Source organism: Nerophis ophidion, linkage group LG25 (genome assembly GCF_033978795.1).
Source record: "Nerophis ophidion isolate RoL-2023_Sa linkage group LG25, RoL_Noph_v1.0, whole genome shotgun sequence".
Lineage (NCBI taxonomy): Eukaryota > Metazoa > Chordata > Actinopteri > Syngnathiformes > Syngnathidae > Nerophis > Nerophis ophidion.
Window position 1 is genome coordinate 357,695 of NC_084635.1, and position 72,089 is coordinate 429,783.

The 72,089-nt window shown below is 39.9% G+C and overlaps 1 protein-coding gene across 5 annotated transcripts; it reads right to left on the reverse strand.

The window, feature by feature from the left end:
• Positions 1–1,258: 1,258 nt before the first annotated feature.
• Positions 1,259–58,740, reverse strand: LOC133543181 (transducin-like enhancer protein 3-B). Of its 5 annotated transcripts, none has more exons than XM_061887684.1 (21): positions 58,373–58,740; positions 57,775–58,001; positions 51,409–51,509; positions 51,133–51,196; positions 48,548–48,592; positions 37,851–37,913; positions 36,609–36,683; positions 25,376–25,580; positions 24,917–24,933; positions 20,856–20,978; positions 19,056–19,106; positions 18,513–18,674; positions 14,469–14,604; positions 12,273–12,448; positions 11,660–11,736; positions 11,289–11,538; positions 8,879–9,126; positions 8,603–8,750; positions 8,070–8,220; positions 5,445–5,521; positions 1,259–2,472 (listed from the first exon to the last, which is right to left on the reverse strand). In XM_061887684.1, exons 2-21 carry the CDS (start codon positions 57,796–57,798, stop codon positions 2,365–2,367), a joined length of 2,301 nt encoding a protein of 766 aa, XP_061743668.1. In that variant the 5' UTR covers positions 57,799–58,001; positions 58,373–58,740; the 3' UTR covers positions 1,259–2,364. The 5 variants fall into 5 exon arrangements, with proteins under 5 accessions (XP_061743668.1, XP_061743666.1, XP_061743665.1 ...); XM_061887682.1 differs by having other exon boundaries at positions 24,917–24,974; positions 25,375–25,580; XM_061887681.1 differs by having other exon boundaries at positions 24,917–24,974; positions 25,375–25,577; positions 36,579–36,683.
• Between the last annotated feature and the right edge of the window lie 13,349 nt (positions 58,741–72,089).

Below are 72,089 nucleotides of genomic sequence, written 5' to 3' on the forward strand. Positions count from 1 at the left end.
TTTTGCTGAAAAGATTTAGTAGAGAACATCGACAATAAAGTTCGCAACTTTTGGTCGCTAATAAAAAAACCTTGCCTTTACCGGAAGTAGCAGGCGATGTGCGCGTGACGTCACGAGTTGTGGAGCTCCTCACATTGTTTACAATCATGGCCACCAGCAGCGAGAGCGATTCGGACCGAGAAAGTGACGATTTCCCCATTGATTTGAACGAGGATGAAAGATTTGTGGATGAGGAAAGTGAGAGTGAAGGACTAGAAGAAAAAAAAAAAGATGAGGGCAGTGGGAGTGATTCAGATATTAGACACATTTTACTAGGATAATTCTGGAAAATCCCTTATCTGCTTGTTGTGTTACTAGTGTTTTAGTGAGATTATATGGTCATACCCGAAAGTTGGAGGGGTGTGGCCACGGGTGTGGTGACCGCCAGTGTCTCTGAGGGAAGCCACGTTTCGCGACGAGGCGAAGCGAAGGCAGCCGTTGGGGCCGGGCTGAGATTTTTCCCCCCCCCCCCTCCTCCACGGTGGAAGCATCCCACGTTCGAGGGTAGCCGGTCCGAGGAGGCAAGAGAGTCCACAGCTGCCTCTTTGACAGGTGCACAAGGAACGACGCAAGCTCTCCGCTCATGTCTACGGTAAGGGTCGACTTATTACCACAATGTGGTAGGTAGACATGTGGTAGGGAACCATGTTCGCATGACCGCTCTGTTCCTTAGTAAAGCTTCACCGTCATCTTTAGGGAATGTAAACAAGGAAACACCGGCTGTGTTTGTGTTGCTAATGGCAGCCGCAATACACCGCTTCCCACCTACATCTTTCTTCTTTGACGTCTCCATAATTAAATGAACAGATTACAAAAGATTCAGCAACACAGATGTCCAGAATACTGTGTAATTATGCGATTAAAGCAGACCACTTATAGCTGGGATCAGAGCTGGAACAAAGCGTCCGCTACAATCCGTGACGTCACGCGAACGCATCATCCTACCGCAACGTTTTCAACAGGATACTTGGCGCGAAATTTAAAATTGCAATTTAGTAAACTAAAAAGGCCGTATTGGCATGTGTTGCAATGTTAATATTTCATCATTGATATATAAACTATCAGACTGCGTGGTCGGTAGTAGTGGGTTTCAGTAGGCCTTTAACAGTTAATCGTTATTGGCATCGGTCGATCTCACGGACGATTGGTGTTGGCAGTGTAAAACCCTGATTGGCTCATATTTGTTTCACCATTGTGCTTAAAAAATAAATTTAAAAAAAACAGTTCTCGATTTATTAACAATTTTACAATTCTTCCCAGTGCTGACAGCTTTTGCTACATACTTTGGTGTAACACAGTGGGATGCGATCCCCTTTTTGTTTTCTGTGGAAAAAGGCTAACTTTGTCATGTAAAAAAAAACAATTACTCACTCCAGTCTTTTCAACATGAACAACACTAGATTCAGTCTCTTGTGTATTTTGTCTGCGTTTCTCCCACAGGATTCTGAGGGGAGGCACGCGTCATTCCACGTCAAACCGGCCTGACAGCCACGAGCGGCCCGACACATTCCAGGAATATCGATAAGACACGAAAGGACAGAATGTTTCCAATGGTTTAGAATGGACTGAAGTTTGCCCGTAGTTAAGAAATCAATGGTGCATTTCGGTAAAAGCACATTGTCATTAAGTTCATGTGCTTCTGCTGCCAACTGAGGTCCAAAGGGTTGGGCTAAACATTAAACATCTGCCAAAAAAACAAGTCTTCCAAAAAAAAAAAAAAAAAAAAGGAGACAGCTAGCACAGACAGAGCATTACACAATTAAAAAAACAATCTTATATACAAATATGAATGACATTTACAACAAATTGTATCAGTGTCTTGCTGGGTCCCCACAGTGGCACAAATGAGTGTTTGGCCCGGCTGAATCTAAAGCCCACATCATCACCTAGATGAAAGGCCATTTAAATGTTCCGCAATGTCGCCCACTTTGTGTTGAGACAATCAGCTCACACAATGTGCTTCAAAGAAAAATCAGTTCAAAAGTTGCCGTCTATGATTTTCTACCCCACTCAGATATGTTCTCACAGAGCGGCAGCCAAGGCAAACCTACCACAAGTACACCCAGGACATGAAAATATATATATTTATAATATATATAGAAAATGTCTATTTAATCCGATATGTACACTTTTCACAAGACGTCTGTGGACGGCGGTCCACAGTGGTGAAGCGCTGCTTCACTGGGCAAAAATACAAAAGAAAACATTTGAAAAATGCCAAAAAACGTGAACCCCCTGCAGTGGACATATCCCAGGGTGTATCGTCACTTCCTGATGTGTTCCACCTTGCAGGTGGACGGCGGGGCGAGGGGACACGAGGGCGGTCTAGTAGATGACCTCGTACACTGTGGCCTTCTTGTCACCAGAACCTGTCACGATGTATTTGTCATCCGCTGAGATGTCACAGCTCAGGACAGAGGACGACTCCTTGGACTGCACAAATAAATAGAACACCGGGTCATGGTTAGCTACGTATGAACGCCAACGTGCGAGGCATTCAAGTGCCCTGCGGGAGGTTTTAGCAACCGCCCACTTTAGGAAAAAGAAAGCACACTTTGACTGGTAACATCTTAAAGGCCTACTGAAATGAGATTTTCTTATTCAAACGGGGATAGCAGGTCCATTCTATGTGTCATACTTGATCATTTCGCGATATTGCCATATTTTTGCTGAAAGGATTTAGTAGAGAACATCCACGATAAAGTTCTCAACTTTTGGTCGCTAATAAAAAAGCCTTGCCTGTACCGGAAGTAGCAGACGATGACGTCACCGGTGTGAGGGCTCCTTACGTCCTCACATTGTTTTTAATGGGAGCCTCCAGCAGCAAGAGCTATTCGGACCGAGAAAAAGACAATTTCCCCATTAATTTGAGCGAGGATGAAAGATTCGTGGATGATGATATTGATAGCGAAGGACAAGAAAAAAAAAAAAAAAGAAATAAAGTAAAAAATAATAAAAGGGTGATTGCATTGAGACGGATTCAGATGTTTTTAGACACATTTACTAGGATAATTCTGGAAAATCCCTTATCTTTCTATTGTGTTGCTAGTGTTTTAGTGAGATTAAATAGTACCTGATAGTCGGAGGGGCGTGTCCGCGAGTGTCTTAAGGAGGGAAGTCGACGGCAGATACAAGGACGGCGCAAACGCCACAGATCTCCGGTAAGAGGCGAGTTTTTAACACAACTTTCTCCCTGAAAACTGCCGGTTGACATTTGGTAGGGATCCATGTTCGCTTGACCGCTTTGATCCATAGTAAAGCTTCACCTCTGGGAATTTTAACATATTTGATGTTAAAACTGATAAACATTTTTTTTTTTGCAAATAATCATTAACTTAGGAATTTGATGCCAGCAACACGTGACAAAGAAGTTGGGAAAGGTGGCAATATACACTGATAAAGTTGAGGAATGCTCATCAAACAGTTATTTGGAACATTCCACAGGTGTGCAGGCTAATTGGGAACAGTGGGTGCCATGATTGGGTATAAAAACAGCTACCATGAAATGCTAAGTCATTCACAAACAAGGATGGGGCGAGCGTCAACAATTTGTAAGCAAATTGTCGAACAGTTTTAGAACATTTCTCAACGAGCTATTGCAAGGATGTTATGGATTTTACCATCTACGATCCGTAAAATCATCAAAAGGTTCCGAGAATCTGGAGAAATCACTGCACGTAAGCGATGATATTACGGAACTTTGACCCCTCAGGCGGTCCTGCATAAAAAAACCGACATCTGTGTGTAAAGGATATCACCACATGGGCTCAGGAACACTTCATAAAACCACTGTCAGTAACTACAGTTGGTTGCTACATCTGTAAGTGCAAGTTAAAACTCTACTATGCAAAGCAAAAGCCATTCATCAACAACACAAAGGAATGCCGCCGGTTTCGCTGGGCCCGATCTCCTCTAAGATGGACTGATGCAAAGTGAAAAAGTGTTCTGTGGTCTGACGAGTCCACATTTCAAATTATATTTGGAAACTTTGGACGTGGTGCCCTCCGGAACAAAGAGGAAAATAACCATCCGGATTGTTATAGGTGCAAAGTTCAAAAGCCAGCATCTGTGATGGTATGGGGGTGTATTAGTGCCCAAGGCATGGGTAACTTACACATCTGTGAAGGCACCATTAATACTGAAAGGTCCATACAGGTTTTGGAGCAACATATGTTGTCATCCAAGCAACGTTATCATTGACGCCCCTGCTTATTTCAGCAAAACAATGCCTAGCCACGTGTTACAACAGCGTGGCTTCGTAGTAAAAGAGTGTGGGTACTTTCTAGGCCCGCCTGCAGCCCGGACATGTCTCCCATCTAAAATGTGTGGCGCTTTATGAAGCGTAAAATACGAGAACTAGAATCGTAAAGAATTCCACTTTCAAATCTTCAACAAATAGTTTCCTCAGTTTACAAACGTTTATTGAGTGTTGTTAAAAGATAATGTGATGTAACACAGTGATGAACATGCCCTTTCCCAATTACTTTGGCACGTGTTGCAGCCATGAAATTCCAAGTTAATTATTATTTGCCAAAAAAGACAAAGTTTATGAGTTTGAACATCAAATATCTTTTTTTTGTAGTGCATTCAACGGAATATGGATTAAAAATGATTTGCAAATCATTGTATTCCGTTTATATTTACATCTAACACAATTTCCCAACTCATATGTAAACGGGGTTTGTAATAGGTTGTCGCGCAATATATAACTACATATGTCAGCAGCTAAATTGGGAGTCGTAACTTCGTTTGAAATGTGTTATGACTTAGAAGCCAAATAATATATCGTGATATACACTTTATTGCCAAAAGTATTTGGTCACCAGCCTTGACTCACTTATGAACTTGAAGTGCCATCCCATTCCTAACCCATAGGGTTCTATATGATATCGGTCCACCTTTTGCACCTATTACAGCTTCAACTCTTCAGTCCACAAGGTTGCTGAGTGTGTTTATAGGAATTTTCAACCATTCTTCCAAAAGCTCATTGTTGAGGTCACACACTGATGTTGGTCGAGAAGGCCTGGCTTTCAGTCTCCGTTCTAATTCATCGCAAAGGTGTTCTATTGGGTTCAGGTCAGGACTCTGTGCAGGCCAGTCAAGTTCATCCACACCAGACGTTGTCATCCATGGCATCTGATGACTGTTCCACGTTGGAAATCACTGAGCTCCCGAGAGCTGCCCATTCTTTCACAAATGTTTGTAGAAACAGTCTCCATACATAAGTGCTAGATTTTTTACACCTGTGTTTTAATTAGAACACTTAATTTTGATCATTTGGATGGGTGGTCAAATAGTTTTGGCAACATCGTGTACATTTTTATCGCTGCAGTATAGGTGACAAAGTAGATTTCAGGCCATATCGCCCATCCCTAGTTTTGCTGTTGTTCGACGTTGTTTGATACCTGGAATATGCTGGCTCCATAGGGAGTCCTCCATGCGTTCAGCAGGTTGTCCTTCCCTGTGCTCACAAACCACTTTCCTGCAAATACAGAATGAAAGTCTTCAGAATACTATCTATAGTCTAAGCACACAATCTTCTTAGAGACTCTTGTTGAAGAACATTATTGCACAATGACTAAATATCAACGATCATAAAACCCTAATTGGGGGCAATAGCCTGACATAAGTGATCAGAAAGCACATAATGCGGGCTCACACTTTTTCCAGTCAGACAATTATTCAAATCACCTTCTAATTACCCAAACGATTAGTGGGCTTTCGGTGTAATTAATGGTAGCAAAGCCTAGAAGAAGCATCATTTGAATAAAGCAGCTACAGTAGTTTTCGGGGTGAGTCGTGGGTGTTAAACAATAATGAAATATCATTTGTGTGCAGTATTAGTTTGCAACTTATGTGCCCATGAGCAAAGCAGTTTGAAGAGAGAATTATTTTTCTCGATGGTTATGTCTGTTAAATAACTGCTTCCATGTTAACCCCATGGGCCCCGACAAAGTGATGTAAGCCGTTGATGTGTCTTTCACGCGCGCGTGCCAGTTTTTTTGTTCCTTCTTGACACTGCAGTGTTAATTGATAAGGTGTAATGGGTTCTAATAAGTAGTTCAGTCTCATGATAGCTGCAGCATGCCCATGGTTTACATGGTTCGTTCACAACTGTAGTACTGTGAGACCTGCAGCTTCTATTCATCTGAACTCCAAAAAGACCGTAATACTTAGGTGAGTGGCAGAGGTTTACAGTGGTACCTCGTTTTGTTTGTAAATGTGTTGGACCAAAAATCAATCTTTAAGAAGGACAAACACTTTTAGAGACAAAAATATTCAAGTAAAAAGTCTGCCACTTGTGGACGACAGATCAGACAGCGAACAATAAGGCTATGTCTACACTAAATCGTTTAACCCCTTAAACAATAATTATTTAGCCTAAACCCCGTTTCAGCCACGCTAATCCAGCGTTTAAGGTGCCCCTCCTCAGACAAAGTTTTACACGGGTAAGTCAGTTGTGTAATTCTTGAATCTCCGGCACTTGGCTTTGTATGGACTCATTGATCGTTTACAAAGTGAGTTCGGAAAGGAAGTGATGCCAGAAAGACCACACCCACACAGGAAGTGACATCAGAAAGAACGCGTCACAGCCAGCTTCATAATAAAGCGGTTTCATAACTCGTAGGCAACCACTGGAAATATGAAGGTGAGCCATCCAGACATGCCCGTGTTTCTCCTTCCTCTACATGTACAGTCGCTTGTGGAAATCACACATGAATACCTTAAGAGAAAGCGATTGCAGTTATTTCAGATACAACACTTCTCAGATGGCAAGAGAATTTTCCAATGTCCGGCCAGGTCAGCTGTGTTTCTACTAAGCGAAAAACTTTGTCCATTTGTCGAAGAGACAATGAGAATGCAAGCTCCCGTGGAAGTGATAAAAAGGGTAGTATGTGCTTTGTATTACCTGGGTGTCGAGGAAAACAGTGAATGCATTTAGACAGGCAAAGCAAACTGTATCAGTTATTGTCCGCCATGTATGTCGCCGACTCAACGTCTAGGTCCAGAGTATATAAATTCACCAAAAACGAATGGACAATGAAGGTGAAGGAAAACGAGTGAGGAGTGGTTCTGACCAGATATCTAGATCCCTAGATAGATTGATGTAAAATGTTCTTTATCACATTGTTTACATGTCTAATAAAGATTTGATTAATGTGTGATGGCTCAGGTGTGATTTGCTACAATAGGGGCCCCACAGCACACTGGATTTCAGTTAATTGAAATACCACAACACTGGATATTGTTCAGATAAGTTACATTTAAGTACTTGCACACACAGCAACACTGGAGGTGACGATGACGTGTGCATTTTCCTCGCATGCATATCAGGTCACGTTGCGCCGGCGGACAAAGGGGAGCCGGTGTCTTAAACGGTGGCATTGTTATGTGTGGACACGGATAAGGTTAGGTGTGATTTATCCTGGATAACCTTGTCCGGCTTAGTTAGTTTGGTGGGATTTCTTTCTGTAATAAGTATTACTATTATTAGATCTAATAATTAAAACAGTAAAGTTATTTTACAATGGACATTGAGTATGTGCTTTTATCGCCATTTTGTGTCTACTTTTAAGTTTGTGTGACATTAAACGAGTAAAACATCAATACACTATTTTTTCCCCTATTTGTGGGGTTACGGTTAGAAGAAACACTTAAAGCAGTGATAACTAATTGATAAAATAAAATAAAATAAATAAAAGTAAATTCAATGAAGAAAAAAAAAGAAGAAAAAAAAAGCCTCAAAATATTTCGACTTTTCCAGCAAAATTCGTAAAAAGCTGCCCAAACTCATAAAATTTAGGCTGAAATAATCACACAAAAAGGCTTCAAAATCCTGGAGGGACTGTTATTTTGGATGACAGAATGATAGCCGAGATGGATTATGAAAACAAAAGCAAAATTTAATCATACGAAAATTGGAGCGTACAAAACCTGAGATACCACTGCACATGAAAAAAACATTTAACATGCTGCCCAGCCAACCAAACCTCTAGTGTGGTAATAATGCAATAAATAACGTTTCGTACCACAGTAGGCAAACTTGAGCGAGAGGACACAGCTTTCGTGCAGATGTAACTGGTACTTGTCAGGCTTGGTGTGGTGTAACACTTCCACATTGCTGCTTTCCATGCCCACAGCCAGCCATTCTCCAGTGGGACAGTAGCCTAGAGAGAAGATCTGAACAAGAACAAACAAAATAGATTTGTTTTAAATCCGTGAAACCTCTTAATTTTTAAAGGATGATCAATTTGGAATTTGTTAAAAAAGTGAGACAACTTTGAAGTTTGAACCGCAGCCATGCACGGGTGGGAGGTCAGGAAGTCGTCCAAGCATTACGTCCTGTTACTTCGTTACTCATTCGTTATTAAAATGAACAGTGGTCAACTTAACACTGACGCAACGTTAATAATGTTAACATTCTACTTAAAATGTTACCTGATAGTTACAGTTTTTATAATGACCACAGTTCATTAATATGTCCATTATTATTGTATTTAACGGACTGTGTTGAACACAATGAAAAGGAGAGATGAACATGTTTGATTAAGCTTGTCTGTACCTGTGAGGTAAAGTCATGTTGCTGGAGTTGCCGTCCTTCTCTCAAATCCCAGGAGCGGACTGTGTTGTCCAAGCCTCCAGTCCAGAGCTTGGTCCCATCATGGGAAATGTCGATACAGCTGGCTCCATCTGTGTGGCCCTGGAACTGCCTGGAATAAGACAGAAGCAGAAGAGGAAGCCTCTACAGTTCTTCTCAATTCTTAAAATACTGTGAGTGGTGCGGTTTTAAGAGCCATAATATGCAAGGCATTTTTATTGACATGTTGGGAGCACTGACCTAACAAGGGTCTGATTATGGAGGTCCCACACCGCTATGTTTCCATCGGAGCAGCAGGAGAAGCAGACCTTGGCATCGGGACTTATCGCCAGTGCATAGCAGGCTGGGGCAGAGGAGGTAAGCTCCGCCTTAATGCGTGGCGTCTGTGATGCCAAGTCCCAGATGGTCAGCGTGCTGGCCTCGCCACCCACGATCAGGGTGCGGCCGTCAGGCAACAGCTTGCAGGAGCGGATGTAATTGTCCCGGTTCTGGAGCGGAAACAAGTAGTGAATATCCATCCATCCATCCATCCATTTTCTACCGCTTGTCACTTTTGTGGTCGCTGGGGGGTCGCTGGAGCCTATGTCAGCTGCATTTGGGCGGTAGGCGAGGTATACCCTGGACAAATCCCCACCGCATCGCAGGGCCAACACATATAGACAGACAACATTCACACTCACATTCACACACTAGGGCCAATTTAGTGTTGCCAATCATCTTATCCCCAGGTGAATGTCTTTGGAGGTGGGAGGAAGCCAGAGTACCCGGGGGGAACCCACCCAGTCACGGGGAGAACATGCAAACTCCACACAGAAAGATTGTGAGTCCGGGATTGAACCCAGGACTGCTCAGGACCTTCATATTATCATCCAAATAAAATGAGAATATTTTCAAAATCTAAAAAAATCTAACAGTTCAGAAAATCCATATAGATAATATGGTGGTACTTCGGTTTGTGTACGTTCCACTTCTAGTCTTGATTTAGTTTTCAACGTACATTTTCGGCTATGTTTTTATCCGGTTTTTGTATAGCGTCTTGATTATTGGTTGACCAAACATTAAGCGTGATATACTACAGTAGTACCCCAATTTACAAAATGGGAGGCAGCTCTTAACACAAAACACTTCAATCAATGTCTAATATTGAAATGAATTGAAATAAAGAACATTTAAACAAATAAATAAATATATTTAAACTGCTTATACGTCAATCACCACATCAGCAGCTTTTCTCGATTATTTTCATTGATAAATGTCCACCAATTAGTTATTAACGTTTTAGACAATACAGACTCCTGTTTCAGTATGGTGCAGACGAGCAGTGATACGCTCGAATTGCTTCACCAAGTTAGTGACATGCTCGGTCATTTTTTGATGATTTATTTCTTTATTTCAATGAATATCATCCACATTTTTCTTTTTAGTACAGTCTTTCACACGCACTCCTTTCCATGGTTGGAAAACAAAGTTATGTCCATTTCTAGCTATAAGCTAATACTATCGAGTAAGACCAGATGTTCCGGGCGGATCTTATGGCATTCACTGTAGCATTTGCCATGCCAATTAATGGCAGGGATATTTTTTACTGACATTTTTTTTAGCATCTTCAAGCGTAACAAATAGCAGATAGACCGCTGTTATCTCAAAACACTTAAGTTGGGCACTCTTAAGTTGAAATACCACTGTAGCTCTCATTCTGTGGAATTAGGTGTCCAAACAAAGAATCACGTGTTGGTGATCAGTATCTGTGCTTGATTTATTGAGTACAATAGTTAAAATAAGGCAATGATGAGGCGAAGAAAGCTTTGATAAAGAATGTGAGAAACTATTGAATGCAAGAAAAAACTGCTGGTAGCAAAGTATGACGGTAGTGTGTATGGTTCTCCCCTTTTCCCGAGTCACTGATCACTGTTCACAATAAAATGCTACAAGTATCAATTTCATTGCCTGGAACGGAATACTTTTTTTTTACACCATTTCTTATAGGAATAAGTCATTTTGTTTTCATAGGATTTGCTTTCCGCTGACCTTTTGTAATGGATTACTAACAAAATCTGAGGTAGAGTATCCCTGTATTAAGACTTCAGTACCTCTCTAGTAAACCTGAATTCTGCGGTTTTCTAAAAGGCCTCTGCATGTCTATCATGTTAAAATGATGTTAAACAGTATGAGCTTTAACAAGAAATACAGGCAGGAGACGGGGAAGGAGTCAATACCGTGAATATTTTTTGACGAATAAAACAGCATCCTGATGGCTTTATAAGACTGAATTGCACTCCCAATGCATCTGCGGGTGTTTTAGGCCATATGAACAGTATGAAGCCACAGTATCAAAATGAGAAATGGGAAGCAGTTGAGAGGACACAATGAGCTGGGTAACAGCAGACAAGGTCAGCCAATCAGAACATATTTACACAGCAGGACTTTTTTCCTCTGTAAAGGATTATTTCAGCACAGCACAGCCAGGCACTGCTGAATTACTCACAATTCGGTCCAACTAGAATTTGGAGTTGAGCTACAGTTGGATGGGGAAATCAGGCTCAAGCAATGAGCTGTCATACAGAGAGTATATAATGTATCACTGCTGCCTGGAACCCTGTGAAATAAGGCATCTTGCCATGACTTGCAAGAAACAAAAACAACTAATTACCAGACAGTCGAGTTGGGACACAGGGCTCTTGCTGCCCGGTTGGCTGATGTCCCAGATCTTCACACAGCCCTTGCCGCCCGTGTAGACGTGACGTGTGGGGTTGCTGATGGTGACAGCGCACACAACTTCCCCGTGACTCAGCGTGTTGATCTGACGAGCGTGGCGTGGGATGCCTGGGCCTACAAGTGCGTCTGGAGGGAAGGGCACAGGCTGCATCTGACCGTCTGCACTCACATGAAAAGAATAAGCCCTGCAAAGGAGTCAAGGGGGAGAGGAGAGATATTAACTTTAGTCTCCTGTCATTTTGACACAGATTGTTAAAAAGATAAAATTGTTTCGTAACATAAAGTCATAAAAGCTCAAATACTCACGGCTTTCCTCCTGAAATGGAAGTGAGGCTGGTTGGGAGCCCTGGAGCTCTCATGTGGGGATGAGGGTCAAACCCCGCCTGCATAAACAAGTAATGAGTGGCATTAAAAACAAATTATACCGCGCTGATATAAAATGGGATGTTAAAATACTCAAGTTAGAAATTATGTCACATTTAATCTGCTAGCACCCTGAGAAATAGTAATGTTTTCAGACAAATCCCTTGAAAGCCGTGGATTCTTCTCGATGGCAGACAAAGAAGCTTTCCACAAGATAACACAACTTGCTACTACTAATCAAAACCTGGGAGATTTTCAAACATGACATTCATTTTGGGAGCCTTTTAAGCCTTTAGAACGCTAACTAGGGAACATCAAAGCCATGGAAGCGCGGCGGTTTTTGCACTTTTCCATTTAGTACACAATGAAGAGGAGCAGACATATTCACAACGAGTTATGGAAATACAGACTGAACATTTAAATGCCTGAAAGTCATTTGGTAAACACATTGTACAACAATGAGCTAAGATGGATCATTTACTTGCGTAAAATGGTTTTGCTACAAGTATATCATGTGTCAAATGGACATTTAGAACCATGAAGATAACATATTTACAATTGGTGAGCGTCCATACGCAGCAGCCGCAGCAGCCACGCTCATCTGAGGTGAAATAAGGCCAGGGTAGACACCCGCATTGGCCAAGGATCCATTCATTTCGTGATGACCCATCATCGCAAATGGCGTGGCGTAGGAACTTGCAATAGACAGCGGTGTGCGAAGGGCAGGGGCAGCTTCAGAGGAGAAAAGATAATTTCAGTTAGTTACATACAAACTTTGTAGACAATTGAACACTTTATATATCACATTATTTGATTTATTTACGTGAGTCCATCACTTAATGACAGTTGTGTTGTCTTTAGCTAGACTTTGAAATAAAGTCATGTAGTAAACGGCCAATACTGTGAGTTTCCCATATAGCGGAACCATTTCCAAACTTTTAGATCGAGCCAAATGTGCCTTCATGTGCGAATCTTGTCTCGGTGTAGGAATTTTTCATTAATTCATTTTTTGTTCCGCCTGCAAACAAAAAGCTGAGCACAGTATTTTATTGAGGAGGCAGAACCCTTCACATTTTTTGCTCACTGCCTGACATTACCAGTCACTACGGTGTGCCGTTTATTGATAGGTTTTGTCCATTTTGAGTCCCAAAAACTCAACAGACCAGCGTTAAAAAAAAGAGAAAATTGCTGTGAAGTTTAAAAAAATAAATACTATTTGCGAGGAGTACATTAATGGTGGTCAAAAGTATGGAATAATTGAAGAGGCAGGTGTTGTACTACAGTAAGTTTTAATTGTGATGAGACCGGATTTTTCTCAAAAACGTATTTCACAGTGGAGAAAAAGACACTACACTTTAGCGGCACAAGAGCCCACACATGCACACCCCCTTCTCCCGCACACAACCCAGATCCCGGCCCCCGATCTCACCCACGTCCTTCTCTGTCCCTTTTTACTGCTTTCTCCTCAGCTGATAGTCACTGTTAATGTTGATGGCCTTCCTTTTTTTAAATGTTTATTATTGTACAAATATTGTTGTTAAAGTTAAGGGTTTTGTAATTTCTCATTGATTGTGAAACCACCATAGTGATTTTTGTGTATCAGCGCGTGTTGCCAGAGCAGCGCATACAGCACAGTTCAGCTTGTTAATTAATATTAAAGTTGATCTATAACCCCTTATGTGTGTTTGATATACAGTACTGTATAGCACTTTATATTCTGTTCAAAGTGTACAAACCATCACTAAAATATGGACTTTTATCAAGGCTGCAACCCATTATTCGTAATTACATTGTTTCTTATGGAGAAAATTTCTTCACTGTACAAACTTTTTGATTTATGAATCTCTTTTAAGAACCAAATAAATTTGTAAATTGAGGTTCCACTGTACATTAGTTTGTTGCAGCCCAAACTGGATAAACTTACTCCACTGCTATGGATGTAATGATATGAAAAATGCATATCACAATTATGAACAAAATTATCATCATTATCGCAGTATTGTTGAATGGGCTCAAAACGTACTTATGCATTCACTGATATATTGACATTTTTTTAGAAAGTCCACTATTTTGCTTGTTTTGTGTTTCTTTTGCTTCACTGATAAGAGTGTTTTGGCAGGTGTTGTGGTGTCTGTTCAGCGGTCCTTGAATGGGCTGTAAAAACACCCCTTTATCCAATTCCTCCAAGTATATATATATATATATATATATATATATATATATATATATATATATATATATATATATATATATATTGATCACTGTGTACAATTGAATAACTTAGTTGCTTAGACAGCAATGTGTTCATAAAAGTTTGGATTGGAGTATGTCTTTTCTTCAAGAGAAATACATCTTGTATTTACATTAGCATTTAAGCTGGAACGTCTGTGAGTTTATAAAAGTGTGGCTATCAATCACGTTTTTTTGATCATTTGAATTAAATTTGTTTTTATCGCAGTTATAACTAATATAATTTATTGTGACAGCCCTAATTGCTACAAATAGATTTGGTACTACATGTTGAGAATTTTCCATGTCAATGCATTGTTGTTTAGACATTGTTTTTGTTTCCCCAACAGCAACAACCAACCACCACAGATGGATCAAATTCCAGTTGTAAATATTGAACACTCCCAAATACGATGGTAAACATGAAAGGTTATTTAAAACTTAGTAAACTAGCAACACCACAGACTTTTCTGTCGTTATGCAAAGTATGTTTACAGTTCAGGGGTATGAGAGTGTCTACTACCTAATGCTTCCATTCCAGGAGGTTTGCCCATTGTCAGAGGCCTCAGTCCAGGAGTGGTGCTAGTTCCTGGTGTGGGCGCCTCATTCCTGGGCGTAGGTGTGTTGGATTTCAGGCTCGGTGTTGACGACTTGTCATTCTAAAACAACAAACACCTTTTAGTGGTTTTGCACATTTGTATTGTAAGAGCAGTCAATAGTTCTCAGCGATGTGGAAAAGAAGTGTGGAGAATATCAAATGTCCTGAAGGAACACACCTGCCTGTTGGAAAAAAATGTAAATAACAAAAACCTAGGCAGTTGTGAAAACTCCCCCTGGAAAAAAAATCCAGAGTGACAATCCAAACAGACAGCTCAGAGTAATCCAATCTAACACTGACAATTCATTACAGCCATGGTTAGAGTGGTTGGCGTAGGTCGAGGTATAAACCTTTGCTAAGAAGTCGAGCTCGTTAAACATAGCTGGACAAGCTAGATGATGGCCCAAACACATAATTAAGCTCTGTCTTCTTTTCCCAATCAAGGGAAGAAAAGTCAGGGTTTCGACTTGGGGAAACACATTAAAAAGGGCTGTAGAGAAGCTGGCTGGGTGGTGTAGTGGAGTGATGTAGTCTACAAACCTTGAATGGTATAGTTTAGTGCTGTGCAATATCACAATATATATCATAGTAAGTGCAACATAAAAATGTCTGTCGTATGATGTAGCTTTCGCTGCCGCTGTTTCACCGCTCAGTAAGTGCTCTCTTTCTATCTGTGTGCTTCTAATTGTTATACAGCTTTTGTTATTCCTTCTCCAACATACCCACAACAGAATTAGCCCTTCAGCTAGTCCTACACCCCAGTTTACCGGACACCACACCATAATTATAAGGGACTCCATTACCCGTAACATACAGCTTAGTAAACCAGTTATAATTAAGTGTATTCCCGAAGCCCGAGCACCCGACATTGAATCTAATCTTAGAGAGCTAACTCACAACAGGCCTAATAAACACAGTCAACAGGCTAATCCCACCCAAAGCTACCCGAACGTAGTTGTACTTGTTGGCTCCAATGACACTAGATTGAGACAACCAGATATTACAAAGAGGAACATAGCTAGGTCTTGTAATCTCGCCAAAAAGATGTGTCACCCTCGAGTAGTTGTCTCGGGCGCCCTGCCTGCGAGAGGCAATGATAAGAGGTATAGTACAGTAGATTAGTCTGGTTTAACAATAGCTGGCAAGTTTTTGTTAAGAACAGGGACTAACGTTTATTGATAATTGGCCCTCTTTTTGGGGCAAACCGAGCTTGCTGAGGAGGGACGGCCTTCACTCTCACCGGGAAGGCGCAATCACTCCAACCGGGAAGACACCATCACTATCTAGAAACATAGATTACTCGTTGAGTAACACTTGACTAACTATACTAGAGAAAGCTTGGACACAGGCAAATACAGTGTCTGTCAGTCCGGGTGAGGAGTCAGTTAAGCTAGAACTAACTAATGCCAGGCTGAAAAATTCCTGCACACACAGCATTTCTCATAGAATAATAAATGACTCACATAATGTTTTTTCTGTAGTGACAGTGCCAGAGGTATACATGCATTCTATTGAGGAGGCAATATATAAAGCGCTACATCTATCGCAGCAAAGGCAAATAATGTCAGGATCCCCACCATATCAATTTCTATATGTGATCAAAATTATTTAAGGCGCACCACGCAAAAATAGACTAATGTTATTAAAATTAGTATTACAGATACCATTAACAGAAATGCCTCAAAACAACCTCTATAATGGGCTTTTTAAACATCAGATCATTGCCTCTCAAAAGTGCTATTAGTTGATGAGGTCATTAAATAATAGCGTTAACAATCTTAACGCCATTGGTCTCAGTGAGACTTGGCTAAAAACAACAAAACAAATGCATAAAGTGACTCGGTATTATCTTCTACCCAAAGCTCTCGTTTGAGTCACACTAAAACAGCCTTCTTTTATCTCTGTAATAGCGCTGAAATTCATCCCATTTTGTCAACCACCAACGCTAAGATCATTATTCATGCATCCTATACGTCTCGTCTCGATTACTGTAACGTATTATTTTCAGGTCTCCCTATGTGTAGCATTAAAATATTACAGTTGGTACAAAATGCAGCTGCTAGACTTTTGATAAGGACAAGAAAGTTTGAATATATTACACCTATACTGGCTCACCTGCACTGGCTTCCTGTGCACTTAAGATGCGACTTCAAGGTTTTACTACTTACGTATAAAATACTAAATGGTCTAACTCCATCTTATCTTGTTGAATGTATTGAACAGTACAGAATGTCCCCCAGAGATGTGTGTTCTAAGAACTCTGGCTTATTAGTGATTCCCAGAGCCCAAAACAAAACTGCAGGCTTTAGAGCATTTTCTATTCTATTCTATTCTGTACCCTGAAATGCCCTATTGGTAACAGTTAGAGATGCTACCTCAGTAGAAGCATTTAAGTCCCATCTTAAAACTCAGTTATACACCCCATCCTTTAAATAGTCCGTTTTTAGAACAGTTCATCTGCTGTCTCTCTTTTCTGCTCTGCACCCCTCTCCGGCGTGGAGAGGTTAACAGGCGGCCACAAATCAGTTTCCACGGAGGAGGCACTAGCTTTTTAAGTCGGGACCCTGATGGACTACTGCTCTATGCATTAATTAGTGACAGCTCTGCGCTGCTGACTTGTCTACATACAAGAGGATCCATTGCTGGCCTCACTAAGGACTCAAATCTCATATTATTTACTCTATCCACACGGCATTTATTGCACCGGTCACCCAAGAGGCGCCCCAACATCCGTGGTGCCTTCCAAGGTTTCCCATTCTGACCAATGGGTTGAGTTTTTTCTTGCCCTGATGTGGTATCTGAGCTGAGAATGTCATTGTGGCTTGTGCAGCCCTTTGAGACAAGGGCTATATAAGTAAACTTTGATTGATTGATCCGTCATAATTTTTACGTCCGGGCTGAAACTGTAACTGCTGCAAAACTGCTATTTTGCGGGATCATCGATGTCAACATTGAACAGAGGGAAAGCACAACAGAAGCTATAGTGACAAAACCCAAACAGGAACTGGTACCAAAAAGAGGAAAAATGAACTGCTTTGTTTGGATTAAAAAACTCAAGGCACCAACCAAACAATGGTAAGCTAATTTGCAAAACATGCCTACAATGAGTCCTTACTCGTGATTTGAACACATATATTATTTTCTATCGTTTGAAGACATGTCATGAACAGTACAGAGTCTGTGTTAAAATGTGACAAAATACTAATGTTATCTCAAAACCACAATGGGATAAAACCACCAAAAAAGCAAAACAGAGTCTTTGTCCAAAGGCACAGTTTATGACAAGAAGTCCCGAAGACACTGAAAAATTACAGATGTCATATCTAAATTCATGTTGGTCTAGTATACACCATCGATTAGAAGGGCTGGTATTAGCAATACTTTTTTATTGTCTTTTAATTTGGCATATCATTTTAATACATAATGTGTTTTATAAATGAAAGGAGAACAGATAAGTGAAATTAGTATTAATTGCATGTGTATATATGCATACTTATAAGAAAAAAATACTATATTGTGATATATGTTGTCATCGGGATATATGTTTATGTCTATATCGTAGAACACAAGTATAGTTCATGTCAAACCAGTGGATCAGGACAATGTTGGGTAGTAGCATTTTAAGAAAGGAAGGAGGAAGAGATGAGGGAAAATCAGGAAGGAAAAGGCAGCACGTCTCCAGCTATTTATAACCTCAGTGAGGAAGAAACAACCATTTATTGGCTAAGCCATAAAGGCGATTGAGAAGAGTAAGCCACGGGGTTTGATTTCCACAGAGTGCATCGACCCACTGCCCCTTCAAGCCCCGCATAGTAGCTAACTGCTAAGCCTCCTGGATACTAGGCCTGCACACAAACACCCACTTCACTTGACAAATACCCTTTAGTCTGTCAGTTAAAACCTTTTACCCCCCTCCAGAGCACCATCATTTCACCAAGTCGATTTTTTTTTCTAAAGAGTGTCACTCACAGCCATATGGGCGTGGTCCTTTGCTTTGGAGGATGGTGTGCTGCCCGAGGATGCGACAGAGGCAGGGCTGTTGGGTGCTGCGTCCTTTTTGAGGAGCCGTGATTTGTCCAGTCCGTTTTCTGGGGGAGAGTGAGCGGGGCTAGCCCGAGGGGTGGCTGGATCCTACAGAGATAAACGAGACAGACGAGGAGAGCGATTGAGCAAACAGACCAGAGGAAAGCGACTGGCATGTAGGTCAAACAAACTGGGGCCTCATGTGCAAACACAGATAATATATAGACCTGTGTGTGCTCAAACGTTCACACACACAAACACTCCTTATTCACCTGCTCCTTGTTATCATTGTCTTATTTTATGCATGAATGCCAAAAGAATTACAACAAAGAATACTCACACCCTTGCACACACAGCCAACATTAGGACAGACTTATTGGCAACAATGTGGATGGTGTTGATTTCCCCCCCAGACAGCTGTGTTTAGTCTCCATGCACCATTCACACTGTGGAATGCGGCTGAGCGGCTTTGTTCTAACTCAGTCTCACCTCATTGGAAACATCCACCACTAAGTCATCGCTTTTGTCACCGTCACTGTCCTGAAATGAAGACAAGGCAAACACAGGACAAGGTAAACACAAATAGTGTAAAACACGTTTAAAAATCACTAACACCTTGTACAAAGGGAATAATTAAGCAAATTAAGTTTCAGGGATGTGAACACTCTTTGAGGAAAAAAAGAGGAACATTTCTGTCAGCACGAAGTACTGCCACGCAAACCCCTAAAGAAAATATTAAAAATCAAGACTACTGTACATTGTCTGCAAATGGGTGCATTTCTACACTACCTTTTACCTTTAAAATTATTTTCATTCACCAACCTTATTTGGCTGTCTTTTTGAAACTTACACGTCCAATGTAATGTACCACTTATTTTCTTGTTTATTTAAGTAGGTATTTACCTAACATTATTAACACTGAAAGCGTAATGTTCGAGGAAAAACTTGATGCACTTACAACACTTAAGACCTTTAGTATGTAGAATTAAATTATGGAGTGGAGTAAGCAAAGAAGTCAAACAATTTAATAATATGATCCACTTTAAGAGGCTGTTCAAACTGGAAGTGTTCATCAAAATGACTCTTCCTTGTAATTTGTAAACATCTTGAACCTTATTGAAAATGAGATATAACCCATCTCATTATGGAAATTATAACTGCTTATCAAGAGAACTGTTGTATTTCATTGATGAAAATTGTGTTACAATATAAAAATAGGAAGTGACCATATGTGGCAGCAATAGAAATTAATAGGAAAAAGTGTAAGACTAAACACGCTTTGCTTCAACTTACTCCTTTTCAGACATGTTAGGAGAAATGAGAAAATGTAAATTGTATGATCTAACATTGTGACTGCGTACATGTTCGAAATACACTTAAACCAAACATATGTAAAATTATATAACATGCATGCAAATAACTCAGAAAAGTAACAACTCAACCCTGAAGCCACACCCCCTCAGGTAATATACTTCCGGTGTTGTGACCTGTGTTTACAATCAGTCACATCAAAAATATACCTTCTTGCTAGTTAATAAAAATACTCTCGTACTACAACTGGTTCGGAACAAATAAGCTAGCTCGATGGTTAAACTAACTGGCGACTTTGATTAGGTCGGCCCATCCTGCAACTTAATGTAGCGTTAACAACAGTGAGTACCTACGGCTGAGGCAAGCATTCAATAATTTTTTTTTAGATTGTATTTTATGGATATTTCATAAAAAAAACACAGAAGTTATACTTGGATGTAAAAACGAATGTTCGAAAATGTGTTTTTGCCGAAAAATTCTAATCATTGTCAACAATTTCAATGTATGTTAAGGGTAATAAGTGGGGAATAAGTGAAAATTGTGTTGACACAATTTATACAGTAGACGCCACAATTATAATGACAAAAGTATGCTTTTGAATTTTCCTAATAGAAACCTGAGAGGGACACGCAGTAGAAAAAGAATGGATGGATGGGAAACTTTTATCACTTGGGAGTTGGGTTAGTTTTCCTGAAACTTTCCTTAATCTTCATATTAAAAATATAATTGTTGGGGATTTCAATATGGTTTAAAACGTGCACAAATCAAGGTCCATAAAGACATGCTTGAATGACTTAACTAAATTCATCCAATGTCTTGTTTTCCCCACTTGCTGACTTTTGTCCATATCGTATAGTAGTGGGTAAACGTTACATCCAGAATTTAGCTATTGTCAGTGTGTTTAGGTTTTGTCAGGTTTGCGTGCGTTGAGCAAATAATTGCGCTTGCTGATGTTTCGACAGAAGCAAGCACACTCACATATCTGCTCATGCTGTCCTTGTCATCCACTTTGCGTTTCTTGGGATCAAGTCCATAATCTGACGAGCCACGGTGCTTTTCACTTGCTGCCCGCAAGCTGTCCGATGGTGACACAGAATTATTCTGCAAACAAACAAAATACAGCTTTATCAGTGTACACCAAACAATGATGACGCTTTAATCACTTATACGGAAAGAAGAATTAATGGTAAAAATAGAAAGGAACTAACTGAGCCTCTAGTCAGTTATTTCCCTCCACCTTGACATAAGTGACAAGTAAACACATGAATGACTTTTGTAAAGGACAGTGCCAGATGTATGGGATGAAGAAAGCAATGCTCTGCCAACTTTGAGCTAACACTTTACTTAAGTCTAGACATGACTCTGGGATGTATTCTTCAGTCAAAGCTGTGGCAATATTGACTAAAGCCAAGTGCACGGTGGCGCTGGAATGATTTGTGATTGAAGAAGAAGGAGAGGACAGAGGGGTAGCAGCTGAGAAAACCCATCATTTGTGAAAGACGAAAACAGTAGCGACTAAAGCAAAGCTATGTACAGGACAGATCAAGGTGGTGAGAGCAAATGAAAACCGAGCACATGTTTGTGTTCAAACATCCTGACTAATCCACAAAGTAAAATATTCGGATATACGCTTGGAGCAACGTTAGCAAGTTTCAACCAAATAAGGATATAGGCGAATATAGTGGACATTAAAAACTTGAGATTTGTAGAACAGTAATATGGAAGTGGCCAGAGTCTCTTAGTTTGAATCTAATAAGTTAATAACTCGTGTGTGTGTGTGTGTGTGTGTGTGTGTGTGTGTCAGGTCAGAGACAACAGATTGTTAATGGACTGACAGCAAGTTTAAAAAAAAACAAAAAAACATTCGCAGTGAAAATTAGCGCAGATAAAAAGGGGCCATTGAAAAACTACAGAAATGAGTGCATTGTGGGGATACAATGAAGAGAGTGTCACCAACAGGGAAAAACAGAATAAAAATAGGCAACAAAGAGATGTGAAAAAAAGAGGGAGAAAGGCGAAAGTAAACTGAAAAGGAACTTGGCAAGTAATGAGAGCATAGCAGTGTGGCAATGGGCTTCTCCCCACTAGTGGGAATGCCCTCATGCACTGGCACTCTTTTAGGAGCTGAAAACAGGGTTTTTGTAGTCTGGGCATCGTCGGGGAGGCGCAGCCAAACAGGCTGACAGGCATTGATGTAGAATGAGGAGAGAACTCTGCAGCAATTCACCCTTGTCTTCATTGCAAAAGAGAGACACACATTAAGTTGTCGAGGGAAAAGTCTGACATAGGCAAAGAATGTCAAAGAGAATAGGTTGGTACCTCAATTTACTAGTACATAAATTAAGATTAATTTGAAATATGAGCCGTCCCTCGGCTATTTGTTATGCTTTAAATGTTGCTAAGATAATTTGAGTTACGAGCCTATTCGACTGCCGGTTACAGTAGTATTTGTCGCAGGGCTGAGCCGTTTGAGCAATCAAGAGTTGATATTTTATTACACGTCACTGTACCTGCTTTGTTTGTTTACACAAGAAACATTTGTTTTGATTATACAGTACAGTTGACGTGCGCATTTGAGTGCCGCTCAGAGATCGACACAACCTGCCCACCAACTATCAGAATTGAGAAAGTTAGAGCACAGAAGAAAAGCACGACCGACTAAAAGAAACAAGCCATTAAAAATGTGTCCCAGTGAATCAGGCCTGCCGCCATGTTTGCTGTTTTTCAGCTTGTTCTGTTTAGTCCTAATTTAACAAACAGTACATTGAGCACTACCTTGGTATACAAACATACATATCTCCTGTAGTCAACACTTAATTTGTCTTGTTCGTCACTCAAATACGTTTGTATACTACACAAATGATTATCGAGTTTGTGTTGCCCCTTAGAAAGGGACACTAACCATATTTTTTATAAGCAGTTACTTTATTCCTCTGCTTTGAACCCCGCGGCTTATGGTATGGTGCAGCTAATTTATGGCCATAGTGTTTTGTATTCAACAAATAGTTTTCATAAAACACAAGCAGAGATATTGAAAAGGTGTGTTAGGCGCCAGCGCCCCCCGCAACCCCAAAAGGGAATAAGTGGTAGAAAATGGATGGATGGATGGGTGTTATTGTTGGTTCTATGCCGCCATATTTTAGGTGAGTTCGCGCTCTGCAGATGCTGCAGATTTAAAATGTACTTCCTGTTTTGTGCCTTGAATTGGAAGTATATCGCGTTTCATTTAGGGTACTATGTGTCTACAGCGTTTCTGCTCAAAAAGGATTCCTTTTACATCACTCGAAGCAACGTTTGTATTTCTCAATATGACAAACAACTTATACTTCCTAAACCGACCCATGTGTGAAGTCTGTAGGAGTGTTTTCCTGCATATTTGTATATGCTATCGTAATGTAATAAGGCTAAAATTGTTAGCATAAGCGAATACACTGACACTTTTACAAGTGTCTTTGTTAGTATTATCAACTTACAAGGACAATCTTTTTGTAATGTTTCAATTTCGTAAATTCACCAAAACATCACCGTGGAAATATTGAATCTGTTTAGCTGATTGGAGAGCTAGCTTCCGCAGCATATGGATACATGACAATGACAAGGCTAGTTTTTTTATCATCCGTTTTACTACCGTGTAACAGGCACTGTTTGTAAACAATTAAGGTATGTACTGTAAATAAACATTTACAAAATCTTTCGTAGCGGTATACACCAGTGACTTATGGTCCCATGCGGCTAATATATGTAAAAATATTTATTTTTTTCAAAAATTTGATGGGTGCAGCTTAAATGCTGGATAGTATGTTAATGCTAAACAATTCTATCATATTATTTCATTAAATATTGCAGCTGTTTTTACCACTATATAATGTTTTTAAAAATATATTTCTTATCTAAAAGTTAGTTTTTCTTCTTAAAAAGCATGTTACATGTTAAAATTTTGTTTTTTTGTGAGGGCCAAGCGCGGATTAATAAATAGATTTTAATGCATTTTAATGAGCGGGGTTGATTTAGGATATGAGTGTTCTGAGTTACAGTATGAGCTCGGTCGTGGGACAAAATGTGTTCGTTGATTGAGGTACCACTGTAATGCCGGAAGACTGTTGCTCTATGCCAAAAATGCCAAATGCTTTCATTAACACTAGCACCCCTCTCTACTTTGCCAGCACACTTCTCAGTCTTCTTTCACAACTAGCCAGGTCTTCATTGGAAATTTCTGCAGCAACTTCTGAAACGAACTTGATTGACAGAATACAGCCTCTCTTTGTTTGCACGCCTGTGACCTTTAAAGGGGCTGCTTAGACTCAATCACCCTTTACTTTCCACAGAGTATGGTGTTGGATTACAACACACAAGAGAATAAGAAGCCCTGAAGCCTGAGTGGGTGCACACTGAGAAAAAGGTGTGACAGGATCAGGTAAACCCGCACTGGCGGATGCTTGTCACGACACAAAATGGAGGCGGTTTGGGATCCCTTCACAAAGGCCAGTCAGTGGGAACCTAATCTGGCCCCTCCAACAGAGCATTACGCTCCAGTTATCTGAGCGCTATAATCCAGTCCAATAAACACGGACTTTAACATGAGAGCAAGGAAGATAAAACAGCAAGCGATAGGGATGGCAAGTTGACTGACTGGTGTATAGAGTTAACGAGAAGTGGACTAGAAAAAATGTTTACAAAGAAAAATGCCAGGAGAAAAGTAGCTGAAAGGGATTTGTATAAATACAGGAGAAAATTCACTAGTGGTAGAGGAAAGAATAGAAGAAAAGTCAAAGTCATTTTTAATTGTAATGAAATTAAAGCCTACTAATCCGCTCCCTGCGATTGGAGTCGTTTTCCTTCTGGATTAGATGGTGCCTTCATATTTGGCAGACTTCACCATTTGCTTTCAGTCAGCCAATACCCTTGTGCAAGAGCACTCTTATACACAAAATGTACATCGGGTGGCAATGGTCTCGATGGAGCCCTTTTGGATAGACGCATTCACCAACAAAGTAAGAACACACACGGGACACAGAAAAAGATGGAGAGTAAAAACGTACCGTGCTGGACTCACGTTCTTTCAGAGCAATAGCCAAAGGTGAGTGAAAAGATGAGGGGCCAAGAGAGGGAAAAAAGCAAAACACAAATTAGTATGGATGTAACAACATCTCACTTCTTTCATCAGATACATGTAATATAGTAGTCAGGTCAAAGATCAAAGTAATCAGGTCAAAGATCAAAGCAATGTGCAATGTGACCAACTATGCAAAAACAATTTCAGGACTAGAGTCTAGCGAGGCATCATTTACAATACATGCATAGGTGGTAAAACTCATAATTTTTAGTGATTAGTTTGTTGTCGCTGAATGGACCAGTGCCAATGGTCTTTATATTTCTAATTATAGATCATTGACAGTCTGTAACCATACTTACACCCCATTAAATCTAGTCAACACATTTTCACATGTTAATTTTGAAAACTATTCAAATCTGTGCGTGTGTCATGCTGTGCTCCTCACCTCTGTGCTCCAGGTCGTGATGGTTCTTCTCATCCTTTACAGGCAGGTGAGCCTGGCTGCCGAGAGCACCAAGCGCCAGCAGGCCAGAGCCAGCACCAGTTACAGGAGGCAGGCCAGGTGGCTGCAAACCCGAGGGGTGCGGGGGTAGCTGCACAGGGGGTCCATGGGCTGCGTGGGAGAGGTGCTGCGCCTGCAATTGCTGCTGCTACAAACAAGTACAGGGAGACAAGAACGAAGAGAAGACAAGTGGGTCGGCTGGGAAGTGAATCCATGAATGACTGCACTCTATGCATGCATTAGAGCTGGCTTACACCAACATTACAGTATTTCTAGGCCAATCCATTTATTCATAATATCAGGCTGACAGTGACTGACACACCTCATTCACTAGCCTCTTTAACACGGAGATTCTGCTAAATAAGAGCATCAAGGCTGTTACAGTCGATACGGTATTCATCATCCATTGCTTATTTTACGGAACCATGCAAAATGTGATAATGTAATTTTTTTACACAAGGACACTGAATCCAGCTATCCAGGGGGATTAGCATGTGTTTCAGAATGGAGAGGGACAGATTCATAAGAAGCAATATTATTTACATCATGCCTTTACAAGCATTTTGGGTAGTAGTAGGGATGAATATCATTAACATTTGAACCGATAATCGTACCAAATCCGTACATGAAAAATGGCGCCAGTGCTTAAATGGTGCCTGAACCGGTACTTGAAAAATAAAAAAAATTAAAAAAACACAAAACCTTTTTTATTTTCATGAAATTCTGTGACATTTGAGTTGAACAGTCTAGTTATTTAAACACTTCAATTATATCTATTAAATGACAACTAAGTAATATAATCAAAAGTAAGTAATACAAATACAATCCACAACAATTTAGCAGTTTTATTTCAGCAATACAGAATATATAGAAATTCAAAACACTGATTTTGTAATATTTATGTTGCTCTTCATTCCAGGGGTTTGTCGATGTAACCTTGTTTGCCAAAAAAGTCATTGGTGCAGAATGAGGAATTGTTTTGTTGTCAGTGGCCACTGGCTAGCCTAACACGCTAACCGTGTTATACTGTTAGTGTGTTAAGGACAGTAATAAGTTTAAAAAGAACAGTGGACTCTGTGTGCTACTGCTGGAACTTTACATTACTTACAAGCGTTACGTGTACAATATCAATTCCAAGCACTTGTTGCAAGTGGCTGACATCACATTCATTTCGCACCAAAATGAAACATTGATAGCTATTTTTGGTCAGGGTACTACCGCTTTTACCTGGCAATGGTGCCATTATGGAACTGAGTATCGGTGCCCATCCTTAGGTAGTACAATTTATTTTTGTGCTGACAAAATAAACAATACAGTAAAACTACAGGATTGTAGTTTTTTTTTTTCCCCTAAATCCTCCACAAACCAAGCTGGGGGATCGAACCCACGCAGTTTGCTCTCCAAATTACAAAACACTAAGACATACTTCTGCGGTATAAAAGGAGGTAGTAAGTTTATTTGTTGATATTTTATAAAAGTGTGTTGTCTTGTCTGCAGCATTATAGCCAAAAAAAAAAAATCCACAAAAAAACATCCGTCCATCAATCAATGGCCAGTGCAGTCTTGCACAGAGCAACACTGTTGAGTCAAGACTATGGAATTGCCTTGGTTTCCAGAGTCAGAGCAACTGTCTCACTCGGTACATATCCATTCACTAAATTAGTTCTCAAATAGTTCGGCTCTAAATGAGCATTCTGTAACCCATGGAAACACCTTGAGCCGATCGTGTTTGGTTTCTCAAAAGTTGGACTAACACAGCTGGATTATGCGATTGAAAACCAGACCTCTCGAGCGGATGTGGGCTACCGAGGGGACCCTTCATATTGCGAATGCGCCGGTCTCAACGCGTGGGATATAACCCGCAAGCAGATACCATTAGTTCAAATCCCGGCCGAGTCATACCAAAGACTATAAAAATGGGACCCATTACCTCTCTGCTTGGCACTCAGCATTAAGGGTTGGAATTGGGGGTTAAATCACCATAAATGATTCTCGGGCGCGGCACCGCTGCTGCCCACCGCTCCCCTCACCTCCCAGGGGGTGATCAAGGGTGATGGGTCAATTGCAGAGAATAATTTTGCCACATATAGTATGTGTGTGACACTCATTGGTACTTTAACTTTTTAAATAAAGACATAAGCAACAATTGCAATGAAGAGGAGACTGTTAATTTACTTCACGAATGAAAATAACAAAACATTTTGAACTACATCAATAGGCGACCTAAAAGAAACGGAGACTTATTTAAGATGGTAGCTAAGGAAATGCAGAATGCCGGCTTCATTTGGATACTCAAATGAAATACGAATTAAATGAAGAGAATAAAGCAGGTTTAATAAACGCAAACAATCAAGCGTGCACAAACTTCTTCACGCTGTATTTATGCAAGCCAACTGAGTAGCAATAACTCTGTATTCCACACAACTGACAAGATAGTCCAGAACAACAGCAACCTTCATCTGGAACAGTATCAGTCAGGGCACGAATAGTCTTTTCCTTTGGATTTAAAACTCCTTCCATCAATCCAGAGAGCCTTATGAATGAACTCTGAGACATTCGAAAGTTTTGTTTCTATGATTCTTCTTCCAAAAATTCCTTTATAAGAAAATGTTCTCCCTCCTGTCTTTCTTTGCTTTGAACATGCATCCGCTCCGATTCATTCTTGATAGTAGCGTCATGTTCGTAGCACAATCCAAGATCATTATCTTAATGCTGTCTGTTATTTGACATCAGCATAGCCATTTGAGACATATTTCTAATTTGTGGCAATATTACGACAGACATCAGGTACTGCAGAGCTCGGCTGCTTACTTGCTGGGAGCCGCAGATGCCTAGTATGACGTCATAGGTCACCCGGAAAAACAATACATTAACCTGAGCTAAAAGGAAATAAGTGCTCCCCAGTGTGCGGTAGGCACATGACATATGACCAATAAGTCGCATTTGAAAGCGCTTTTGTGTGCAGTGCCCCATTTACACTGCACACAAAATAAGATTTTTTTGCCCTCAAGTTACGCGGATATGATTTTTTTGCCAGTCTAAACGCCCCAAAGTGCTTATAGTCTGATCTTTTGCCATCAAATTCAGACCACATTAGGAGGTCGTCCTGAATTTGATTAGAATCTGATCTTTTAAATGTTACTTCTGTCTAAACGCAATCCAACCTGTATGTGACCTGAATATGATTTATTTTGTCAAATTTGGGCAAGCTATGTCACTCGTGTGCCCCGGAAAGACAGTTGCCAGCGGTAATGGATATTTCATCACAACACCCAGTTTCCGTATTGCCTTAAAGTTCAGTTATTCAATTTCATTCTGCGATACTGTAAAACCAAAAGTAGAGCGTGAAAAGGTTGACTCTAAATTGGCTGTTGTCACAGACACTCCCACCACGTTTGATGTGATTGTTCACAGCTGATCAATATAATCGACTTTAAATTGATCACGATCATCAATTACAATATCTAATGGCCCAGCCCTATGTGCGACAATGCCAGTACCAGCAATGTTTGACGTATATAATACTTGTGTTACAGCAACAATTGTTTTAAACCAAACACGACTGGGTGTTAAACTTCTGTTACTCTGATACTTCTCCAGAGCCAGACAATAGGTCACTCTCCATTTGTTTTCAATGTGCTTCATACAGAACAGGGACAGTTTTACAATATTCAAAATTTGACTACAATTATCAAATGGGAATATGTCGAACAGACCACCGTACTTTGTCAAGTGTGGAACAAAAGGGTTACTACAAAATGTAACATTACTGCTAATTTGTAGCATCATTTTAAAAGTCACCTGCTAGAGAATGAAGAGTGCTTACTCCGCATGTCAACATCTCCGTTCGATGCCACACCATCAAAATGCCGAGGCAGCCATTTCCAAATCAGCGCCGTATGAAAAAAATAGTCAACGACAGAAGGAGATTACGTCCGCAGGAACCTACCACATAGCGAAGAACATACACTATTTTGATTTCCTATAATGCAGCTCATTTTTATTTGACAGTTGTTGAAGTATCTTGTGTGACATCATGCGAAAAAGTGCACTTGTTTTAAAACGTCTCTGACAATCTTGCACTTTCTGTTTTGAAATGACATGAATGTTCGTGCCACTGCTTAATAACTGTGTAATAAATACAGTTTTTGTCAATTGACTTAGTTTTGATGTCCCTCTCTGCATGAAAATTTAAAATTAGCATATATCGATACAGTATGAACAAGAATGTTTTAATGTAGAAACATATAATCATCATACTGGTGTGATTATATGCATCAAGTGTTCATTCAAGGCTAACGTAAAATATTGAGATATATCGTGTATTGTGACATGGCCTAAAAATATTGAGATATTAAAAAAAGGCCATATTGCCCAGCCTTATTCCAAAGTCTGTTTATGTATGTTGAATGATCTGCACTGACCCCTGATTTAGAAGGTTGTCTGAATATTATAGTCCAGGCAGAGTAACTTTGATTGGGATAAGACATAATGCCTAAATTTAAAAACATTGAAAAGAATGCTGTCAGCAGAGAGACAAACACGTGCAGACAACTCCCAAAAGGGCTCGGATGTCTGGCAGTCAGGGCAGAGAGTGAGTCGATAGACATGAGTTAAACAGCCACTCAGGCAAGAGGGAGGCAAGTGGTTTAAAACAAGGTTAAATAACACTTATCACATCCATCAACTGCCTCTCCAAAAGAAAAAAAAATATCGCTACTCTGATACTGGATACAACCTCAATTACTCCATCCATACATTCATTACAATAAATGGGAAAAGGTTATACCACATATAAATATTTATTTAGATTTGGGGAATTATTCAGAATTATTCAGCTCAGTACTTCAAGCTGGAAAAATAGAAGCAAATGAGAATGCATCATTACATCTTGTCAATATTGTGAAGGTGTGCAGTAGGGCTGGACATTTAGATATAATTAAAATTTCGATTACAGCTTCTCACGTAAAAAAAAACAATGGGCCACACAACGTGCGTGCAATGTCTGGAGCTTGTGACAGTGAAAGAAATGAGAGGAGATTGAGTGAAAAAAAACTGCACGTCTAAAATAGAATCCGCTGATAAACGCAAAATAATGTGAGGGAAATTGACATGTGAGTGAAACACTGTCATTGTAAAGATAAAGAACATTTGTTTGGGAAAATAATGTATCTTGCATTTATCCCTGACACACTCAACCGCCCCACCCTGAAGTAAATTATGTCAAGATGGGTTGAAACAGCGACTAAACTACGAAGCTAAAGCTAACAGAAACAATTCATACACATACAACACAACTCATCTGTTGTTGTGAACGACATCCTCGATGTAAGATCAACGTACAAACAGTGATCGCAACTTTAGAAGCCCTTTCTTTCTTTTTTTTCCAGCCTTAAGTGAGTCGCCTCTTTACTCGTCAAGCTGAGAACAACAGCACAGCACGCTTCCCAAACGTAAGAATAAAAGCACGGTGTGCCAAATCTAACAAAACAAAGGTTTCAAAAAAGTACCCTACACAAGCACAATGTACTTAAAGCACTTGTTGATACATTTAGGGGGGCGGTATAGCTCGGTTTGTAGGGTGGCCGCCCCAGCAACTTGAGGGTTCCAGGTTTGATCCCCTGCTCCGACATCCTCGTCATGTCCGTTGTGTCCTTGAGCAAGACACTTCACTCTTGCTCCTGATGGGTCTTGGCTAGGGCCATGTATGGGAGCCACTGCTATCAGTGTGTGAATGTGTGTATGAATGGGTGAAGTGAATTATATTTATATAGCGCTTTTTCTCTAGTGACTCAAAGCGCTTTATATAATGAAACCAATATCTAAGTGAAATTTAAACCAGTGTGGGTGGCACTGGGAGCAGGTGGGTAAAGTGTCTTGCCCAAGGACACAACAGCAGTGACGAAGATGAGTGACCAAGTCAAAAGGTTTATTTGTACTAAATTATATCCAGTTTTTTAAAACTATATTTAAAATTTAGTTTTTATGGTACAAAAAATAATCGGAGTTTTCAAATTAATGAACAACCGTGTAAATAGTCGGGATTACAATATCAATCAGAATAATTGTGATTATAATTTCTATCGTAATCGTCCAGCCCTAGTGTGCAGGCAAAAGCATACCTTTGAGGTGGAAAACAAAAAGCAGCAAAAGAGAAAACAGAGGCAGCGAGACAGAATTAATAAATAAAAGAGTGGAGAATGAAAGAGTGCGAGTTTGGGATTCGGGCAGGGACGTTCCTATTCAGTGTGCCTAATGAGGAAAAGCGTGTGGGGATCGTTATCAAGAAGCCTCATTAGCAAGATGTGGTTGGGCCGACGAGTGAGGGAAAAGGGTGAGGATGGGGTGGGGACGAGAAGAGAAGATAGGAATGGGGGAGACTGAAATAAATTGCTTCCAATTCAATATTCATGGGTAAAGACCTAGCTTCCTTTTACTCTTATCTTTTTTCATTATGCGTAAATGCCGTTGCAGCTCAAGCAACTTCCACAGGAAACAGGCAATTAAAGTTAACTAGGCAAAGCAAAGCCAACTAACTCCCTGCAGAACAGAGCCGAGCAGAACAGAGCAAGCATCAACACCAGCACAAGGCAGCTGTTAGACTGGCTTAACAAGTGAGACAATGATCACCACATTACCTACCTAAAAACACCTGACTGATGTGATTACACAAGCAGACAGCAAATGTTTGTGCTGATTAAGCTGCTGTGTCATTGCTTTGTAGTTCAATATAATCATCTGCTCTTGTGATGTGACCATGTTTAAAAAAGGCCAGAAATATCTAAGCACACACACACACAAGTCAGGTGTTGTCTTTTAGAGTATTTTGAAAATAGGTAAATCTTAGGTTGAAATCAAATCGTTTTAAATAGAACGAGTGATTTCTGACCATCAGGGTGGAAAAGTGACCTATTGTAGTGAATGTGTAGAAGCATATAACCCAACACGTTCAAATAGTATGGTAACTTGAGCTCCTTTATAAAATCAAGCATGCAAGCTTCCAGAGATAGTATGGTAACATGAGCTCCTTTATAAAAGTCAGCATGCAAAGCTTCCAGAGAGAGATTTGCTGTGCGCAAGAAGAAAACATAAAAAAAAAATAATAAAACAAAATTTAGTAGTAGCAGTTTCCACAGGCTGGAATTTTCATGCAGTAGATAAGGAAATTACTCAGCGATTATCTGAGTACAATCTTGTGCTATGTGCAGGAAGTTAAGTAAATTATGAAAAAAACGGGTGTGACTGCACCTCTTTGTTTTAGTGTTGAGCGTTTTAGCATTGTTCAACATGTTTGGGTTGCCAACACTAGAAATGCATTCTATTTTTGATCAATCAAACTATTATCTTTACAATCGTTTGATGAATTATGTTGAAAAATGTTTTAGCAAAATCTTTTTTTTTAACAAATCACGTGAATCAGTCGGAAACTTCAAATCAATACAGGATTCTAACATCCAGTACAAAGAATTAAGGATCATCCATTAGGATCAATCATCCATTAGGGAAATCGGCCGATACCGATCACATGCACTTAGGCCTGGGCCGATAACAAATTTTGCTTGACTATATATTGACCTACAAACTATTGCCGATAAACGATATTATTGCCAACATTTTAAAGGGACCAAATTAACCATTGATGTTATGATAATAGATAATAATGCATGTATATCCTTTCAAATGCAATAAACTTGTATTTCTCATATATTTTACGATGGTAATGTAAACTTAAATCCCAAAGTAAAATAAAACAATTAACAAGAAAAGATACTTTGTGGGCAAAATTTTGCACTTGAAATAAAATTGCAACTAAAAACAATACAATATGTTAAGGAGGCATTGGGGGGCTCTATTTTTCCGACTATAAGTCGCAGTTTTTTTCATAGTTTGGCCGGGGGTGCGACATATACTCTGGAGCGACTTATGTGTGAAAATATTAACACATTACCGTAAAATATCAAATAATATTATTTATCTCATTCGCGGAAGAGACGGAGAAAATGTCAGCAATCGTCACATACACGTCAACCAATAAGATTTTGGCGGAGGAGGATCATGGCAAAAGTGCATTGTGGGTCGTGGAATACTAACTGCTATATGCTACTGCCGTAGCTACTAAAATGGATCATTTCATCGTTGGCGGTAACTTATAAAAACTGAAAAGAGCTGAACAAAAATTGGACCGAAAAGGAAATCATGTACTGCAGATTACAAGCTGGACGTAAGGAAGTATGCAGCAGAAAACAAAAAAAGAATGCGGCGCATACCTTTGGAATTGGCAGAGTTGTTTAGAAGCGACATCGAGGAAGAAGATTTCATCGGATTTATCGATGAGGAGTGACATATTGTTTGGTAAACGTACAGCATGTTCTATATGTTACGGTTTTTTGAATGACTCTTACCATAATATGTTACGTCAACATACCAAGCACATTCTCAGTTGGTTATTTATGTGTCATATAAAGTACACTTATCCAGCCTGTTGTTCACTATTCTTTATTTATTTTAAATTGCCTTTCAAATGTCTATTCTTGGTGTTGAATTTTATCAAATAAATTTCCCCCAAAAATGCGACTTATACTTTAGTGCTACGTATATATGTTTTTTTCCTTCTTTATTAAACATTTTCAGCCAGTGCGACGTATACTCCGGAGCGACTTATAATCCGAAAAATGCGGTACACAAATAAAACCCTTAACTGACAATTACATTAAAATGTTTTTAAACCAAAATTGCAAAGTAACAATATGAACACTGAAGTATAAGCAGATGTAATAACAGTTCATATACAAAAAAAAGGGCAGCTTCTGAGTGAAGAACACCGACATGACATGACAAATGTCTTAGCAGTACTATTCGAAATGCTACTTTAATTGACTTATTAACTATTGGCCCAGGCCTACATGTACAAAGTATAAACCGTACAGTTTTCAATGTATATATGGTGAGTGCTACTGACGGTATAATAATATTTTTTTATCATATACAATTGTGCCTATATGGATGTTGTCATTCATCCAGGTCGTTGCGTTATCAGGGCATTCAATCGATCGATTGCAACAGGAATGTTTGCTTTGTCTTAGAAGACGTTTCTCGCCTCTCATCCAAGTAGACTGCATCTGTCCATGGTCAAATACTTTGCTTAGTCAGATCTAGTGTTATATTTAGTTTGGTCAGTTCTAGTCGGACTGGATTAGTCAGACTAGATCTGACCAATCTAAATCTTTGAGAATATACATGTATCAATCTAATCTCTCTAGTATTAATCATAGGTGATTTAAAATAAAACCTTTTTTTTTTCCTCTGGTATACCTTTTACCATCATGAGCTTCTGTAAGCCTTGCCCGCCCCCTTAGTTCCTTAGCGGCAATTCAAAATATGGCTAATGCTAACAAGTGCGTTTGTTCCAAAGAAAAGAAAACTGTTTTAAGTACTTTGTTTTTGCAAAAACAGGCATGGAACAAATTGTCAGTGTATAACATGTTTAGCCTTGTCCTTTAGTAATAATGTACATGATAATGTCACTTAGGCTACTAAGAAATGCAGTTCATTCGCTGTAATGGTGGTGATTATTATTAGATTAGGGGAGCGGCGCCATAATGTGTATAGAGATACACAAATAGCTGCTAAGCGATCACATACTTAAACAAAAATCAGTCAATACTTATCGGTGGCCGATAATTCGGCAAACCCCTACACAGAATATAGATGTTTTTTGTGTTGAATAGTATAGCAGTGTGTGCGATCTAAGTTGTGTAAGACACCACAGCATGTGGAGACAATGACAAGTGGCTTCTCATGCACATAAAGGAAAATATGGCATTTATCCACATCTTGTGGCACACCGAGGTCCTTACATCTTGTTAAGGATCTGCCAATCTTTTAATGTCAAATCCCACAGTCTCTCTGAAGGGAGATTGATTACCTGCCACATCTGTAACCAAATAATTAGACTTTTCTTTCGTCTGCCTGTGTTTTGTCTGTTCCTACCCATCTGTAATTAAAGAAAGGTCAACCCTGTTGCGGACAGACTGACCCCTTTTCAAGGGGAAATAGGAAGTAATTATCTTTAAAACTGGGGGGGGGGGGTTGTGCTCGTGGCTCATTTAGTTTAATAGAATTGCACTATCCAACTCTCATTAGGCGTGACCCCCTGCCAGTGGGACCAGCTAACCACTGACTAACCTCTGCTACATAGGACTAATCAAAAGGGTCACTTTTACATCTGGGTCCAAGCAGGCTATTAGTAATCGTCTAGTGCTTAAATAACAGCAGATGGAGGACCACATCAGTAAAAAGGTCTTTTTGACGAGAGCAGAATGTGTATTTGTTGGCTAGTAGCTATTAAAAGACCAATTACTGAGGTTTAAAGAGCACTCACTTAAATTGTGCCACATTGAATCAAAGGGACGGCAATAATTTCAGTTAGACAGCAAACACTGCAGTCGATCCAAACGGCGCACGTCAAGGTATACACAAAACGTTAAGCATCAAAACAGTCTAAGCTGTGATTACAATGGCCATCCTGACTTCACTACTCAATTGGGTTGACTATGGAGGAAAGCTACTTAGCTTGAAACTTTCATGAAAACAAAGCTTGGAGAAGTGTGTGTGTGTGTATATATGTATATATATATATATATATACATCTATATATATATATATATATATATATATACACACACACACACACACACATACATATATACACATATATATATATACATATACATACACACACATTTTAAACAGTGCTTTATGCTGACCACAGCATGAGCACTGCATTTAAAATACATTGCAAACAATCATTGTAAACTCCAGCCAAAATAAACTACACTAAAAACCGGGGCAAGTCTGCACAAGTGAAGAGGATATTCTGTCCAAATGTTCAAATTCCATATCAGGAAAGGTAAATTAAAAATAATTTCGGAATAACACATACATTCTTTTCAACTGTTTTTTTTTTCCTGAATCTATTGCCCTTTTCCAGGGCTGTCTTATATACAAATGAACCTCCAAAGATAATGTAGCACACTAGAATTGCTACAATTTTTGTGTCTAGGGTGCTAGCCCTCCTCTGTGTATGCAGGTTTGCCCCCGTCCTCAGGTCGGATTAAAAAAAAGATAAAAGAGGGGATATACACACAGTGAGAGGCAGATTGGGAAGTCCACGTACCCCGATGATCGCATTCAGCTCAGTCATTGTCACCTGTTTGGCCCGCTCAACAGCCTGAGCCACCTGCTGTTGATGCTGCAATAAACACAACAAATAGAATTTATCAGTCATTGAAAATATATCTGTATTTTTTTCATCCGTTCATTATATATTTCTGCAGGCTTAAAAATAAGAATGTTGCGGCATTCAAGACATTTACTGCCTTAGCTGACTCATGTACTTTACTTGAGTAGATGGAGCTTCTGCAAAATAACATATTTTATTCCACAACCTTTGCACAGCAAAAAGGGCATTCGTCACGGTTTGCCTGACACATGAATCGTGACGAATTGGCCAGTGAAGTCCAAAGGGAATAAGGGGTAGAAGATGGATGGATGGATGTTTACTTCAGCCGCCAGACGGCAACAGTGTTGAATATCTTAAAATGTGTTTTGTAGCAATTCAAACTTTGACCACTGCATCAGTTGATATGTTGAGTGGCGCGTTTCAATGATTTTCAGCAGACTGCATCGCAAAACGATTAACCCCCTCACCTCCCGCTCATGCGATATTCACTCAGGAATGGGGCCATATGAATTGTTTCCCAAAAATATGAAAACGTTCTCCTAAGTGTCTCTACACTGTAAAAAGAAATACCAGGGTTTTACACCAATTAACTGTATATTTTTACACTAAAATTCTAACTGACTGTAAAAATTACAATATCCTAAAATTTCACAGCAATTAACTGTTATTTCACAGTATAATACTGTAATTGTACTTTGTAACAAGACAACAAATTACAGTAAATTCAAACTTATTTGTCTCTAAGAGGGTTCCGTAGACTACGTTCCACACTCTTGTACAATACTTGGTGCTATGCTTGGTAGAAGTTTAACCTTAGACAACGTGTAGTTCCAGACCTGTACTGTAGCTGGGAAAAATAAAATGGCTTGAAAATAGGTCTGTAAAACAAAATCTATGTACATTTTTCACCAAAGAACCACCATTACATGTTATGTAGACCACAAAGAAGCGTTGTAAATATAGAAAAAAAAATCATGATATGACTCCTTTAAAACAATAACTTAAAATTCGTAATTGCCATTATTAATATAAATGTTTAAAAACATATATTTTAAATGTATTCATTCATTGATACAATGTTACATTTTAAAACAAATAATGAAGGACTTTAAAGTGCACCCTGGAAACCAAATTGCTTCAGTTGTCCCATTTTAGTAGTTTGCAAGTGAGACTTACCTCTTGTGACAAAAATGGCATGATCTGAGCGAGGATTGCGTTGAGGCGTTTGGCAATTTCAGTCTGCACGAGAATGGAAACAAAATATCAGAAAGGCAGTCATGGGTACACAGTGAGCACAGACTGCAAACAATAAATCATAGTGTGTATTTGTCTATGTGCAAAACAATCTATGAGTGGTCCAGCTGGATAGACCCTGTACCCCTTAACTAAATTGGGTTTGCCCAAAACAAAATAACGTCCAACGCTCTCTCGCCTCCATTAGACTGAGGCCTTTATTTAATTAAGAGGCTGAAATATGTTAATGCCATCTGGCTGGAGAGAAACTAATGAGGTCCATACTTCATAATTACTGCCCGTATAGTGCTTGGGGCAGACTGAAGCAGGCCTTTTAACTCGCTCTCTCTCTCTCTATCAGCGGCATCTTTGGTATTGACCACAGATTATTAGCTGGGAAAGCAAGACGATGCTGCAGGGTTTCATGCAGCTGGAATACTTTATAAAACTGCTTCTGGACAAACGGGCTGCAGTGCCAGCCTAAAGCACTTGGAGGTCCCAAGATATTCCTCTCAAGCCCATTTAAATTTTTTAATCTTCACTTTCCATAGAGAGGAGGAGGGGATGAAGAGGAGCTGAAAAGCTCTAAAAAGAGGGATAGCAAGAAACTGTGATGTGAAATGCTGTGATTTGACACTAAGGCAATGTGGTTTGACGGAACTGGGGGAGGTGAACTAATTGATTCTAAGAGATTAAGTGTGGAATCCCAGCAGGTGTGTGCGCCGCATTCCACTCATGTTCAACTTTAAACGTGATTAACTGTGAAAATGGGTGTGAGTGGAAAGGAGGTGCCACTTCAAAACATGTTGTGTCACTCAAGACGGGAACGGCGGAAGAGGAGGGGCAGCAGGGCAAAGAATTATCTCTGTTGTCTGCCTGACCTATAAGGCTCACTGTTGTCTCTCTTCATCCAGCCTCCCTCCTTCTGCCAACGCTTGCTCACAGCCCTCCCAGCTAATCTTTACTACACATTACACCCCCAACCCACCCTTCCCCTGCTTCCTCACTTATCCCTCTCCTCGCCTCTTCTGTTGCTGGGACAACGCTATCTGGCAGGGATGATCGTTATGTAAATTAGGCCGGGGTCCTGACCAGAACAGCCTGTAAAATCATATTAGGTGCAGCAGAGAGGCAGGTCATTAAATTGAATTTTCAGCCTGTCGATGTGATCGGCACAGGAAATTAATGAGGGATAACAGGGAGTGGGTAAGTGAGAAAGGAGGCTGAAAAAAGAAGACGTGCATGAGAGGGGGCTCTTTGGAGACTCATAAACCATCGTCATTAGCGGGGGCTGCATACAATGACACACAATAGCATGAGTGTTTCACCATCATACCGCTTCCTTGGAAAATGGCTACAAGAGAAATAACATAGGGCACAGCAAACAGCCGCATGCTGACATAATGCACTATCAGAGAAACACCAAGGCAAACACAATGGACATTCATGAGAACCAGCATCTATTTGTTGGCCACAACAAAGCGACCATATGGTTCTAAAAGTGCCTTGTGCTGAAATACGACTGCAATGATTCTTCAATTAAATCGATTAATTGCATCACAAAAAAACTTTGATTTGTATTTTGTTGCTTCAACAATTTCTTTAAATAGGCTAATTAATTCAGAACGTTAAAAATCCAGACCATGTGGAGTACCCTGAAGTTAAAATATGTGGACATTGTTTCTGCAAAAGACCGCACTAGAGTTATGCGCCTACTGTACTGGTGCTGCGAGTCGTGCTGTGGGTGCGTACCTTCACTTCTGTGGTCTGTTTTATGTAGGACTGGGCTGAAACCATGTCAATACATATCGCTACCTATCATGAATTGATTAACATGGACCCCGACTTAAACAAGTTGAAAAACGTATTCGGGTGTTACCATTTAGTGGTCAAGTGTACGGAATATGTACTGTACTGTCCAATCTACTAATAAAAGTTTTAATCAATCAATCAATCAATCGCGATAGACACATAATATCAATATACAATGAGTTTGAAAAAACATTCGATATAAATTTATATTTTTTTGGTTGGAAGAAAACAGAATTTATGAAGCAAGATTACATGTTTTTATAATCATTTAGTTATGTTTCAATGTGCATTTATAAGAAGACAGAAGAAAGGTGATTAGAAAAAAATATTTTAATTAAAGTTAAATTCAAGCACAGACATAAAATTACTCCATTAATCAAACAAATTAATCAATAGATTATTGGAATATTAAAATAATCAATAGCTGCAGCCCTACTAAAAAGTATTAAAAAATCTATTTGCCATATACTGAAAGATATACGTTTCAGACAGCGCCTTCTTCTATCAGGATCCACAGCATTAGGTGTTTGAAGAGCCAAGCTGTATTCTGTTAAACATTCCTAAATCATTGGCCTTATTCAAATTAATTCTGAGGCTAAAACAAAAATTTAATGACAATAACGCCAAGTCACAAACATGCTAGCTTTTCAGCTGCTCAATACTGCCATTATATTATTTTACACTCCTAAATGAGCAGCTTCCTTTTCAAATGTAATCACTTTCCAGGCCTATAATTTGAGTTCTGAAGCGTGAATGGCCATGTTTAATTATCACAACAGCCATTTTGAAGGTGAAAACTACTGATAACATCACCCTGACACGGCGCTTTTGTGCAGCATTACTCCTACTTTAAATGGGACAACTTTTAATGGGGCTTTTAGCAGCACAGACAGGCACTGGAAGTTTGTCCCTTCAAACCATTGAAAACAGAAGCCTTCAGGCTGACAGTTTTTTCAATGCAGCTCCACAATTACAGGTACTCAGGGTTGTTTAGCAGCAGCACAGCATGGAGAGGCTCTCTCTCTATCCATTGCATCCTTCTGTCAATGGTGCGTTGAAAGCCATTTGGCTGTTTGTCGCTGCAGGCATTAGCCCTCAAGTGGAAAGCAGAGTCTCTGACGAGTATTCAATTGCCGTGGAAAACAAGTGGCATACGATGCAGGGGGTTGTTTGGGAATTATCTTCTCAGACAGAGCACAGAAAGAAAGAGGCACTTGGAGCTGTTGTATGTAGTCCATTACAAATGCATGAAAAAAAAAGCATTTTCAGTACATACTATACACACCAAACTTGAGTGGCATCCTTGCAGAGGAGCAAAAGAAAGGTGTCTTTATCAAACATACTGTTTTGTTGGCGCTGTAATCATCCTATAGAAGACGTTTTATGCTCTCGCTACTCTGTCAATCTAGTTTAGTTTATTTTTTTTGTACATAAGGGAGATATTCAAAAGGGCCGCAAAGGAGAAGTGTCATACATACACACACACATATGTATGTATATACATATACATATGTATATACATATATATACATATATATGTATATATATACATATATATGTGTATATATATATATATACACATATATATATATATATATATATACATACACATATATATATATATATATATATATATACATATATATATATATATATATATATATATATACTTATTTTCCACCATAATTTACAAATAAATAATACATTCTTTAAAATTCCTACAATGTTAATTCCTATATTTTTTTTCCACATTCTGTCTCTCACAGATGAAGTGTACCTATGATGAAAATTACAGACCTCTGTCATCACTTTAAGTGGGAGAACTTGCACAATCGGTGGCTGACTAAATACTTTTTTGCCCCACTGTATATACATATACATACATACATATATACACATATATATATATATATATATATACACATTATATATATATATATATATATATATATATATATATATATATATAAATATAATCACACACATACTATATTATATATATATATATATATATATATACATATAATCACACACATACTATATTATATATATATATATATATATATATACATACATATATATATACACAAAAAAAAAAAAAAATATATATATATATATATATATATATACATACATACATACATATATATATATATATATATATATATATATATATAATTTTTTATTTAAGTGGATCACATGTGAGCAACATCAGACACGCACCTGTCCCTAACCCAGTCCTTTTTGCCAGAGGGACGCGTGTCACCTCGCGGCAGATGCTTTTTTTGCCGTACCAAAATATGATGAAGCGTACAGTATGTAGCACTGAGCTTTACTGTAACCATGTTGGGAGATAAGGAAGGACCGGTGTGTTGTTTCCTTTAATGTTAACAAGCTTACAATGTTATGCAGAGGTATAGTGTCAACAATTTTATAGACAAATTATACTATTTATCGTCATGGTGGAGAGTGGGGGGCATAACAAAAAATATTTCAGAAGCACTCCCCTAACCAGACATAATTCAAATCAGATGAGAGCAGTCGTTTCCACGAAATTAGTTTTAAACAGAGATGATTTGGCCGCCTTACAATGAAAATAACAAAAAAAAAAAAAATTTTATGAGCTACTGGTATTGTAAATCTGGGTGGGAGTCCTGTTTAAGAAATAATTTCAGAGATCACATTTAGTTGCACTATTAGATGTAAGCATGGGATGAAGTGTACATTCCTGTAACTTTGTCTGTAAAATATATATATATTTTTATTAGCATTTCTGTGATCTAGTAACAGCATTTCATGATTCTTTTCCATAAATTAGCATTCTTAATAAATGACAGTAAAACAAGCACACATCTGTTTGACAAGTGACAGTGTAACGACCTGGAATTCACACTGTGTGTGGTGTTGGAGTATTCTGATTTTTTGTGTGGCCATAAACTTAGCATCAGGGGCTAAGTGCAATTAATGCGTGTGTTGGTGCAGGTGAGAAAAAGTGAGCGGCTGCTTTTGATATGCTGTTGACAGATGACAAAGAATTAGTTTTGGCCTGGTTTGTACGGCAGACAATGACCACTTTGCTAGGTATAATCTTTTTACGAACGTTTTTGGTGTGGTTACAGCCAAATATAAACAGTTTTGCTCAAAGTGTTCAATGGAATTTCTGTCCTCATTAAAGCACAGACATTACAATAATTGATCAGTTTTTTACGATCATTGTTATCTGTTGTGGCCACTTGTTGTTACTTGTCAGTCACAGTTGCATTGCAAATTCATACAGAATACATGTGTTTGTTTACAGTTCAGATAGAATTTGATTTAGTGTGATTTGCTGTGTGCAGGAAGCAGGTGGAAACCTTACATTAGTGGTAACATTGTAGTCCAGGTGGAAATTTGGAGAAATTTGTGAGAATGGTGACCCTGGGAGATTTTCAGGAGGGACTCTCCCGGGAAAATCGGGAGGGGGCAGGTATGCTCTAATAGCCACGGTCGCTGATTAAGTGTAAAACCCACTAAAAAAGTAAGGACAGGAACATTATTATACAACTTGGATTGTACATAGGACTTGGCTGATAGAACAATATCAATATATCTCGCTGATTCTTTGCATGAAGCGAGTAGAGAAATAAAAAATTAATGCTGCAGACAGGGCTGGGCGATATAGCCAAAAACTATAACACAATAAACCTTTTTTACATTGATTGATATCAATAACTGATACTTTTTATGACTTTACTGCAAATAAATACAGTAAAACACTTTCCAATTTACCAAGGGTGCTATTTATCAGTGGAGATGGTGTCTGGTAGCCAGGTACGATGAACTCAAAAATAAGATACACTTTATTACTAAATAAAACTAAGTAGATTCGAAGGTAGTTGTAGATTTGAGACACTAGATAGTAGTAGTAGTAGTAGTAGTGTGTAAGCTATTGACTACTACACAGTATGTTGGGAAGCGAAAGACACATTTCTATTTTTGAGTTGATAGATCAAGGTATCAGTTTCTCTTCTCAATCCATGCAGAGTATCCACAGCGAGACAGTAAGACGGGTGGCGAAGGTGTCTGGTTGTGTCCTGTAGTAATAAGAATAAAGCAACCAAATTGTCACAAATTGGCGGCTTTGTCATTCCGACACGAAAGTGAAACTTAGCAGACCTATTGTGGGGTAAAGTTAAGGGAATTACCCCGACGAAAACATCAGCCCTGGAGGGAAAGTTCCCCCTCCTCTGCGCTCCTCGACTACGGTCTGGGACTGGCTGCTGAACAGCAGGAAAAGTGTAGTTGATACTGTTACGTCATTGGATGTTAGCATGTCCCTTCCATTACTCAGTGACCCTTCCTGTTTCCTGGGTTCCCAAAGCGAGAGTGACTTCATTAAAAAAAATCTTGCTTCATAATTTCTTGTTTTTTCCAACCCAAAAATATAACTATATATCGAATATGTTATCGAACACATTATATATTGATATCGAATTACCGGCTCAGCCCTAGCTGCAGAGAGCGAGAGAATTGTCAATAAAACTTTTAAAAACTTTTTTTAATTTTTTTTTTTTTTAAACGTAACCGTGGTCCTTCACCGCCCTAATCTTTTCTTTTCAACCCACGTCCGTTCCCTAGTCAGATGTACGGAAACAACAACAGGTATGGACTAAAGCGCAGGACTATATAACTAAAATAAATAACAAAATATAACAACTGTACTACTTTGAAAAAAAATATTTGGTCCAGTAATATTTAAATAACAATTACTGCATAACATAAATTTGTTTTCATATTTAAATAAGAATAACATACCAAAATAAATGTTACACCGACACCATAACTTCCTGGCAGTAAACCTGGAGAGAAGAGTTATTTCAATGTTTCTTTGCATTTACATTTTTTACTCTTTGCACAATGTTGTTACACTTTAATAAGCATTTCTTACATATTCTTTATGTTCGCACCTTATTTGAAATAAGTTATAGTTAAGTGTTTTTGTGATTTTAGAATTGTTTACATTGATTGATCGAGTTTTTTCCATGCTCGTATTGACATTTACTTTCCTTTCTGCCTTAATAACTAAGGAAATTATCAGAGGACAGTTAAAATTAAAATAAAATTGTTAACATTTATATTGACTATATTTTTCTCCTGGTCCATATTTTCCATAGATCATAAAAATATATATTTTGAACAACCAATATGAAAAACATATATTGTGATAGTTTTCAGCCATAATGCCCAGCCTTAAAGACCTACTGAAACCCACTACTACCCACCACACAGTCTGATAGTTTATATATCAATGATGAAATATTAACATTGCAACACATGCCAATACGGCCTTTTTAGTTTGCTAAATTGCAAATTTAAATTTCCCGGGAGTTTCGTCTCGAAAACATTGTGTAATGATGACATGTACGCAAGACGTCCCAGGTTTTTAGGAGGTATGAGCGCTATGCACACACACAGCTAAATGTCGTCTGCTTTAATGGCATAATTACACAGTATTTTGGAGAACTGTGTTGCTGAATCTTTTGCAATTTGTTCAATCTATATTGGAGAAGTCAAATTAGCAAGATGGAGTTGGGAAGCTTTAGCCATTAGCCACACAAACACACGATGATTCCTTGTTCAAAATTCACGGAGTTGAAACTTTCCTATGGATCACAGCGGACATGGATCCCGACCACTTGTCAACTAGCAGGTTTCGGTGAGAAAATGGTGGTTAAAAAGTCGCTTCTTACTGGCGATCAGCTGAGCTTGCGCCTCCCGTACAGCTGCCGTCGACTTCCCCGAGACACTGCACGTCAACACCCGGCCGTGGACGTACACTTCCGACTATCAGGTACTGTTAAACTCACTAAAACACTACCAACACAATAGAAAGATAAGCGATTTTCCAGAATTATCCTAGTAAATGTCTCTAAAAACATATGAACCCGTCTCAATGCATTTTTTTTTCTAGTCCGTCGCTATCAATAACCTCAAACACGAATCTTTCATCCTAGCTCAAATTAATGGGGAAATTGTCGTTTTCTCGGTCCGAATAGCACTTTTTGTTGGAGGCTCGCATTATAAACAATGTGAATATGTGAGGAGCCCTCAACGGGTGACGTCATCGCCTGCGACTTCTGGTAGAGGCAGGGCTTTTCTCCAGTTGCGAACTTTACGGTGGATGTTCTCTACTAAATCCTTTCAGCAAAAATATGGCAATATCGCGAAATGATAAAGTATGACACATAGAATGGGCCTGCTATCCCCGTTTAAAAAAGAAAATCTAATTTCAGTAGGCCTTTAAGTGTACAGTTTGTACACAATACTTTTCTTCCCCTAGTTCCTCCAAAATAAAGCATGTCTTACAGAGAACCCTAGTAACCCCATCAACCTCCCTTGAGAGGCAGTCTGTGTGTTCGCGAAGTAAGTTTGTTTTGGCTTACTGCTAGGTCGGCCATCATCACCTTGGCAAACAATTCCAGGAATCCTGGATAAATTATTCATTTGCATAAGCCCACTTTCTGCAACTCTCTGCTTCTCCTCTCACGCTTTTCCACTGTCCAGGAAGTCAGTTTTGATAAAGGGAAAAAAGGCCCTGAAGAGTTTTTAACAAGTCCTGGCATGACACACACAGCAAGACCACCTAGTGTGCAACATAAGCCACATAAAACTAGCAACAAAACTGTCATCTAAATGTATGCTAAGAATGCAAAAGAGATTTAAAAAAAGAACATCGGTCATGGAAAAGGAGAGCAACCCACACCTCTAAAGTCAGTAGGGCAGGGTGCTGAGACTACCTAATGAGCTTCACTAATTAAAATCACTTATTGACAGCAAACGAGGGTGATTACCATCAGCGTGCAGTCTCTGCCATCATAGCAGACACCGTCAAAACAAATTATTCCCCACCCTGCAGCCTCGCAAGCATCTACTCAGCTCTGCAGCATTACTGAAGCATCAGAATATGCGATTATACGTGTGTGTTTGTAATGATATGGGTGGCATTACCATATAAGGGCTACAAGCATTTGTACATATGCAAAGAAGAGTGCATGAACTTATTACTCTGCTTCTCTAGCCTGCGTTGTAGTGATAACAACAAAGTGACTTTATGTCTTTTTGCACGGTGCAATACATCTTCCAGCACAGCAAAGTAATATGGATGCCTACATCCAATAATCTAAGGCCAGAGGCTGTCCATTTACCTCTCGCTGATGTCATCACAAACACCCGCTCATCAAGGCTGGGATAAGGGAGGTGGTGGGAATCATGCATTATTCAGAGTGCTCCGTTGACACCAGAGGGCTTATTGATAAAATAAAAGGACACACATACACACACGCACACACACACACAGGGGCCAGTCGATTAACCCATTTAGCCTGAGGCCTCTCACTCCTTTCCTGTATCCTTCCCCACTTAAACCCACTTGTTTTGTCCACCGCCACCAGCATGCAGACAGAACAACCACCCCTACATCCCTTGCTGGTGATAAGTGCCTAACAGAAAACACTCAATGTGGGAAGGAGAGGGCATTGAGCCGGTTTATAAAACAAAAAACTTTGTGCGCACAGATACACACAGCACATACCCACAACAATGTCTATGCCTGATTAATTGTGCAGTAGGCTGCTGTTCCAGCTGGGTTACCCTTCCACTGATGCCATTAACCTTCCAGATCCAAGCGCCGTCTCCACACCTCTTCCGTTGCGCTCTTTCTGACAGCCGTCAAATTGTCATTCATCATATTGCACAGCTAATGATACGAGGGCCATCATTCACTTCACATCAATGGTGAAGTGGGGCAGCCAGGAGAGGGACGCAACGTAAGCGTACGGGAAGGACGTGAACATTAGAAGGAAAAGGCGACGCAAAACAGAATGTAACAATCCGAGAAATTTGAAATAAATAAGAAAAAAACTGTTGGCCGTTTTTCCCCTTTAAACCATGATGATTAAATATAATTTAGTTACAGTTTTAGGCCAGAATTTCCAGATATTGTCATGTGGATCAAAATATTCTTATCACCCATCAAACCATACAAATAGACTTTCATTATAAATGTTCTCACTTTCCTCGTTCAGATACAACACCTGAATACAAACTATACCCACACACACACACACACACACACACACACACACACACACACACACACACACACACACACACACACACACACACACACACACACACACTCACCAGCCGCAACATTAGAAAGATCTGAGCACAATTTAATGAGATCTCATGCAAACTCCCAGCTATATAATATATTCTGCCATTACTGAAAGTGTCAGTTATTGGGTTATCAAAGTCAGTTTGCAATCAAATGTGAGCATTTAAAGACCGATTCCATTTCCTCATTACTTCCATTCTACTGAAGTGAGTCCTTGGCTGGTGTATGAAAGTGCAGATCCCTTTGTCCTTCTCATTTTTAGCAGTAGTTTCCTACAGCAGGATGCCCGGTCGGGTTGGCAGCTAAACTAATGAGCTTTTTGTGCAATTGGCACAAGGGAGGAAGACTTCCCCTGTGAAACGTGCACGCACATACACACAACAGAAAATACAGAGCCCACATTAAAACACAGTCTCGGACAGTTTGCCAAATACTTCACTTTAATCTTATCAAACCACCCTCATCAGGCGGTGCACCATTCATGTTGTTGTTTAGCCTGTCAGAATGTTCACTCCAGGAAGCCAGTATTTTAGCCTCCTAAAGGCATCTCTAGATGAGGGTACAAAACTAAGGTCATGTGTGTGTGCATGTGTGTGTATATCTTCCTCAAAGACTGGGAGAAAAAAAGACTGTTCTAGCTAAACACAGACAAGGGCCAGATATGGCTACATACCTGTTTGTGCATTTCAATGTTGAGCCCGTAGGACATCTCATAGTACTGCAGGTGGAAAACAAGACATAATACATAATTAGTGCATACCAATGGTCACAAGATATGAACCAAATCACTGTATAAATACTAATTATGTTGAATTGGGAACATTGCAAGTCTGGCACATTTACACAAAGATAGAAATATTGACGATATGGTGCTTATGAATACTATGAATAGTCACATTCACATAAGTTTGCTACATTCCCTTCATGCTTTGAAACATTTCAGTAGTAAATAATTTTCTGTTTAAGTGGTTTCCACTCACACAGATCTATGATACAAACCTAAAATTACATAAATATGGGATCAAAGATGTATCACATTCTGTGATGAGTTTAACATGAGAATGGGAGAAATGATCAGATACGCTGATTATTTTGTAAGTTTACCCCTTTTCAAAGACTTGAACAGTCACGTATTCTTAGTGTAGGTTTAATTTAACATAGAAAAAGAATATCAACAAATACAAATGTGAAACTATTAAAAAGTTATCAGTTTATTTGAATTTGAGAGACTGAATTAGACTTTGATCCCCTAACAAATCAGCAAAAATTCTGGCCCCCACAGACTGTGCATTGTATGTGCCCATGAAGCACAAAAAAATAGTCATTTCCTTGGTTAAAAGAGACTACTATTAGCACGATCATTAGAAAATGGAAGGTATACAAAATAACAGTCAATCGCCCTCGCTCTGCAGCTCCATTCAAGATTTTAACTCATTGGGGTAAGTATGATTCTGAGAAAGGTGAAGGATCAAGAATTACAAGGGTGGAGATGGTTTAAGAGCTCAACAAAGTCAAGAAAAAAAACAAGAAAAAGATTGGTAACAGATTTCCCTGTAATGGATTCAGTGCCCACAAGGTCACATTGCTCAAGGAGACACATGCACAGGCCCGTCTGAAGTTTGACAATCAACACCTGTATGACTGAAAACTTTGAAGAATGTGATGTGGCCACATAAAACCATAATTGAGCTTTATGGCATCATCTTAACTCACTGTGTAAGGTGGCAGAGGGCTTGTTGAGAGAACAGATAGTTGTTCAATGCTGATGCTGTATTGACGTAGTTACGGTTACAGTTCATTCCACATTGATCGACCGCCTCATTGTCATCCTAAAAACATTTCGGTGGACATTAAAATATCATATTCATAAAATGCTCATATTTGTGTATTGTGTATATCTTTGCTGAGACTCAATTTGGGCTATTGTTCGATTTAATTTGACTAACTTGTCATTACTTTTGAGGCAGGACCAAACCAAAAGTGATAAAAACCCTAAAAAAATGTATCCGAACAGTCGGAAATCTGTGGTCCGTATCATGGTGGAAGAGCCAGCAGGTAGTTACATTTGGCATACTGTCAAACATGGAGGTGTAAACATTAAGTTTTGAGGCCGTTTCTCTGCCAAGGGGACAGAAAGACGATAACTCGAACACAAAAGATGGGTGGTAGATGGGTCTTCAGGCGTGACAATGACCCGAAACAGAAACGCCGAGGCAACAAGGGAGTGTCTCTTGACGAAGCAAATTAAGATTCTGCTGTAGCCTCAACAGCCACTGGTCCTTAATCTCACAGAAAATCTGTGGAGGGATCCAAAACTAAGTTATCAAGCAACAACTTCCAAAGTTTCAGCACAAGTAACATCCGATCACTGTGCTTGCCAACAAGGTTTTCTCCAAGTACTAAGGAATGTTTTACCTAAAGATCAAGTACTTATTTCACTCAATAACAAATGTTTGTACAGTTTCCTTTTACTGGTTATTTGTTTTATATTGTATTCCACCATAAAAATTGACTGTTCATGTCTTTATAGGGGGGTAGCCCACATGAAGTAAAGATACCTATTATAGTAGTTATTTCCATTGTATTGTATTGGAAGCTATATTAAAGGACATGGTGTCTAGTACATAAAATAAATACACTTCAAAGCCTGATTTACGCGTTTCAAAGGTTTCTGATGATTAATAGCTTGGCTTATAACTTAACATATGCAGTACAGTTGGACTGCAATAAATCAATTAGATTATCCCGAATACATCTTAAGACAGACCAGTGACCTTTATTATATTACGGTCTGATGAAAAACACACCAAGTGCCTCTTATATCTCAGAACCCCCTGGGAGTCAGAAGTGTCCGGTTGGGATAGTTAAAGGAGGAAAAAAATATGAGAAAGCCTTTGATTCATGCACAAAGCCAGCAGAGCGGTCATTAACCCCCAGTGGGTCATGCTGGGTGTGTTGAGAAGGGTCACACCAGGTCAGAAAGAGGACCCCGGGGCCTCAGAGGGGGGTGGTCACACCCCACAATCAATAGTTGGACATTTGACCCCTGATCGGGTTTCAGCTGCACCCCCGGCCTGCCGCTTCTTATCCGATGAATACACAGACGTGGTGAGTCAACAACACCATAGCAGGCACGAACACTAACATGGCGTCTGCAAAACATCACAGCTATGCAACACCTGTGACTGCTTACCTGAGGCTAAAGGGAGGGCATGCCACAATAAATTCAAATGACACTTTTACAATGATTGCCCTTACCATGACGTAGTGGCGCTGCATCTCGGTCTTTTCATTGGCCAATTTGTCGTACTCCACTTTAAGACTTTTAAAAGAAGGAGAAAGAAATAGTTAATTATGTGCTCCATCTGTGGCAATCAAAAAGAATATTTTGTCTGGCATTGCCATGTAAATAAAAGGTATTATGTTTAATTAGCAGGCCAAACCTTTGGTTTATGAATACAACGCAAAACAGAGGCCTCTCTCTACTTTCCAACAGGAAGCCAGTGATGTTTACACGTATTAGGTTCACATTACCTGTGATACTGAGCTTGCAGGAACTGAAATTCGTCTTTGATTCTGTCACATGACTCTGCCACTGTGAATTTGAAGCCCGGCTGCCCTGGCTGGTGAGGTGCCTGCAAAGTGTGGAGATGTCATGGGTGAAAATATCTGTTTGTTTAATGACCTCACGCTTCTGCCAAACACTGATGTATGAACCGTCCTTTAGCTTTGTAAGTTGTCCATTCGTTTTTGTACACCCTACTTTTACTACGATTTGGGTTTCATACAGCATAACAAACTGCCCATGTAATATTCAGCCAAATTCAGTTCTCCCCCAAAAATATATGTGTTGGTAACTTAGTTGTTGTGCCTTTTTTTTTCTAATGATTAAATATGGCTGCAAAATAATCCATGATAGGGCAAAAGAAAGAAGCTGTCATAAAGAAGCTACAAAACATTGACTTTAAGAAAGAATTTGAAGCCAAATACAAGAAAAGTTTTATTTGAGAGCCCCTTTTCTCGTCATCGTTTCGTAAAATTGTGCAGTCTTTCGCCATCTTGATTACCTCTCGAGGAACTCCGAAGAAACTTTTATCTTTTTCGCGATCTGAACAGTTCCAACACCCTAAAACAACGCAAGAATTGGGTATTTTTCTTCGAGAAAGGTGAAAAGCCGCTCTGAACGCTTTGAAGCCTCGAATATTTAATGAGCCGGACCTGACATTAAGGTGAATATAAATAATCATGTAAGAAAAAGAGATTTTGCATAATAGGACCCCTTTATGGTTAGGTTTGAAACAAATTAGAGCAGAAAAGCGCCCACATGGGTCTTCCCTTCCCGCTATACGCCAACAATAGTCTTCAATAAAAGGTAAAGGACATGTTAGAGTCCATTGCGCATTGTTTTATGCACATTAAAATATTTGTGGTTGTCTGGAACAAATTCATCCCAGTAGACAAGAGACATTCAGTGCGTGTCCATGCACTAAATTAGTCAGGTTTTCTCGAAAAAACTCTCCCGCCAGGCTTTCTTTGCTCCGGACCTGCATCTGGCCCGGTACATTCTTGGTAATAGCGTCACGTTCGTAGTGCATTATAAAATTATTTATTGATGCTGTCTGCTACTTAACATCTTCATAGCAATTAGAGACGTAGAATTTCTAATCCATGCCAATATTACAGCCGACATCAGGTACAAACGAGCTAAACTGTTGATTTGTAAGGAACCGCAGATGCCTGGTGTGACATCATAGGTCAACCGGAAAAGCAATACATTTATCTGCACCGAAAGGAAAAGGAATAAGCGGTAGAAAATGGATGGATGAAAGGAAATAAGCGCCCCCCAGTGTACGGAGAGCCCATGATGTATAACCAAAAGTGGCTTTAGAGAGTGTGCATGGACACTGGGACTTCACAATAGGTGTGACAGTACAAAAAAATTTACTATTTGAGAAATCCGACCAATTTAGTGCATGGACACGTACCGAGTAAAACAACGTTCAGAACTTGTTGAATTAGGTCCTGACGTTGAGCAACTCAAACTTAATGTTGGAACAACATGCTTTTTAATGTTTAGTCAATGTCAGGTTGTAACGTTGATTTGACCATTGAATTTTGGTCATTTCCCAACCAATAACGTGGATTCAACGTTAGACAACATTGCCTCAACTTACAAATACAACAATTTTGCAACATTGTTTTGAAGTCAGCTTTAAATGACACGTATCAATCAATGTAATCACTGTATCAATATCTTGTGTCTGCAGAGATTGGATTTGCATTATTTCTAAAGAGAAAAATGCTTCGGTTTTTGTACAATTCGGTCTTTGGCAGACCTTTCGGAACCAATTACCACCGCTGTGTCAATTACTCACAAAAACCTGAGGTACCACAGTATTTATGAAACAATTAGGTTCCTATACGTGTTAATGCTCTATACCAAAACCTCACATCTCGTCTCTCCACACTAGGGTTGTACGATATACCGGTATTAGTATAGTACTGCGATCCTAATGAAACATATTCAGTACTAGACCGCCTCTGAAATGTACCATTGAGCCACCCCCCGCGCGTACCAGTCATGTCATTGCTGGTTTACGAGCAGATGAGCACGTTCGGCAGCGCACAATTACAGAATACTTACAAACAGACAATGTGTGTAGACATAAAAGGGTAAACGGACGCATTTTGGCTTAAAAACTAAAGATAAAGGTGAAGCTATAACACTGAAACACCCACCAAAGGAAGGGCTTTAAGACATGGCTAGCTAGCGAGCGGCTAAACTCCAGCCCCAGTTGGCAGTGTTTTACCTACTTCTAAATCACTAATCCTCACCTCCATGGCGACAAAGAAAGTAAGTTTCTTCCAAGTATCATCCCTGCAGGACAAGGAATAGCTAAACATGCTTCACTACACACACCGTAGTTCACCGACGTCAAAATGTAAACAAACGCCATTGGTGGATCTACACCTGACATCCACTGTAATGATACCAAAGCACAGTCACGTATCTACTCGATACTACTATGATTACATCGATATTTGTTGGCATCACAACAACTTCTTTCGTTTTTTTTAATGGATTTTATATTTATAAACTCAGAAAATATGTCCAAGGACACATGAGGACTTTGAATATGACCAATGTATGATCCTGTAACGACTTGGTATTGGATTGATACCCAAATTTGTGGAATCATCCAAAATTAATGTAAGGCATCCAAACAATAAATGATTATTACATTTTAACAGAAAGATGGATAAAACATGTTAAAAGAGAAAGTAAGCAGATATTAACAGTAAATGACCAAGTAGATTAATAATTAATTTTCTTCGCTTGCCCTTAATAATTTTGACAAAATAATAGAACGAAAAATGACACAGTATGTTACTGCATATGTCAGCAGACTAAATTAGGAGCCTTTGTTTGCTTACTTACTAATAAAAGACAAGTTTTCTTGTTTGTTCACTATTTTATTTAAGGACAAACTTGCAATAAAAAACATATGTTTAATGTACCGGGAGATTTTTTGTTAAAATAAAGTCAATATTGCAATTTTTTGTGGTCCCCTTTATTTAGAAAACTACGGAGGGATGTTTTGGGAGATCTCGCAATACTTTTTCGAGATCTCGCCAAAGGTTTTTTTCCCTATGTCAGTGAACCGGAAGTAAAACAGACACAGCGATGGTGAACCGGAAGTGACACAGACACCGCAATAGAGGAACGGGAGCATGCGGGAGCCTACCCATCATCTGTGCTCTGTTGTGGGACCATAAAACTATTTGGTGTCTTTATATGTTTAGCCAATACTGAAATAAAAACAAATAAATTTCTCCCACGGATCATGGGTAGGCTCCTCCATCGCTTTGTATGTTTCACTTCCGGTTCACCACCGCTGTGTCTGTTTTACTTCCGGTTTAGAGAGATCTCGCAAACATTATTTTTCCCTCCATGTCCCTTTTGGGCAGGGGTAGGTAACCTATGGCTCTAGAGCCAGATGTGGCTATTTTGATGACTGCACCAGGCTCTCAGATAAATCTTAGCTGACATTGCTTAACACGTAAAGTAATGAATAATTCCGCTGGTAATCACAGTGTCAAAAATAACGTTCAAAATATAAAACATTCTCATGCATTTTAATCCATCCATCCGGTTTTTACCGCACCTGTTCAAGAAGTCGCATTAATGGTAAGAAGTATTTTACTTATTGTTGGTTAGCTTCAATGTAACAATGTTATTGAAAAGAATAAGAGAATAATGTCGGTCTTACTTAAAAATGCACGCCTTTAGTTGTACTCAGTCTTAAAAATATATATATATTGCTCTCAAGGAAATAGTTTTTTAAATATTTGGCTTGTATGGCTCTCTCAGCCGAAAAGGTTCCCGAACCCTGCTGTAGGGGCTCCGTAGAAAAGTATCAAAATAATTTTGGTACCGGTACCAATATATTGGTATAGGTCGGGGGTCGGTAACCCGCGGCTCTTGAGCTGCATGCGGCCCTAGTGGCTCTCTGGTGCTTTTTCAAAAATGTATGAAAAATGTAAATAAATGAGGGTAAAAAATACATTTTTTTGTTTTAATATGGTTTCTGCAGGAGGACAAACATGACACAAACCTCCCAAATTGTTATAAAGCACACTGTTTCTATTAAACATACTTCACTGGTTAGAGTATTTGGCGAGCACCATTCTGTCCTACTAACTTTGGTGGTCCTTGAACTCACCATAGTTTGTTTACATGTACAACTTTCTCCGACTTTCTAGGATGTGTTTTATGCCACTTCTTTTTCTGTCTCATTTTGTCCACCAAACTTTTAACGTTGTGCGTGAATGCACAAAGGTGAGTTTTGTTGATGTTATTGGCTTATGTGGAGTGCTAATCAGAAATATTTGGTCCCTGCATGACTGAAAGCTAATCGATGCTAACATGCTATTTAGGTTAGCTATATGTACATATTGCATCATTATGCCTCATTTGTGGGTATATTTGAGTTCATTTAGTTTCCTTTAAGTCCTCTTAATTCAATTTATATATCATGACATACTATCCGAATGTATGTACTACCAGTCTGTGGTTGCCAGTGTTCTGTTCTACATGGTAGTGTGCTGAGGGGGACAGCTCCAGACTGGAGAAACTGATCAGGCGGGCCGGTTCTACAATCGGAATGAAACTGGACTCACTGGTGAGGGTGGCAAATAGGAGGACTGTGGACAAACTAGTGAGCATCCTGGATGATGCCAGTCACCCTCTGCATTAGCTAGAGGAGCCTGTTCAGTGCTAGACTGGTTCATCCCAAGTGCAGGACTAATAGACTCAAAAACTCCTTTGTCCCACACGCTATTAGACTGTACAACTCCTCTCTGGGGTGGGAGGTGGGGGGTACTAGGATGACAGGGGATGCAAAACAATAAAAGTGCAATGTGTTTTCATAACATGGTCACTACTGCCTAGTTTCTGTTGTTATATTCTTACTTTACTGTTATATTTTTATTCCCATTGTTGCTTTTTATTTTTATTCGTATTGTAATATTTCTCTATTGTGTTTCCATTTAAACCCCCATTATTTACGTTTTACTTTTTTTAAATTGATCTGAACTCTGTACACTGCTGCTGGAATTTTAATTTTCCTGAAGGAATTAATAAAGTACTATCTATCTATCCATCTATCTGACTGTAATACGGCTTTTAATTTTTTGCGGCTCCAGACAGATTTGTTTTTGTATTTTTGGTCCAATATGGCTCGTTCAACATTTTGGGTTGCCGATCCCTAATATAGGGACAGCACTACTTCACCCTTAAAGGCCTACTGAAACCCACTACTACCGACCACGCAGTCTGATAGTTTATATATTAATGATGAAATATTAACATTGCAACACATGCCAATACGGCTGGTTTAGTTTACTAAATTACAATTTTAAATTTCTTGCGGAGTTTCTTGTTGGAAACGTCGCGTATGATGACGCGTGCTTGTGACGTCTCGGGTTGTAGCGGACATATTAGCCCAGCACCACACACGGCTAAAAGTCGTCTCTTTTCATCGCATAATTACACAGTAATTGGACATCTGTGTTGCTGAATCTTTTGCAATTTGTTAAAATAATAATGGAGACTATAACGAATGCTGCTGTTGGTGGAAAGCGGTGGATTGCAGCTGCCTTTAGCACCGAAACACAGCCAGTGTTTCTTTTTTTGTTGTGAAGCTTTAACACAGCGCGGTCAAGCGAACACGTTTCTTTATGTCAACCAGCAAGTTTTTGGATGGGAAATTTGTGATATTAAGTCGGCTTTTACCGGAGACTTCAGTGGATTATGGGACCTCCTCCTGCAGCTCAAAAAGGCAGCTGTGATCTTGGCTCATCGGCTTCTCTCAGAGACACTGGCGTTCAGGTATGACTTTACAATCTCACTAAAACACTATTAAAACAATAAGCAGATAAGGGATCTTCCAGAATTATCCTAGTAAATGTGTCTAATTACATCTGAAACGCCGCCTGCCGCCGCCTTTTCTTTTTTCTAGTACTTCACTCTAAACGTCCTCATCCACAAATCTTTCATCCTCGCTCAAATTAATGGGGAAATTGACGCTTTCACGGTCCGATTAGCTCTAGCTACTGCTAGCCATGATTGTAAAGAATGTGAAGATGTGAGCCCTACAACCAGTGACGTCACGCGCGCATCGTCTGCTACTGCTAAGGCAAGGCTTTTTTATTAGCGACCAAAATTTGCGAACTTTATCGTCAATGTTCTCTACTAAATCCCTTCAGCAAAAATATGGCAATATCGTGAAATGATCAAGTATTACACATAGAATGGACCTGCTATACCAGTTTAAATAAGAAAATCTCATTTTAGTAGGCCTTTAAGGAAGCCAGTTTACAAATCAAACAACTACTTACCGGATGACGGCCTTGTGGATACATATCGGGTCCTTCACGCCGGGGAAACGTGTTATTTTTTCCCCTGTGTTTTCCTTAAAGTAATCCAGCTAGGTGTAGTAAATCAGCACCGCCGCCACCACCCCCTTCCCAGGGTCGCACAGGATGGCGGAGGACAAAGCACCGTTAGCGGATGCGGCGAGGCGCTCAATCCACGGACATCGGAGCTTCTCCTTCTCCTTACACACCTAAAAACACAAACACGCACCAGTGAGAAGATGGTCGTAAAAATGGGATCCACTCATTTCCATTGTTGTGAGTTTCTGCAAAAACAACAACTCCGGTGTGTATAAGTTGACGGTTCGGATCACACCCTCAGCAAACACGGTGCTTGTTTCCTCGTAAACGGAACGAGTTGTGAGCCGCCGGATGTGCAAAGAACACACACGGTGCGTTGTTCTGGTGGTCCAATTCCAAACACTCGGAACAAAGTCGGCTGTCATTACACACGCACAGGCATAAACACGCACGGGCGTGCGCCTACACGCGTGCGCGCACACACACACATACACACAAACGCCACCCTTGTTAGCGGCTGTGTTCATGTCGCTCGCGTTACCTTTGTCTCCGCGGATTTCCCCGCCTTCTCCCTCTCGCCCGGGTTAAATTGTAACATCCACAGCAGTAGTATCCTTCACTTGTAAAAAGTCGCCATCGAAAAGTGGAGGAAAATATCCAACGTCGTCTTTCCCCCTTTTCTGGACTCCGGAGGCGGCGGAACCTCCACCCCCCCCGACGATATATAACCTTTTTTAAGATTAAATCCAACAGTAGCCAAAAAATGTCTTCCGCTTGTATGAACGTTGTGAAATAGCAGTGGTTGATAAATAGAAATAAAAAAAATAAAAAAAAATGTCGCTCGTTGTGAAATATGGCAGGTTCTTCCGTCGCGTCCTGAACCACACGCGCACACAGACTGAGCACTGACACGCGGACGCCACAGCCTCGAATGGGGTGCCTCGGCCAATCAAAACGCGCCGTTCCCACGTGGGGTAAACGAACGTCTGATTGGTGGATGAAGACGTGACGTCACGCGCTCGCCATTTTGGATCCCGAGTGACAGTCGGGCGCGTTCAACAACTTGTTCGAAACGCGAAGGCGGTAATTTACATCCGTGTTGAATTTGCGCTTCTCTCTCTTTCTGACTGTACGTAAAATAATCATATTTTTTGTTTTTAACTCGAGTGAGACTCAACAAAAAACACACCAGTAGTTTTAATAAAACGAAGCCCCTTATTCCATATCCACAATTGGTCGACCTATTTCGAAAACCTCAAGCTTTCTCTGCCAGCCAATCAGTAAGCTACTACACGTCCGTGCTTGAGCGCCTCAGCCTATCACGTCTTCGCTTTCAATGCACAACCCCACGTGGGTTTGACCGCACCCCCTAGCCATAGACTTCAGCCAATGGGGTTCCGGCTTTTTTTTCTTTGCGGCTTGTGATTGGTCCAGAGTAGGAGAAGCTGTCAGTCAGGACCCAGGGACGTCAATTAAACCCACGTTGGGTACGGCGCTGACAAATGCCGGCGCTCCTCTCTCCCTGCTGCCTGCGAATAGAGGCTGGAATGGCTGCTTAATTAGCTTCGAATGGCTTTTCCTTTCAGCTCAAACAATCTGTCACTACCATGTGGTAAAAAGAGCTTTGCATAAAACAAAAGCAAGGGGGAAAAGAAGCCAGTAGGGGCTAAATATCAGTTTGATTCCCCCTTCACTCCATCACCCCCCATAAAAACGAGTGGTGTAAAACATCTTTTTACCTGACTGTAAGGTTGGCCTGTGTCCTCACTTTCATCCTAAACGTTGTATTTATTGACATACTATGTGGATTTTTGTGCTAGATTGTAGCTGAGATAGGCGCCAGCTCCCCCCCCCCATCCATCCATCCATCCATTTCTTACCGCTTATTCCCTTTTGGGGTGATACAGAGTACTGATGGTTGTGATATAAACAATTGTAACACTCTTAGTAATATGCGCCATGCTGTGAAGCCAAACCAAACAAGATTGACAAACACATTTCGGGAGAACATCCTCACAGTAACAACATAAACGCAACACAACAAATACCCAGAATCTTTTGTATCCGTGATACATCCCAAATATATTTTACACCCCCGCGCCCCCAACCTCGCCCACCTTACCGACGCATGGGAGGTGGGTGGATACAGAGGATTCTGGGTATTTGTTGTGTTGCGTTTATGTTGTGTTACTACCGTTTATTCCCCAAAAGGGAATAAACGGTAGAAAATGGATGGATGGATGTTGTTATACATTCCGGCCCTGCGATGAAGTGGCGACTTGTCCAGGGTGTACGCCGCCCTCCGCCCGATTGTTGCTGAGATAGGCACCAGCGACCCCCAAAGGGGAATAAGCGGTAGAAAATGGATGGATGGATTACACATTCCATAGGGCCCAAGCACCCACGGATGCCGAGCACCTACGTGGGATTGATGACAACTTTCAATCTTCAAAATAATTTCAGAAAAATCAATGTTGTTGTTATTAATTTTGTGGTGAGTTTGGTCCGTTTTACATTTAAAAAAAAGTCCTAAATCATTTATTGTAAAATTAAATCATTTATTGTAAAATTAAAGGCCCACTACTACCGACCACGCAGTCTGATAGTTTATATATCAATGATGAAATATTAACATTGCAACACATGTCAATACGGCCGATTTAGTTGACTAAATTACAAATGTAAACTTCCCGCGGCGTTTCTTGTTGAAAACGTCGCCGGTGTTTCATTGTTTGTGACGTCTCGGGTTGTAGCAGACTTAGTAGCCCTGCACCAAAGTCGTCTCTTTTCATCGCATAATTACACAGTCATTTCGACATCTGTGTTGCTGAATCTTTTGCAACTTGTTCAATGGGGACTATAAAAAGAATGCTGTTGGTGGAAAGCGGTGGATTGCAGCTGCCTTTAGCAACCGAAACACAGCCGGTGTTTTATTTGTTTGTTGTGAAGCTTTAACACAAAGCGGTCAAGCGAACATGTTTCTCTACGTCAACCAGCAAGTTTTTGGATGGGAAAATTTTGATGTTAAGTCGGCTCTTACCGGAGACATCAGTGGATTATACCTCCTCCTACTGCAGCTCGAGAAGGCAGCTGTGATCTTGGCTCCTCGGCTTCTCTCAGAGACACTGGCGTTCACCGCAGCCATCCGACTTTCAGGTATGACTTTACAATCTCACTAAAACACTATTAAAACATTAAGCAGATAAAGGATCTTCCAGAATTATCCTAGTAAATGTGTATAATTACATCTGAAACGGTCCCACTGCCGCCGCCTGGAGCCGCCGCCTTTTTTTTTTTTTGTGCTTTACTGTAACTTTCCTCATCCACAAATCTTTCATCTTTGCTCAAATTAATGGTCCGAATAGCTCTTGCTACTGAAGGCTATGATTGTAAACAATGTGAGGATGTGAGGAGCCCTACAACCCGTGACGTCACGCGCACATCGTCTGCTACTTCCGGTACAGGCAAGGCTTTTTTATTAGCGACTAAAAGTTGCAAACTTTATCGTCAATGTTCTCTACTTAATCTTTTCAGCAAAACGGTGGCAATATAGCGAAATGATCAAGTATGACACATAGAATGGACCTGCTATCCCCCGTTTAAATAAGAACATCTCATTTCAGTAGGCCTTTAAAAAAGCATAACCAAGATTTAGTGGTGCCGAAAAAGGAGTTACTGATATATTGGGCATGGCTACAAACTAATGAATGTAGGGCATACTTAGTCAATAGCCATTCATGTCACACTAAAGGTGGCAGTATGAACAGCGCCAACACTGTCATAAACATGTGCCATTTAGTGAGACCACACTAAACAACAACGGCAAACACATTTTGGAAGAATATTTGCACCGCAACAAAACATAAACACTACAGAACAAATTCTCAAAATTCCCTGCAGCACCAACTCTTCCGGGACGCCACAATATAAACAAACGCCTTTGGTGGATCTACGCCTAACATCCACTGTAATGATACAAAGTACAATAATGTATTTAGTCAATACTACTATGATCACCTCCAAGTCCGAGTCCATGGTTCTCGCCGTAAAAGGGTGGAGTGCCATCTCTAGGTTGGGGAGGAGACCCTGCCCCAAGTGGAGGAGTTCAAGTACCTCGGAGTCTTGTTCACGAGTGAGGGAAGAGTGGATCGGGAGATCGACAGGCGGATCGGTGCGGCGCCTCCAGTAATGCGGACACTGTATCGATCCGTTGTGGTGAAGAAGGAGCTGAGCCGGAAGGCAAAGCTCTCAATTTACCGGTCGATCTACGTTCCCATCCTCACTTATGGTCATGAGCTTTGGGTCATGACCGAAAGGACAAGATCACGGGTACAAGCGGCCGAAATGAGTTTCCTCCGCCGGGTGGCGGGGCTCTCCCCTAGAGATAGGGTGAGAACCTCTGCCAACCGGGGGGAACTCAAAGTAAAGCCACTGCTCCTCCACATCAAGAAGAGGTGGTTCGGGCATCTGGTCAGGATGCCACCAGAACGCCTCCCTAGGGAGGTGTTTAGGGCACGTCCAACCGGTAGAAGGCCACGGGAAGACCCAGGATACATTGGAAAGACTATGTCTCCCGGCTGGCCTGGGAATGCCTCGGGATCCCCCGGGAAGAGCTAGACGAAGTGGCCGGGGAGAGGAAAGTCTGGGCTTCCCTGCTTAGGCTGCTGCCCCCGCGACCCGACCTCGGCTAAGCGGAAGAAGATGGATGGATGGATGGATGGATGGATAGCACAATAGTCCAAGATGCAGATTGGACGATTGCATCCCCCGCGACCCCGAAAGGGACAAGCGGTAAAAAATGGTTGGATGGATGGATATGAATGGGTTTGTGTAGGAAATGTTTGAAGGGGGCGCTACAGAAAATAATTGAGAAGCATTGCGTTAGTTGCATTGTTACTGTAGCCACCTGACAAATGCTGTATATTAAAAATTAAAAAACATTAAAAAAAAAGTCATATGAGTTCTTGTCTCACATTGGCATTGTAAATAAGTGGCAAAGTCCCCCACCAAAAAAGTGCAGTTCCCCTTTTTAAGTATGCAGCCAAACAACTTGTTTTGTGTTGTGAGAAGCAAAAATGTGTTCGCAAAAGCTTATGTATTGTTCGTAACATTTACAATTCAGTTCTCGTCATCTTTGGAGGACCGGATCCAAAAATAAGAGCTTTTGAATTTCCAACATATTTCCAGCATATGCCCCCCAGTGCATATCCTTGCATCACAGGGAGAGATACATTTGTTGCTTAGCAACAACTACAGTTTGCTGCATGCTACATTATTTTCCAAACGCGATATACTTTATGACTTTTAATGATGGTTCAGTCGCAGTTGAACGAAGGCACCAATATGGAGGTTGTTTGTTTTTTGGGTGTGAATTCATCTGAAAGAAAATTACATTTGAGGATAATTAGGCAGCCACTACTGCCTCTTTTTTAATCCTTCTCATCATTAGTCATTTACAGCAATTTACTGTTTAGCTGGAATATAAGATCATGTCTGCTGTGGGGCAGTAGAAATTTCAAGAGTCCAGAATATCGAACACATTTTTATTATTAGCTATAAGATATCCTTCTCAGCACAAAACATATAATCCATCCATCATCTTCCGCTTATCCGAGGTCGGGTCGCGGGGGCAGCAGCCTAAGCGGGGAAGCCCAGACTTCCCTCTCCCCAGCCACTTCGTCTAGCTCTTCCCGGGGGATCCCGAGGCGTTCCCAGGCCAGCCGGGAGACATAGTCTTCCCAACGTGTCCTGGGTCTTCCCCGTGGCCTCCTACCAGCTGGACGTGCCCTAAACACCTCCCTAGGGAGGCGTTCGGGTGGCATCCTGACCAGATGCCCGAACCACCTCATCTGGCTCCTCTCGATGTGACATACCAAATCAAACCAATTTACACAGAATTATAAGGATGGGTACAGATTCTAGTACTTTTATAGGCACGGACCAAAGTTTTGTCAGTGTACTACTGGGTACTACCATATTTTGATACATTTGTTGCGTTAGGTTGCAGACTCGGCAGGCTCAAACACTTGGCGGGAAAACAAGCACTGCAGTCAGAGAGAACCCAGTCGGACTGCCTTAATGATAAAGTTAAAGTACCACTGATAGTGACACACACTAGGTGTGGTTAAATTACCCTCTGCATTTTACCCATCAGCTTCTTCCACCCCTGGGAGGTGAGGGGAGCAGTGAGCAGCAACGGTGGCCGCGCTCAGGAATCATTTTGGTGATTTAAACCCCAATTCCAACCCTTGATGCTGAGTGCCAAGCAGGGAGATAATGGGTCCCAATTTTAAAGTCTTTGTTATGACTCACGACTAACTGATCTCAGGGCGGACACTCTAACCACAAGGCCACTGAGCAGATAGTAAGTAATGTTACAATTTTCCATGCCAGAAAACACTCAAATGCACAGTAGGACTCCACTTTTCAAAACGCGCTAGCCCAATGCTAATTTAAATTAGATTTGCCATACTGATTAGCATTAAAGATCTTACATGGCGATTTCAACACTTCAAAAAACAGCTGGTGTGTAATAAGTACACAGCTGTCCTTACAGTTTTAACATGTTTTAGGGCGCAACAAATGACTAGACTCAGCTTACAGGCAAAGACTACTCCCTGAGTAGACAACAACACGGTGCTGCCATCTCATGTCTTGGAATTGTAACTGTGTGCAAAGTCTACTATATAATACTTGCAAATGAGACTCAGAATACAGTGAGAAATCAATATATAACAACAGGACAACACAGTAATCACTATCAGCTCACCGGTAAATGTTACATTTTAAAAATATACTTAAATTTTTTAAGTAAATTGCCATTTATTAACACATGGACACACACAGAAGTACCAGGAATTAGTATCGTTGAGCACCGATTTCGATTCCCCGCTACCGGGTACACATTTAATCTGAACATGTAATTAAAATGTATATAACCCAAACAGCTAAATCAGTGGTTCTTAACCTTGTTGGAGGTACCGAACCCCACCAGTTTCGTATACACATTATTTAGTGAAAAATAAAATGTTGTTTTTTTTCAAATTCAAGACAAAGTTGTATGTTTTTGGTAACACTTTAGTATGGTTAACATATCATAAGTAACAAAGACTTAATTTAAAGTTATTTGGACACTAGGGGAACATATTCAAAGTAATAAAGACTTAATTTAGAGTTATTTGGCTAGTGTTAGGGTCAGGGTTAGAGGGTTAGGGTTATAACAAGGCCATGCTGAATAAGGCATTAATTAGTACCTAATGACTAGTTAAGAGCCAAAATGTTACTAATTTGCATCTTAATAAGAAACTAATTAATGGTGAATATTAGGGGTGTGGGAAAAAATCGATTCGAATATGAATCGAATCGTTTACGTTGTGCAATTCAGAATCGATTCTCATTTTTAAAAAATCGATTTATATTTTGTTTTTAATTATTATTATTATTATTATTTTTTTTTAATCAATCCAACAAACCACTACACAGCAATACCATAACAATGCAATCCAATTCCAAAACCAGACCTGACCCAGCAACACTCAGAACTGCAATAAACAGAGCAATTGAGAGGAGACAAACACGACAGAGAACAAACCAAAAGTAATGAAACAAAAATGAATATTATCAACAACAGTATTAATATTAATTATAATTTCGGCATAGCAGTGATTAAAAATCCCTCATTGACATTATCATTAGACATTTATAAAAATAAAAATAAAAACAATAGTGTCACAGTGGCTTACACTTGCATCGCATCTCATAAGCTTGACAACACACTGTGTCCAATGTTTTCACAAAGATAAAATAAGTCATATTTTTGGTTTGTTTCATAGTTAAAACAAATTTACATTATTGCAATCAGTTAATAAAACATTGTCCTTTACAATTATAAAAGCTTTTTTTTTAAAAAAATCTACTACTCTGCTAGCCTGTCAGCAGACTGGGGTAGATCCTGCTGAAATCCTATGTATTGAATGAATACAGAATCGTTTTCAATTGGAAAAATATCGTTTTTGAATCGAGAATTGAATCGAATCGAAAAAAAAATCGATATATTATCGAATCGTGACCCCAAGAATCGATATTGTATCGAATCGTGGGACACCCAAAGATTCACAGCCCTAGTGAATATGTTCCCTATACTAAAGTGTTACCATATTTTTTTTTACTGGTGCACAAAATGAACCGTGCACGAGCATCACCTTGTTCAAACAACAAAACTAAGACAGTGCATAAACTCACAACAAATTACACACCTGCAAATCAATCAGCTGTTGCTGTATCCGTAATATGCCAACAGGGAGAAGTTTGTATTTACACGAAGAGTCCGGTGTGTTTTGACCTCGGCCGGACCCCTGAGATCGACTCACCAAACCCTTAGGGTTCGATCGAACCCTGGTTAAGAAACACTGAGCTAAATGCTTCACCAACAAAATACTAGATTCATCTTACAGACAAAGATTACTCCCTGACTAGACAACAACGTAGCCTAAACAGCACTGCCAACTAATGTCTTGGAATTACAACTGCGGTATAGCTCGGTTGGTAGAGCGGCCGTGCCAGCAACTTGAGGGTTGCAGGTTCAATCCCCGCTTCCGCCATCCTAGTCACTGCCGTTGTGTCTTTGGGCAAGACACTTTAACCACCTGCTCCCAGTGCCACTCACACTTGGTTTAAATGTAAAAATTAGATTTTGGGTTTCACTATGTAAAGTGCTTTGAGTCACTAGAAAAAAAGCGCTATATAAATACAATTCACTTCACTTCATATGTCACATTTCTCAACCGATTCGACCCATTCCAACACCCACACACTCCACTCACCCTGGACATTCAAGCATTTCAGTTCCACTCATGCATATCGTCGACCCATAGGGCATCCACACGCAATTCCTGCTGGAACTGCAAATTCCAGTTATCTTTGTAGGTTGTATTTCTTGTTTAGTATTCAGTGAGATGAGGTCCTGAAACTATCAACGTGGTGTTCAGTGAATAATTTGGCACTGAACACCACAAAAACCAAGGAACTCATCTTTGACTTCAGGAAAAACATTGCAGACCCATGCCCCCCTCTACATCAATGGCGAGGAGCTGGAGAGAGTCAGCTCCTTCAAGTTCCTCGGCACCCCCATATCTGCTGACCTGTCCTGGACCCAAAATACAACTGCGGTCATCCGGAAGGCCCAGCGAAGACTCCACTTCCTCAGGGTGCTGAGGAACAACAGACTGGAGAGGCAGCTGATGGTGACCTTCTACCGCTCGGCTGTCGAGAGCCTGCTGAGGTACTGCATAACAGTGTGGTACGCCAGCTGCACTGAAGCAGACAAACAGGCGATTCAGAGGGTCATAAAGTCTGCACAAAAAATCATCGGCTGTCCCCTGCCCTCCCTGAAGGATTTACACAACTCCCGTTGCCTCAGCAGAGCAAAAAACATTACCAAAGACAGCACACACCCTGGCTTCCACCTGTTCGACTTGCTACCATCAGGCAGGCGCTACAGGTGCATCAGAGCCGGAACAAACAGGCTCAGAGACAGCTTCTTTCCCAAAGCTGTCACCATGTTGAACTCTAACTTATAATAATAACAATTCACCCCTATACAATATCATGCCCTAATACCCTACTGTGCAATACTACCCTTCGAGTGCAATACGTCCAACACTGATTGTTATTCATTACTTCGGTACTCTTGTCTTGTTCTGTATATTGTACAGTATTTTGTATTTTGTACTTCTATAGTGTTTTGTATATTGTACAGGATTGCTTATTATTTTTATTGGATACTAGCCTGTTTATTTCAATTGTTAGTTTTTCCTGTTTACCTCTTATGTCATTAATTTCACCCCATATTTGTTCCCACTACCGCACCTTAAGTTGGAGTCTTTAATCTTGTTATATGCAAATATAATGACAATTCTATTCTATTCTAGTGCTACTGGCTGGATCTATTTAGCACACAGCTTCTAAGACTTGTAGCTCATCCATTCGTATATTCAGGATAAATGATATAAAGTAATTTGTTGTCTTTCATGAAGTCTGCCATGTTGTTGTTGAGGAAGTAGCAAAAGTCGTGATGTGCCTGTGAAAATAATAGAATAGAATAGAATAGAGTTTTATTGTCATTATTGCAATGAACAGGTTCAAAGAACAACGAAATTGGAGCAGCTCCTCCTAAGGTGCATATACAATATGGAGCCACTGTATGCTCAAAATGAGCAAAATACGGAAATATTTCACGTTTTTATGAATATGCTTGTTACCACATTACAAATATACTTGTAGGTAAATCAGGCCTGGGCAATTATTTTGACTCGGGGGCCACATTTAGAGAAAAAAATGTGCCTGGGGGCCGGTATATATATTTTTAGGAACACTAATACAAAACCTTCACAATAATGTGTGATTGAATGCTAAAAACATTATGACAGACCACTTAAAAAAAACATAATGGAATCTTACATTTTTCTATAAAGGCTAAAACACTGAAAAATGACAACATAAGAATGTCACACCCCCTTTCGATCGACATATTTTACAATCAAGTGAAATGCCACAAAAATGCAACAAACAGTGAAATATGAACATGAAGGGTACCAAATAAATCCACCTACAATCTGATGTATCTGATATATCACTAAGCTTTCGAACTGTGTTGTGAAACTCTCCTTCCGCGTCTGTGGAAACGCTTCCCACCCACACTGTTTGGTGCCTCGTCTGAGCTGCTTATAGCTATAACTAATTAGAGGACAATAGTAACTAATTAGATTACCATAGTAACTAGTGCAGGGGCGCTCACACTTTTTCTGCAGGCGAGCTACTTTTCAATTGACCAAGTCGAGGAGATCTACCTCATTCCTATTTATAATTTATATTTATTTATTTATGAAAGAGACATTTTTGTTAACAAGTTAATGGTGTTTAATGATAATACAAGCATGTTTAACACACATAGATTCTTTTCTTTCATGAAGACAAGAATATAAGTTGGTGTATTTGATTCTGATGACTTGCATTGATTGGAATTAGACAGTGGTGTTTATAACGTCCGCATTTTCAAATGGAGGAAAAAAAAAGTCCTCCTTTCTGTCCAATACCACATGAAAGTGGTTGGATTTGACATCTCATTTGTCCAACTTGCATACTCGTTTTTAAACACTTTGTTATGAGAGTAGCATATGTGTGTGGCCCTTTAATGTCTGGCAGCAGGTGAGTGACGTCAGTGAGTGTGCGGGTGGGCAAGCAAGTGAGAAAGCGGTCGCTGAGGGCGGGGGAGAAATACATTGGCATCAAACTCCGTAGCTTGCTAGCTTGTGCACGCTAGCTTTCTGAGACTCTTATTTTGTTAGCACAGGCAGGATGAAACAGGTCTTTTATGGTGAAGACAGGAACTGTGCAGTCCGTCTTTAGAGTTTTGACAGTAGGTACGGAGTCTCTAGAAATAAAATGTGTTTCTCTGCGTCCGCCCTGTTAGTGATTTATTTCTTAAATATGAGCTTGCAGCAGCCAGCGTCATCTCACAAGATCCTCGGGTGCCGAGAATGTCAAACAACTGACGAAAGTGAAGTCTTGGTATAATTGATGATTGCTCATTTTTATGTCTATTTTTTAATGCCTGGGTTGAGATCGACTGACACACCCTCCGAGATCGACCAGTCGATCGCGATCGACGTAATGGGCACCCCTGAACTAGTGTATCATCCATAAGCGCAGATTACAAATATTGAAATACTTTGTATAGTTCAAGACTTACGATCATTTGAAAACGTTACTGCACCCCATCATGGCAGTTACACTTTCCATCTTAAAGGCCTACTGAAACCCACTACTACCGACCACGCAGTCTGATAGTTTATATATCAATGATGAAATATTAACATTGCAACGCATGCCAATACGGCCTTTTTAGTTGACTAAATTGCAATTTTAAATTTCCCGGGAGTTTCTTGTTGAAAACGTCGTGTAATGATGACGTGTATGCAAGACGTCACGGGCTGTTAGGAATATGAGCGCTGCACACACACACAGCTACAAGTTGTCTGCTTTAACGGCATAATTATACAGTATTTTGGACATCTGTGTTGCTGAATCTTTTGCAATTTGTTCAATTAATATTGAAGAAGTCACAGTAGAAAGATGGAGTTGTGAAGCTTTAGCCTTTAGCCACACAAACACACGGTGATTCCCTTTTTAAAATTCCTGGAGGTGAAACTTTCCTATGGATCAGAGCGCGGTCAAGGCAACATGGATCCCTACCGAATGTCAACCGACAGGTTTCGGTGAAGAAAATTGTGGTTAAAAAGTCAGTTCTTACTGGAGAAAAGCTGAGCTTGTGCCGTCCATAGCTGCCGTCGACTCCCCTGAGACACTGCGGGTCAAGACACCCGTGGCGATACACTTCCGACTATCAGGTACTATTTAACTCACTAAAACACAAGCAACACAAGAAAAAGATAAGGGATTTCCCAGAATTAACCTATTAAATGTGTCTAAAAACATCGGAATCCGTCCCAATGCAATCGCGTTTTTCATCCTCGCTCAATTTAATGGGGAAATTGTCGTTTTCTCGGTCCGATTAGCACTTTTTGTTGGAGGCTCCCATTCAAATCAATGGGAATATGTGAGGAGCCCCCACACGTGTGACGCCATCGTCTGCGACTTCCGGTAGAGGCAGGGCTTTTCTCTTAACACCGAAAGTTGCAAACTTTATTGTGGATATTCTGTACTAAATCCTTTCAGCAGAAATATGGCAAAATCGCAAAATGATCAAGTATGACACATAGAATGGACCTGATATCCCCGTTTGAATAAGAAAATCTCATTTCAGTGGGCCTTTAAAGATCTAAAAAATTATTTGGGAAAGTCCGACGGCCTTGATTGAAAAGCTTAACGCATGTGGCCCCTGGGCCTTAATTTGCCCAGATCTGATGTAAGTTGTTGTTTGAGTTTTTTGGGTGTTTAAAAAAAAACAAACAAAAAAAACGCTTTATAGACGGACTAGAGCAAATCCCATTACTTCCATTATTAGTTGCAATTTTATATATTTTATTAACTAGTTAAAATGCACAAAAAAGAAAAAAAATATATGTCTGATTGTCTCACTTAGAGGATTGTAAAAGATAATCAGAATTCCCAAAAAATTGCAGTTCCCTTAAGTAGTACATACCACAAAACTCAGATCATCCGTTAAAAAGTCAAAACTAGTCCTAATCCAGGGTGTGCCCTCCCTTTCATCCTAATTCAGATGGGATATATGTTGGATGGAATCAGATACTGTACATAGAGTTCATGGGACAGCGACAATATTTTCTTCATGCTTCCTGTACTTTTACTAATGTAATTTCATCCGAATAGTATTGTCTCTAATTGAAATGGGAATGGTCGGCAATAAGATAATAAGCTCCAGGGTGTCAATCAATTCAGACATTTCCTTCACAGTGGCATAGTTGCCCGAGCATGTCTAAGGGGTGTTCTGGGGATGGCACGCGCCAATTGTCATGTCCTGGTGATCATGTTTAGTTTGGCTATTGTTCTGTTTGGTTTTCGGATTTTGTCAGTTCTTGTTTTTTCACTCAACTGTAGTTACTGACAGTGGTTTTATGAAGGGTTCCTGAGCCCATATGGTGATATCCTTTACACACTGATGTCGGTTTTTGATGCAGTACCGCCTGAGGGATCAAAAGTCCGTAATATCATCGCTTACATGGAGTGATTTCTCCAGATTCTCTGAACTTTTTGATGAATTTACGGACCGTAGATGGTAAAATCCCTAAATTCCTTGCAATAGCTCGTGGAGAAATGTTGTTCTAAAACTGTTCGACAATTTGCTTATAAATTGGTGTCCCTCGACCCATCCTTGTTAATGAATAACTTAACATTTCATGGAAGCTGCTTTTATACCCGATCATGGCACCCAACTGTTCCCAATTAGCCTGCACACCTGTGGGATGTTCCATATAAGTGTTCGATGAGCATTCCTCAACTTTATCAGTATTTATTGCCACCTTTCCCAACTTCTTTGTCACGTGTTGCTGGCATCAAATTCTAAAGTTAATGATTATTTGCACAAAAAATAAAATGTTTATCAGTTTAAACATCAAATATGTTGTCTTTGTAGCACGTTCAACTGAATATGGGTTGAAAAGGATTTGCAAATCATTGTATTCCGTTTATATTTACATTTAACACAATCTCCCAACTCATATGGAAACGGGGTTTGTACATCTTGTGAGAAGATGTCGCCCAACCCCGGAAGATCAAAT

Excerpts from the sequence above, each read along its gene's own strand:
- LOC133543181 (XM_061887680.1), bottom strand. The coding sequence starts at position 57,798 with ATGTATCCACAAGGCCGTCATCCG. Across the intron at positions 14,605-18,512 it reads AGGACCACGCCCATATGGCT|AATGACAAGTCGTCAACACC; the intron begins GTGAGTGACACT and ends TTGTTGTTTTAG. Across the intron at positions 2,473-5,444 it reads ATGGAGCCAGCATATTCCAG|TCCAAGGAGTCGTCCTCTGT; the intron begins GTATCAAACAAC and ends TTATTTGTGCAG.